Below are 72089 nucleotides of genomic sequence, written 5' to 3'. Positions count from 1 at the left end.
ACAACAGCAGGACTGTAGGGGAACAGATAATACTAACAGGGTATGAATGAGGAACTAGGGGTACCTGCTAAGTTTTATGAACCAGCTGAAGACATGCAGGCTGAAAAGACCAACAAAGGAAGTCTTTGCAGGGGAAGGAACAGCCAGCTCAGCCTTTCCCTTTTATTTTGCTTAAAGTGTATGGGGATGACAACTGGAAACCATACTGAGTATAGAAGGGATATGTGAAGTGCTTAGATGTTGCTGTTTTGCCTGGACACTCCACATTACAAAAACTAGAATAAAGTTACCAAAGATGCAGAACCGATTTACAGTTCCTACTGAAACAAAATACACAAACTTAAACTAAGCACAGCCAAGTACCAGCCCCATTTTAAACAATTTTCTAAACACTGTTTTTTAGGGTTTGCCAGACAGTTAGCCATAGACACAGATCAGAATCACTGACAGTGACTGATGTAGTCAGTTCCACTTGACTACAAGTGAAGGAAGTCTAGGGCACTCCCTATTTTATAGACACTGTATCCTGTAGCACTGTACATTTACCTGAAATGGTGTTGACTGCTTCAACCCTCAGTACACAGCAGCACGACCACATCTGCACTATATTGCATACAGGGCATTTAGTCCTTTTAGAGTTGGTCAGGCATGAGCTGCCCTTGGTAAATCCATGCTGGCTGTTCCCTCTCACCTTCTCTCCTCTTTGTGCTTGGATATAGCTTCCAGGAGACTGCTCCCACTGCTTTCCTGAAAACCGAGGCTAGGATGGCTTCTTTCTTGTTCCTCAGATTCTCCCTGCCCATGTGAAAGAGACATGCAGTGTTGGCCTTATTCCAGACATCAGGAACTTCCTCTGAGTACCATAACCTTCTGAAGATGGTAGAGATTGCAATGACATTGGTCAACTTCCACAGCACCACTAGCACCCACAGCATCCCATCCCATCAATGTCCAATTTGCTTAAGTGGTGGCTAAATCTACCCTTATTTCATGTAATGCCTCACTCCTGAGGTCTCTCACAAGGCTTTAAAATCAAGACGTGTATTGGTACACTTCATCAGTAAAAGCTGAGGCAAAGAAAGCACTGTGTATCTCCTCTTTTTTGCTATCATTAGGGCCTCAGCCCCACAAGGTGCTCCTGTTTTCCTTTGCTTTACTTTTTTCTGATAATATGCCGTAGAAACTTCTTGTCTTTCAGATCACCTACTAGTTCCAATTTCAGCTGAGCTTTGGCCTTCCTAATTGCTTCCCTGCAGGCTTGGACAATGCCATGATACTCCACCTAGCTTGCTCACTCCTGCTTCCATGTGACAGATCCTAGGACTTGGATAGCTAATAAAACTTGGTGCTGTGCACTGCAAAACTCCTTTTCCTCCAAGTATCATTTGCTAGGATCCACTCCAGTCATCTCTAGCCACTCCATAAATCAGTTTAGTGGCTGTCATCTTGTGATCACTGCCACTTTATGACCAGCCTCTACAGAACACCAAATTTTAACCTCTTATGGTAGCCTAGAAACCAGGAGGCAGAGCCAAATTGTTGTTTTTCCTATGTCAAACAGAAAATGTCTAATTGGAAAAATAATTGATTCAACTGTACTGAATAACTGTTTGTTGTGAATCCTTTATCTGAACAGCTCTTCACAGATGCTTAGGTCAAATGATGCTTAGTTCTTCAGTTGTAAGAAGCATAAGCTGTCGCTTCCAAGAAAGAAAATATAAAGGTGTACATCTAGCATGTTTACAACTAGGATTATACAGAATGAGACTAGCAAGACACACACTCTTCACCTTCCAGATGTTAGTCTTAGGAATGCATTATACATAGTAAGGCTTTCTTTCCTCCTAATGGTGTTCAAGAATAAGTGTTCAGAAAATAATGGAAACCTACTGCGTTATTTCAGCAGTGAAAAATAGAGCAAGATGCCCATATAGGAAGGCAAGAAAGAAGAAACCTTCAGAGATATAAATTAACTGAGCTTTGTGAAACATGGTTTTGAAATACAACATTTCCACCCTCCCCCATTTTTACAGGGTTTTTCCACTCAGACAATGTAGATGCTTAAGGTACAATTATAACATCTTCAGAAGACTGTTAGATTATATGAAAGAGGATATAGTAATATACGTACACAGAGAGACTGAGAAAGAGAGTATGTGGTTTGAGTCAGAAATCCTCTGATCTCAAAAGAAGCAGATGATGCAGATAAAATACAGGCTTCACTGGCACAGCTAGCAGGGAACTTTTATGTGTACATAAAGCAATTATAAAAGGTGTTTGATTTTGCATTAAAGCAGCCAATTAGTTCCTTTTTGACTAAAAATATATATTCCTACTTTTTGCGTTTCAGCAGACAACAAACAAAAATGAAGCTTAGGATGAGTAATTGTTTAGAAAAATCTTTTAATGTATTTTAGTGAGGGAATTATGATGGCAAAAGTCTTCCCACATTGAAACCCCTTTCCCTTGGTCTCACAGTCTACATGCAGAGGTTTTTGAACAAAACTGGCAAAGATGGTGGCTTCAGAAAGATAACTTTGCTTCTGGAATCAAGTTGAATGTTTGAAGGCAGAGCCAATGCACTGTTTGCTAGGCAGCCCACATGACTGATGTTAGCTCTAGCTGTGGTAAACAGGGCTGTCCCATGTAGGTTTGTTGGTTTTGCAAGTGTATTTCCCTTGAAAACAGGAAGAGGTCAAGAAATGCCAGCAACAGGTAACTAACTGATCATGACACAGAACAGAACATACGGGGGCTACGACACACGCGAGAGGGCTGGAGTCGCTGTTTGCTTTTCACTGTTGTTACACAACGTATTTAGCTTTTGCTCTTGTGTGGGAGCAGCTTTCAGGAAGGTTTCTACAACATAATAGCTTCCCATGAGGAATGATTTCAAAGGGCAACTCTGAGATATAGATGTAAGAGAGCTGCTGATTTTAACACATTTTCATAGCAAGTTTCAGAGTAGCCATGTTTTAGAATGTAACATTCATTTATTAAGAATATTTACTTAGAGGTAAACACTGCAACCTGTTTAATATTCACCCATTTCTTTTAGTCCCTCAAAAATAATTACTGTTATTTCCAGACATTATGTAAATATTTTAAAATAAAAAATATTAATATTGATAAAACACAATGGTTGATACAAGATTAAATCGACTCATGGGGATGCATATAAAAGTCTTAGAGGCTATTTTGTCAGTCCTGAGGATCGAAGTTGCTATCCTGGCACAGAATGAAAGGGATGTATCCTGTCACAGATATGTTTGGCAGCATTTTAAGGATTTGAGAATGCTTCATTCATATTCACAGGAGCACTGAAGTAGGTCAATCACCACTATGTGTGGTGCTTATGGAATACACCAGTAACAATGATTTTTCAGCCTGTCAGCTATTGTGAATCTGTCCACAATCACTGACTAAGGGAGATGCCCCAAAGCTCACTTCAATTTCCAGTATGAAGCAATGACAACTCTGTCACAAGATTTTGAATGAATCGTACTAGCACTAAGATTTTAAGCCTCATGAGAACATCTTCAATTGGTTTTGATAAGACTTCTCTGAATCCTGTGTAATGCTTTTGGAGCCATTATATGTGCTTATTTTCTTGAGCAAGTTTCAGAAATCAAAGGACGATAGGACATATTCTTCTGACCAGCCTTGATTATTACCAAGGGAAGAAATAATTTATTCTGAGCATAAGGTATGCCTTTCTTACACTTTCACGGTGTATTCTTCTCAAGGTAGCAGATGAAGGAAGAGGATGCAGGTAACACTCTGGTTTGTAACATAGACCTTTTCCACATTGAACATAAGCTGCTAAATTGAATACATCTCTTGCAAGTATCCATTCAAAAAATTTTATCTATGTTGTTAACATGAACAACCTTGATAACTTGTTACTCAGCTGTTTTTAAGAATTTCAGGTATAAACAGCTCTGTAAAAAAAAAAAAAAACTGAGGTGATAAATTCAGAAGGCTTTGACTGCTGGTTGTGCTGTAAAAGGATATTTCAAAAATAACTTTCTCCTAGACCTCTTAAGTAAAATATACCTTTCATGTTGGCAGAGAGTGCTGCAGTTAAATGCTTACTAGCATTTGGCATGTCTTTCTTTTCTGACTCTTTTCTTTTCTTTTTTTTTGTCAAGGATGACTCCAATTAAAGAAAAAAACCAAGTAGAAGCAGAAAAGATCAACTTTTTTAGATAGACAACAAGGAAAACCTCTACAAAGAAACATTTTCTGTTGAAAAATATGTTGAAAACCTGAACTCTTTAAAAGGCAGGAAACTCACCAAACTTTTGATACAGGTTTAAGGTGTGTGCCATTCTATGGGAATAAGAAGGTCAGTTCTGAGCCATCCAGCTCCCTTCCTACTAAAGCAGAAGAAAGCTGTATAAAGGCCCATGTGGATTTTGGGAGGTTATTGGGGTAGATGCTTGAGCTAAGGAGGGTATTGCTCGTTCAAATCATACCTTTCTGTGATACAGAACAAATAACCATGTAATCAGAAGCATTTTTTTACCATCAGTCTACTAGTCAAAGCAAGAGGAGCCTTTGCTGCTGGGAAATCATGAATTCCAGTTGTTGAGATGACAATCTGTGGGATGTACTAAGTGGGATGTGTAGCAGGATGCTGATGTTAGCTGAAGTGCCTTATGCAGAGGCTAATCACCGGAGTCTGAGAGGGAGGAGGTACAAGGAGAATTTGTTTTTCCTGTAAATTGATCTCTGATCCTTTCATCCCCCAGTATAGCTGTGCTTGTTTAGTCTACTGAGGCCTCTTAGGGCTAACATGTAATGAAGTAGAATCACATAGGGGTGTTCAGAGCCACAGCAGTGCTGTTAGCTGTGCTCTTTAATGGATTTGGATAAAACCTTGCTCAGCAAATAGCACACTGAAAACAAATATTCTCTTTGTTGTCTTAGGATATACTGTCCCCTTTACTGTACTGCATTTGTTCTCAAAACTGACCCACACATGGTCTCATTTTGATCTTTGAACTTGGGGCTGATCGGTTGTCAGATACTGATGCCTCAGTGTGAACCTTAGCACAGAAACAGATCACTGGATTTGAAACAGTAGGACGTGTGCTGTCCTTGTGGGAAAGCCATGTGGTAGCTTTCTAATTTATTCATAATTTTACTAAAATCAGAGGTTGTACGAAAAAATAAATTAAGTAAATACCCAGCTGAATGCTGTCTGTTTGAGCTGCTCCATGCTGTGCAGCCAGCTGTGAGGGGGAAAAATACAGCCTTAGGATAGCAAAGGCTGTGAGTCCAAAAACTCAAGGGGTGACCAAAGCACCCAGCATGTTCTTGGGCAGTTTATAAACATGGCAAAAATCATTAAATCCATTCCACTGCTGCTCACTAGACGCCACTGCAGAAATGAATTAATTGCACAGAGTGAATCAAATAGTGTTCCCCTTTCTGACACCAGGCTGCACCTTAGTTTGGACTGTGCAAGGAGACAGGGAAGGTCTTCACCTCTTGTGATCCCATTTTTGAGCACTAGGACTTTGACACCAGGGGCTAAACTGAAAAGGTCTCTAATTTCTCATTGAAAAAAGTAACAAATATGGGATTTGATGATGTTCTGCCGTGCATTTAGGGACAAGCCAGTTTCACCCTTTTTTCCTCTCTGGAAGCAGGGAAAAGACAGGACTTTGGTTTCATCCTTCTGTTTTCTGGCTGAAGCCATGTGGTCAGTTCTAGGGTTTAGAAATTACTCTCTTCTAGAATCCTGGAGTCACACTGCTCCCCAGCCCCTGGCTGCTGCCCAGAGAAGGCAGTGCTTTTAGCTCAGGTTTGAGCCCAAAGCCACAGCCTCACCACCAGCCATCTCCTGGAAACTCTGGCCCAGTGTGTTTGCTCCCCTGGCTGGCAAACAGGTTTGGGAATAGTTGGCAGGAGGGCATGCTCATTCAACAGGTGTGCCTTTGGTGTACCAGGTCGCAGATTGAAAAGGCATGACAGTGTAAATAGGAGGTTTAATATTTCACCAAAATGTCAAAGCTTAAAATGTCTGCTGGAGCAACGGAAATGCCTCTGTGAGGCTGAAGTGAAAGCACAAACCACTGTAAGATCCTTATAGCATTAATACCAATGTGATCGTTAGAGTAGTTATTCACTGTAGATATGGTTAGTGGTATGCAGGCAGCAAGGTTTTAGTTCTGTAGCATTTTGCTGACTTTACAGTAAAATGGTCTTCCTTTCTCAAAATTTAATGTGCTATGTCAGGACTAAATTATATAATGGATGCCTGGGACTTTCTATCTTGTGGTCTGATTCTATAACAAATTTCACCCTTCCTTTCATCAGAGAGGGTAATTAATGGAGTGTACTACGATTTCCATATGATATAATCTTCAGAGAACTTTTTTAGTTGTGTATATATAGCCTTGTGAATCACTTGGCTTTAAAAGAAACTGCATTGTGCAAAGCTTAAGCATTTGATGATGATCCTTTTTCTGCAGAAGACCTCTTTAATGTATTCAGGTTTCTGTTTCTAACTGAGGTAAAGATTTCTAATTTTTAGCATTTAGCCAGCCATATACAGCTATGCATAGGTGTCTGTAGTCAAAGATGTTTCAATATTTATGTAGGTTCAATAAACTAAGAACCTTTCCCATGAGTAGGAGTTATAAAATAAAGTTAGTGAATTCTTTAGTTAATTTACTATTAAGTGGTCCATGTTTCAGCTTCAGAGTGCAAATCAGTAGAGGAAAAGCAGATATCTGTAAAGCAACCACCTTATTGTTATACTGAAGAAAATCTGATGATGCTGATCTTAGCAAACTGAATTGACTCACACCAGTCCTGAAGCATTTTCCTTCTTGTTTTTTTTTGTTTTGTTTTGTTTTGTTTTGTTTTGTTTTTTGGTGTTTCTTTTTTTTTTTACCTGAAAGACAGCATGGAAAGGAGATCCAAGAAAGGGAGAAACACAAAAAAGGGGAATGAGAATGCTATGAATCTTTTTGTCTTTGTTCATCTGCAATAGTTAAAGTTTCCTATCTGAGTATGTGATAAAGTAATCATTTGTCAAAGAGGTAAACTTACTGTACACCAATGGCCTGCATTTAAAAGGTCCCTCGTGTACTATGAACCATATAGTGTTCATAAAAAGTCATACTCAAGAGTCAAATACTCCTCCTTCTACAATTACTGTAGTTTTCCACTGTCTCTAAGGATGGAATATTAAACACTCAGTGTCAAGGCACACTATACTTGAACAATGTACGATTTATTAGGTTACTTTTTTTTCCAAACTTTTTTCTGATCACATGTGTGTATGGTAAACATGGACTCGGAAAAAAAAAAAAAAAAGGAGTCCTCTAAAAGCCAAGCAGTCAGTAGGCAGAGTGATTCTGAGAATATTGTGCTGTAGTCCATGAAAGCCTGAGGTCATTTCTGCTTGGACATTGCATAAAGTGTGCCTGCCAGTTTCAATATATAAAATACAGTGCCAAGTGACTGAAATTAGGGTTTTACTGTTTGATCTTTCAGGCAAGTAAGCAAATTGTCACTTTCATTTCTCAGTAATTGCTGGGATAACAGATCTGGCTGTTATTGTTTTCAATCTACATTATTAATCCAGGTATAGAGGAAGGAGTCTGATCAAAAGTAATTAATGATTCTGAACAAGTTTTCATTGGGGTATTTCCTCTACACATCAAGAGCAGTACATCTGAAAAAAAGGACAAGGTTGGTTAAATGGAAATGAAGCTTCCAGAGGAAGTTATGTTCTTTTACAGGTAATATGCTAAAAGGCTGAGATTACAGAACTATTGCTGAAGGAGCTGCATGCTCTTACACGTTGCTAAGTGCCCCCAAGCTGACATCATCATTAGTTATTTATAGCATACTGATATCTGAAGGTTCTAGTCAGAAGTAAGGCCTTCGGATGTCATCCTCTGTCCAAACTCGAAGAATGTCCTCAGTCCCAAAAAGCTCACAATGTCATTTAATGTCATTGGTGTTGAAGGCAATCAGAATATCTAGTGGGGGCTTCAAACAAAGAAAAGGTTTTTGCAGGAACAGCATCTCAGAGAAACTTTCTTGATGGGCAGATTAATAATTCCTTAATGAAACATTTTAATTAATTTGGCTGACACAGACAAATATTATGAATGGAATGGAATGTAAGTCAAAATGATCATATGCCACCCTTCTTCAAACAAGCATAAATTTATACATAATAACTGCAAAATTTCTTTAAAGATATTATTAAAATAGTCCTTCATGATCTGACAGTATACACAGACACAGTCAAGAAGAGCAGTAAGATACAGGAATATATATAGTTGCATAAAGCATCTTCTGTCAATTGACTGACAGTGGACTGAGCAACTGGAGAATTCAGAGTAGTGGCTTTACCCAAAATTAGAGGTTGTGATAAAAAATTTTTGAAGGTTGCCTATTTTGCACAGCATTTAAGTCCATACAGCTGCTGCTCCTGTATTATGAAAAATCCATAATTCCTTACCAGAGGGTGAAGTTCAAATTTTCTATTTTTTAGAAAGCACTTTTTCAGATCTTACTAATCTGTATTCTGCAAACCCACCACTAATGGCAGGTTTGTTGGAGTGTAAACCACTCTCTGCTTTGCCTTGGGCTGTCTGGTTTGTTCAAGTTACCCTGGAACAGAAATAGCTGTAGTTTTGGCAGTATCAGTCCTGTTTTACTATAGGGAATACATCACTATTTATCACTGAGCATTTCCAAATGCAAACGACCCTCCAAATTAGGGATGTCCTGCCTCTTAGAACCACTATTAAATGACCACCTGCATGTGTTCATATTCAAAGCTGGTCTACTCACCCCATATGCATCTCCTCCAGTGTTTTATTCGACAATCTGTTTCAGCTTCGCAAGGGAGCTAGCAAATTATGTATTGCTCATTTTGTCAAAGTCATCATTGATGACAATTCCGGCATCAAGAGGCTCATTTTGTTCTCCAGATGTTTTTTTCAAATAGAAGATAAATCGGGGGTTTCAATCTTTTCCTTTTTCTTTCTTTCTCTTTCTTTTTCTTTCTTTCTCTTTCTTTCTCTTTCTTTCTCTTTCTTTCTCTTTCTTTCTCTTTCTTTCTCTTTCTCTCTCTTTTCTCTTTCTTTCTTTCTTTCTTTCTTTCTTTCTTTCTTTCTTTCTGATAGCGAGGATACATGCTGTGCTGCTAGGAATGGGAGTGAGAACACATAAAAAATAAATTAATACAAAAAATATCGAGCTTCAGGAGGAAACCCACTGCAAGCCTACAGAGCCCATTAGTATGTTATATTTAGCACCAGCATAATGGACAGGAAAAAATACAGAGTTGTTTATATAAAAGGAATGGTATCATTCATATTGGATAACATCCCAAATTCCAAACCATGATTTACAGTCTCTGGCCAACCCACAGCTATTTTGTGACACAGGATTTCCCAAGCTTACAGGGTGGCATCTTCAGATGAAAAGAACAAGTGACCTCAGAAGTAAGATATTGTAAGAGGCTCCTTTTACATTCTGCAGAAGTGCAGGTTGTCCAGGGCTATACTTTACATTGTGAAAGGATGGTACTTTGTTGCCAGACCCTTGAAGCTGTCAGTTAGTGTTCTTAATTTCTGGGGATCACATTCACAATAAATTCAATTTTCAAAACTTCTTGTTTTTTATTATGATGAGGTGCTCATATTTTCCAAGGAAATAAACCTCTCTATGCTCTCACCATTTTTAGTAGAAACTGTGAAATTCCCGGGACCTTATTGGGAGACACATTGTCTTCCACAGAATGTCTTAACTTCTTTGGTGGCCCACTCCCTCAAATAGTTTAGAGATACTTTTTCATCCTTTGGAAAGAAATCATGGTATTCCTCCTCTATAATTGGAAATGACATATCATGGGAGTCTCAAGAGCTGACTGCATCAAGAAAACCAGACTTTAAAAGACTGGTTAAGTCTCAGAGAAGGATACACATGCAGCTCATGTACTACAGCTCCCTTGAGGGAGTTGACTGGAAAGGCATATAGACACACTGTTCAAGAGTGCAGGGATAGGGTTAAAAAAACAAAAGCCCACTCAAAGCTGAATCTGGCAAGGGATACAAAGGGTAACAAGAAGGGTTTCTACAGATCTACCAGCTGCAAAAGCAGCATAGTGGAATTTGTAGGCTCACTACTGAGTAGGGCGGAGGAAGCTGAGGTACTCAGTGTCTCCTTCCCTCTGTCTTTACTGGGAAGACTGGCCTTCAGCAATCCCAGGTCCACAAGACTACGGAGAAGGTCTGGAGTATGGAAGTCTTACCCTTAGTGTAGGAGGCTCAGTTCAGAGAACATTTAAACAAATTGTGCATACACACATCCATGGGCCCTGATGGGTCCAGACAAACATAAGAAAAATCATTTTACTGCAAGAATAGTCAAACACTGCAAGGAGTTGCACAGAGAAGTTGCAACTCACAGAGGAATCTACATTCCTGGAGATATTTAAAACCCAACTGGACACAGTTCTGACAAGCCTTCTCTGCTTGGTCTGAGCAGGGAGTTGGACTAGATAATCTCCAGAGGTGCATTCCCACCTCAACCATTCCGTGATTCTGTGTGATTCTGTATGAAGTTGTGAGACAGAAACAGCTGTGATTTAAGAAGCACTTAAATAAATTCCTTCATTACTATAGGCGCTATTATTAATTTTTAGTAATATAGCACTTCAAATACAAGAGACACTACTACAGAAAAACATGTTTAGCTGGAAGGACAGTTTGCCAATAAAACCCATGCGTCAGTCAATTGTGATTTTTTAAAATTAGGTTCAATATTGAACATTTCTGGGAAACGTAGCAATGTAAATGTAAATCTTCATTTCTACTTTTTTAATAATCTGTCTTAAAGAAACCCTAAGAAGCAATATCATCTGGTAATTTAAGTGCACACAGGATATTTCAAAAATCAAAGCATTCTGGTAAAAATTGTCATCATCTAAATTTGTGACGGTCACACCAAATAGCAGACCCATGCAAATGTATTTGATAGGAAAAGGAATTACTTCCAATTGCTCTTAAATGGGGAAAATTTTAATCTGTTTTTCTAAGATAGGAAACTCTGTGTGAAAAATGCCCACTGCACAGTATTCTACACAATTCTGCTAACAGCTTTTAGACATCTCTGGTGCTTTCTGTTGAAGCTTTATTGTTATATTTTAGATGAACACTACTAGAAAATGATCAATATGCAGTTAGCAGATTTTCTATCCAGAACAGCCTTACAGGACAGAGAACACGAGAATCTTGACCTCATAGCAATTTAGAAATTACAGCTGGCATCAACCAAGCTGCTTCTATGCCAGTTTAAGAGCAGGGGCTAAAAAGAACCTGTGATGAAATATTAGACAACTTGTAAGAAATTCACAAAACCAGATGCTCATGTATGTCCTTTTGGAAGGACAGTGCCTTTGCCTTTGAAGCACTCTGTAACTAATTTGTTGAAGACACCAGATAATGTCACACATAAAGGCAGCCATGTCATGTTTTCAGATGGTCCAGAGCTGAAATGCTATGAAGCTAATATGGAACAAGGAAAGGCTGTTTGAAATAGTGGCCAGACTGCAAACCTGTTTGAATAGTAGCCCAAGTGTCAAGATAAATTGAATGTAAATCTACAGGGTTTCTGATGGACTGTGAAGAAAAGTAGAGATAGGCCTTCTCACCACGAATCGTGAATCTTTGTAGTATTAAAACTTTTTAGACCCTTGGGAAGCAGAAAAGCTACTGGATATTGCTGCAGTGACCACCCCAAATAATGGGTATCTCACCCATTTAACTACCTCAACTAACTGGCTTTAATATAATGGAACTTAGATAACTTTTCATAAATTGGTAGAATATGCCAAAGAATGTGATCACAGCATCATTCCATTGCTGCTAGACAAATTACAAAGCCTGAGTGAGTCACTGTTGACATTGTTAAGATTTTAGAAAAGAAAGTTAAGATACAAAGGAATCATTCTTTAATGGAGAAATAGTTCCACAGAATCTTAATCTTATTCTCAGGAACACTGAAGTATTTTGGCACATTCAGCAGGTGAAGTACTAAATTGTTCAGTGATTGAGAAAAAAACTGGACAAAAAAATGAGATGCCTTTGCCTAAGCCAACCTTATTACTGCAAACAAGCCAAATTTCCTCAAACACTTCCTCATTACAAACTGTGCACATGAAAACAACTTATCTGTGCTGAACTGATATGCCTCTTTCAGATAATACAGAATGAACAGACTCATATTTCACCAAACCTGCTAATACATTTACTCACTCTAAGTGCAACATGACAAATATGGACATACAGGATGATGAACTATCTGTTCCACTGAGATTTGATGAAGAAGACTGGAAAAGAACAAAGTTTGACAAGCAACTGAGTTATTCAGGAATAGTTAATTAGAACAACTTATCTCCAAAGGAATCCAAGTGCAAAGCAGACTTCTCAGGTTGGGGTGTCAGTAGAGTCCTATTTCCTCCAAAGAAGTCACAAAATATATTGACTTCATCTAAATATTCAAGGGAGAAATAGCACTTTATTTCCCAATCATTTGCTTAGTAAGGTCTGATAAAATCAAAATATATTGCTAAAACTTGGGCTAGTATTCTAGTTTTTATATATGGATTTTTAAAAAATTATTTTTATGTGAGTCATTGTAAAGGTTTAGGCAGAAAGAGATACAAAAATTCAAATAAGTGTTTAATAAGCTTTCACCAGATTGATATAAAGCGATGGAAACCTGAAAGTGTAAAAATAACAAGCTACAGGCTTGTCAGCAAATACAACCTTCCAGATCTGAGATATGAAAATTTTTAAAAAACTCATTTCAGTAAGTTTTATTTTAATAATTTTATTTCTTTTTATTTGGAAGCCAGTTAAGTTTTATTAATCTCCTACAGCCTTTTGTCACTTTTTTTTCCTGTGGCCATCTTTCATTCCCTTCCCTTACAATGTATTTTACATACTGATTTTCAGGCACAGTTTACTATTTCCTGCAAAGAGCAGAGCTCATGAAAGCAGCAGCTAGAGTTATTGTTTGCACACAAATAGACTAAGACAGATCGTAAAGTCCCTGGTGATCCAGGGCCTATATAATGCTGACTAGCTCCAGCAGCGCCAGCAGAAATTTCATAAGCCAGTGCTTAGACTTCTGCAAGTTCACTCTGTCCAGTTCTTTCCACCTGACAACTGGTTAACCTGACCTTATCACAGCCACAAGCACCCGGCTCTTCTCAACCTGGAAGGAATGTTTGGGTGGTTAGTGTCAAGCTGTCCCTCTGAAAACACCCCCCAAATTCCTGGCTGGGGTGGTGGTGGGCTGAGCACCTCCAAACACTTCAGACAGGTCGCAGGCATCTGCCCCAGGGCACTCAGCACTTGGGTGGCTCAGGCATCAGAGGGGTGAGAGGCGGACACTGCAGCACAGCTGAGGAACAGCTCTGTCGGTTGTTTAATCTGCAGTGCAAAAGTGTTACTGAGCAAGAGGGGTTACTTGAGGAGCTATTTCAGATGCTTCACATTCCTCTTAGAATTTACCCTGGCATAACTTACAAGCGGAGACAAGCCCTTATACATTAGGCATAAAAAGTAACAGAGAGACTACTGCTATGAAGTGCAGAGTATTTCCAGGAGTTAAACCTGCTCAGCACCAGTAAAATGGGGAACAAAGTCACCTTCTTACTTTTCTGAATAGCTGCAAATCAGAATAAAGTGTAAAAGTGATTTGGCTGTATCTTAGCGTTAATCTGCTTAGCTAAGATCCGGGCTCAACCTGTGCTTTTTCCAGCTCGACCCATGCTGTGCTGGAGTATAGCTGGCTTCTCTTTTGTTCCTGTAGAGTGAGCCTGGAAATTCTGCAGTACTTTCCTTTGCACTTAAGAAAGCATGAAAAATAATTTCAGACAGAGCCTCCTGTTTTATTTATTTTAATACGAAATTATATTTATTATGCATTTTTCTCACATTTTGGTAAAGACCACATTTTTAGTCTTAGGCTTCAGTATACTACAGATTCCTGTTCTGGTAGCAAACTACTATGTTATAGATGCTGTGGGTAAGAGGGAACTGGTGTGTCTAGGGTACTCAGTCATTTGGGAGAAGCTAGGTTTGGGTCTTAATTGCATTAGTGAGATTTTCATGCAATGTGATCAGCAGTTAAATAGTTAATGAGACTGACATCTTTAAGGCTTCAGAGTTAACATCGATAAGGATGAACAGAACAGTTCACACCTCTCAGAACTAATCTCTCAGCCTGAAAGTTTTGTTCACTGTTCTGGAAGGTCACTTAATTACCACGAGAAGTACAGATATAACCATATAATGAAGGTTAAACTCCAGTATGTTATTCTTAGGCAAGGAATGGAAAATCAAAGCAGATCCAGCAGTTCTGCAGTAATGTAATAGTGGGCTATGTTTGTAGTTGTTTTGACCTAGTGTCATTCTTCAAAATAGGCAGTGTGAATCTCATCACCAAATATTCTTTGAGGTGCAAGACTTTTTTTTAATTAAATATGTTCCATTCACAGTCCAGTTTTATACAAGATGCGTTAATGAGGATTATTACCCATTGTAAATACTACTAGGAAGGTAATCTTTGAGTATGGCATCATGTTAAAAGATTAGTGAAGGTACACTGATATTAAGCATGGTTTAACAGTCTGAGAAGATAAAAAGTGTTTGGTATAAACAAAGCCCCTTTGATTTTGTGTCAGTTAGTTACAGTCAGTGGGAATAGAAGTATAAGAGCACTGAAAAAGACATCCCGTGTCAATGCATCTACTCTTTGTTAGGCAACCAGACAACATGAATCTCTTTTCAGATGCTCTAAGGTAGACTGAAAACTCAGGACATAACACAGCAGTCCTTCAGCTGTATCTGCAATCAGTTTTTTCATGCTCTAATGGTGCCACTTATCTTTTCAAGATCATTCACAGCTGTGTATGATCACTAATATGTTAACTTGCCCAAGCAGTCCACGAGTCCCTCATACAGATCATCCTGGAAAGTGAGCTGAAAGGAAGAGGATGATGTTTAACAATACTCCCATGACTCTTGGAACTCAAGAAACATGTTTTCCTACCTGTTCTTATCTTGCATTAATCATATATATAAAAAAAAATCTTTCTAATTTATAAACTGTACTTCTCATTTGTAGATTTGTCGGTGTCTAAGGCACACAAAGGATATTCATGCTCAAATGGTAATTTTTCTTTATCACACGTGAGAAATGCTGGAATAGGCTTTTTTCTTTGTATGGTTACATGATTTCATAAAACTTACAGATTTATTATTTCATTAATTATCACCTAATTATATTAATTAATTATTTAAAAATGCAGATTTAATTATTTTCAAGAATGAAGGGTAAAGGTACCCTTCAGTCAAATTTGGATGAAATCAGCTAATGAGGTCACAAAGTTATTAGCAGAGAGATACAAACTGATAGCACAAATATACACATTCTGTGACCTTCTTGGGAATGTGACTAAAATAAGTCTCTTTTCATCTGAATTTGTAGAAGCTAGAGTCATGAAAGAGATTTCTACTTTCTCCACTTCAGTACTTGCGTTTTGAAATTGCTAAATCTTCTTGGCCAAATAGCTCTGTATTACTCATCTCCCGATTAAGATAATTATATTTGGAGTAGCATTGCAGACAAATCTGCTTGTCAGCATCTGCCTGTGGTAAATGTCACAGTCCTCGGAGGAAAGACTTTAAGCAGCTGGTGCAAGGAATTTTAGGGGTGTCACAAGGAAGCCCAGCCTGAAGCGTTGGTTGTGTTTGCAGCATCTCTGTGGACATGACTTACCATGGTGAGGTAGGAAACATGGAGGCTTCTCATGTTTCAACTCAGCAGGCAGTATGTGAGACATGTTGGCAACAATCAGGCCACTGAGTCTCACAGCAAGAAACTGTCTGGTGTGCAGGCCAACATGAGCTAAACACCAAACCAAAGAGGAAGCATGAAAGTAGCACTAGAAACATCCTTCCATAATATCACCGCTTTCTATAAGATCCTTGCAAAAGAATGAAAATATTGGAAATGAGAACTGAGTCTCTACCCGGATGCCAGCAAGCTGGAATAGCAGTCACACTGGAAAAAAAACATTAAAAACAAATCAGTGGTAAATTTTAGTAGGTAATATATTTCCTATATGGAATGACATTATAGAGGAAGCCCTTTACCTGAATCTGAGAAACCTAAATGAAGACAAACATTTATAGAGCAGAGCTGAGAACTCTGGTTCTGCAACTGAGCTACTCTTGTCTCTGAAGGAAAAACAGGTCCTCCTGTTGCAGGCTGAGACTTTGGGATACAGTGGTGGAAGAATAAGTTCTGAATCCTAGAGGACTTTCTCCAAAAAGCATGGACTGCTGAAATGCGCGGCTTCAAAACAGTGACAGCTGGTTGCACAGAACAAGCATATAGGTTTGAAAAACCTTAAAAAGAAAAAAGAGAAAGGATATAGCATGCAGGGGTCTAAAAGCAGCACAAATTGTCTGTGAAGCAACTCAAAATAGAAAAATAAAAATGCCTTATGAGCAGTCACTCAAGAGATGTGGGAAAAAAAAAAAAGCATGTCTTAATCTCACTGTTACTGAAGAAAATGAAAATGGCAGTACACACAGTGACTGAGAACAATGATTTCCAATACAGAGAAGGCTGTCTACAAAGTGACTTTGTCAAATTTAAAGTTATGTGCTGATTCAAATATATAAACACACTGCAGAAGAAGGCTGCCAAGTGAAAACTGCCATATTGGTTGGGTTACTAAATAATCACCAGCCTATTGCTGTTCAATAGTCCAGCTGAATTGTGGAGTCAACTGCAGCACAGCTCCAGCACCTCATCTAAGAGCTAATATCAGACTTTAGAAATGTGACAAAGAACTGGTTATATTTAGTAAAAGCTTCCTTCTGAGTTTATTCCCCTCTGCTTCAGTTTCAGTTTGCCCTAAGAGATGTGAGGTGGGTCAGGAGGGAGAAATAGCACAGGAGGCAGACTAATGAGAAAGCGCCTTAGGACTATGAGTGCTGCACCTCCCCATGGGCAGGTTGGGATCTATCCCTGGGCTGGGGCCTTGGCATCATCTCACATGAGCTCATCTGCAGCCCAGTTCTTCTGACTCCTAAAAACGCTGTAGCTGACAAAGCTGTGTATGGTAAAGAACACAGAAGTGAAAGGAACTGATATTTTAACTGGTGGACCACATTCTTGCCACATTCCACATCAGGTGTATGCATCCAACACGCTACCTGCTAGAAGGAGTAACACATATAAGCCCCATCAATTTCAAAGTGAAAAGGAGTCCTTCCACCTCTGCTTTCACAGCCTACACTCAAGGCTAAGTACAAAATCCTGCACTAAGGGACATCCTGTGGATTTGTAACATCTCTGGGAACAATATATTCACAAGACAATGAGCATATTAAGTTTATCCATATGTAAGTTTTTTCCCATCTATGGCGGATACAGTACAGATAATAGCGTCATCACAGGACAGACTTACAACATGAAGAGAAATACAGCATGTTTACCTTGGGGTCTGTGAACAATTTAAACCTAATATTTCAAGGACTGGACACCCTAAGGGCCAAGTCAAGGTAGAACTACTGAAATGCAGAGTACCATTAGCTGTGATGAGGCCAGTGAAGGAAAAGCTGACAAGGCTGGAGACAGGAGGTATTACTATGCTCACTGAAACTAACACAGAGTGAATCTGCAGCCAAAAACTACTTAGAAATACTTCAGGTAAACCAAGAATGTGCTCTGAGCCAAGCCACTAAGCAGAGCACTTGGAAGAAGTCAGTATCCCTTGCTACTTGTTATAGACATGTTACTGTTATTTACAGTTTACTCATGGTTAAACTTCAAGAATAGGTTCTGGCACATTAAGCTAGTGAGATTGTTGCTAGTGAGATCCTCAACAATCTTTGGCACAACTATTGGCAGCTGTTTTGGGCACACAGGTACCAAGCTAGGCCTGACATGGACTGAAAACTGACTCTTATATGTAAAGAGTATAGCTTATAATAGGATTATCAGAGAAAAAGGAGTTGATGAGGCAATCTGGTTCCATGAAGTCAAACTGAAACAAGTGCTGACAACAGAATATTAAACAACAAATAGACAAACTAAGGTGAGAAGAGCAGAGTTTTTCTTTTCCCATATACTCTGATATTCCTTTTCAGGACTGTGAGAACTGCGAAACCATAAGAAAATGCCCAGGCTGACAGACACGAAGGAGAAATTGTGAAATTTTCACTAGGTTTTCACATTCTGCCCTTGAGATACTTCTGAAACCTTAAAATGCACCACAGTGATATAGCATGGAGAATCTGAAGTGAGTATTTGAAAGAATAAATAAAACTATAAACATGCATCAGCTTTGAGGTGCTAAGGTATTTATGCAATAGCTGGAGGTACACAATACCTCAGGAGTAGGCAAAGTGGCCTTTTGCAAAGCCCACTGTAACAGAGCCCTGACAGACACAGGGAAGTGATACATCAGATTTAAAAGGAAGTGCTGGCTCTGCTTCCTGCAGTGAAAGGTTTCTTTTGAGCACAAAGTAGACTTTTGACTAGATGCAACAGAACACCACAGAAACACAGTGCTGAAAGCAAAATGACAGGACCACATCCCTGAGACTGCAGAGGCAAAAGTGAAGAAGGTGTGGTGTCCAGAAAAGCAACTCCAGGAGGCAGGTAAGTTGAACCAAGCACACATTTAAACCAACTTAACAAAAAGATTTTCCAGACAATGCCGAAGTTTTTGTCTTTGCCTCCATCATCATCATCATAATTTCCCTAAAGGCAATCCAGGGAACTCCTATATTGTACAGAATACTGGACAAAACAGTCTCACTCATTTTCTAATCAATTTCTTATAAACCCAGTCTTAACAGCTACTTACCCTTATTGGTAAGAATTTTCTTCTTAAGTTTCCTCAATCATTATAAGCACGAAAATTTTTAGAACAGTGAAAAAATTACACTGTGCAAGATATAAACTCAATTTATAGATTTATAACTGTTATAATTTCATAAATATTTGTAGGTATTTCTCAGACTGAAAAGATCTTAAAAAGACTAGAGCTCCAGCCAGAGATCCAAGAGAGCTGCTTTCAATTCAGTGCTCCATCACAGACTTTCTGTGTGAATTCCAGTTCCTTACACTGTGCATCATGCCCCATTCTTAAAGTGGGTAATGTGTGGGGAGTTGCACTTATCTATCCCAGTGCTGTCTGATATACTCTACTGACAACAGTGATCTGAAGTGTGATAAAGTTGGACATATATACACCAAAACTATACATGCCTGCAGATATTTATTTTTTGTGTGAATATTTCTAGACACTAATGCTTAAATAATGTCCAATTAACTACATAATACTCTTTATAGGAACAAAGTTTAATCACATTCTCATTATCAGCTTATTATAATCATTAGTCATTATTTATATACTAACCAGATGAAGTAGAATTTTATGTGAATTAAAGATACAACCATGTATGTATCTACCCTGCCCTTTTAAATTACAAACAGCATAGAATTTTGTTAATTTAGCAGTCTTTTCTGCAAACTTTTGTCTAATGTCCAGTAGTAACACATACATCCACTTTAATGTATTTTGGATTATTTTGGTACTATGCAATTGGCAGAAACCAAAGTTACATCCTTCTTGCAATGCTTTCATAAGATGTCCCAATTACAGATCTTTCTGTTTCATACAACAGAAACATATACTTCTCACATATCATTCATTAGAAGCAATAATAGCACTGATTTGCCTACTTCTCTAGAACACTGATTTAAAAATTACATAAATTGTTAATATTGCTGCACAAGGAAAACACCCTTCTTATTACACTTCTAGTTTTATTCCTGCTAGTGAAGCTAATGGGAGACGAGATTGAATTGGAAGCAAAAGATTTCAACTACCGTTTTAAAAAATAGATGATTAATTATTTGAGAAGAGTTGGACAAAAAGAAGGGAACTAAAGAAATCTGATTCTCTATTCAAATCTAACAGCACCACAGAAATACAGAGTCATTAGGTTGTCCTTTAAGATCACTGAATCCAATCTTTCCCTGGCACCAAGGTCAGGCTAATAGGCCTGTAGTTTCCTGGATCCTCCTGATGGCCCTTCTTGTAGGTGGGCATCACATAACTTCCAGTCAACTGGGACTTCCCAGTTAACCAGGACTGCTGGTAAATGATGGAAAGTGGATCTGTGAGCACTTCTGCCAGTTCCCTCAGTACCACTGTATGGTTCCCATTGAGCCCCATAGGCCTGTGTGTGTCTAAGTTGTGTAGCAGATTGCTGACCATTTCCCCTTGGATTATGGTGGCTCCATTCTTCTCCCTATCCTTGTCTTCCAGCTTGGGGCACTGGGTATCCAGAGAACAATCGGTCTTTCTCTTAAAGGCTGAGGCAACGAAGGCATTAAGTATCTCAGCTTTTTCGTAATTCTTTGTCATGTTTCCCTCTGCATCCATTAAAGGCTGGAGATTCTTCTTAGCCCTCCTTTTGTTGCTGATGTATTTATAGAAGGAATTCGTATTTTATATCATAGAATATCATCATAGAATAGATTGGGTTGGAAAAGACCTCCAGGATCATCAAGTCCAACGCCTGATCCAACTCCAATTACTATCTCACGGCACTAAGGGCCACATCCAATCTCTTTTTAAAAACCTCCAGGGATGGTCAATCCACCACCTCTCTGGGTAGGCCGTTCCAATGCCCGATTACCCTCTCTGTAAAGAATTTCTTCCAAACATCTAACCTAAAGCTCCCCTGGCAGAGCTTGAGCCCATGTCCCCTTGTCCTATTGTTGGTTGCCTGGTAGAAGAGACCAACCCCCACCTGGCTATAACCTCCCTTCAGGTAGTTGAAGAGAGTGATAAGGTCACCTCTAAGCCTTCTCTTCTCCAGACTAAACATTATTTTACGGCAAAAGCCAGACTAAGTTCTTGTAGGGCTCTGGTCCTATTTTTCTCACTGCACAACCTCATGACATCCTTCTCATCCTCCTGAGTTGCTTGCTCCTTCTTCCAAAGGTCATAAGCTCTCCTTTTTATCCTGAGTTCCAGTCAAATTTCTCTGTTTAGCCAGGCCAGTCTTCTTCCCCTCTGGCTCAACTAACAGCACATTGGGACAGCCTGGTCCTGTGCCCTCAGGATTTTCTTCTTAAAGAATGTCCAGCCTTCCTGGACTCCTTTGCCCCTCAGGATTGCCTCCTCAATTGTCTTGACCAGGCTCCTAAACAAGCCAAAGCCTGCCCTCCAGAAGTCCAAGGTAGCCATTCTGCTGAACCTCTCCCTCACTTGAGAATCAGGCACATTGGGATCATTTCATTATCACTGTGCCCAAGGCCATCTCCAACCATCACATCACCCACCAGTCCTTCTCTGTTCTCAAACAGCAGTTCTGGCCAAGAGTTCTCCTTGTCTTCTCCCTCATCAGCTGCGTCGGGAAGTTCTCTTCCACACACTTCAGGAACCTCCTAGACTGTCTCCTCTGCTCTGTTGTATTTCCAGAAACACTTGGTAAGTTTAAGTCCCCTAGGAGAACAAGGGCTAGCCATGAAGATAGAAATCTTAAGGTGTTTTTACTGAAGTAACTAAGCCATGTCAAGGCAAAAATGTCACAATCAAGCAGGACACTTATTCTGGCTTCATCCTATGCACTTAATGCACCCACTACAAATGACTGCAGCCCTCATTCATTGCTTGCAACTTTGCCTTTCCGTGTCAGGAGCTGTTACCTTGAAGAACAAAGAAGACAAGATAACAGTATTGCTGGCAGCCAGACTTTCTTTTCAAGACATGGCAGAAAAAAACCCTAGTCCAGAAAAAGGACCATCACTTTAGTATGGTGCTCTCTCGGGCTTTTTTTCGTGTGTGTGTGAGAACATGGGGTTGTTTTCCAGATATACCCATTGCTTTCCCATTCTTCTGCAAGGTAATATTGGGGGTAGGCAGACACCACTTTCCTATATACTTTTGATAGGAAAGTTTCAGGACCCATACAAGTCTGATAGATTTTCTCTTAAGACGTTACCCTTTGACAATGGATTAGACTGGAATTGAAAACTTTTAACCTGACAAATGTAAACATGCAATCACAGGACAAGGAATTTGCTGGGACCTAGGGAGCTGGGTTGGCTAAAACTTCAGCTTCTCCTCAAATCAAAACAAACAAGAGAGAAGGTAGTTTAGTTTTGTTTGTTTTGAGGGAAGGTAGTTTTCTTCTGATAGACACTATGAAATCAAGTTTTTCCCTTGCAGCATGGGGTGGGGAAACAGAATGCTTCCTTTCAGTTTCATGATATTTTGTGTTAAACCCATTGCAAATTAAGCTGATTGCCTAGAGACTATAGCTACTGCTTATAGCTCACAAGAGAGACAAGGTAGTGTAATGATCTGTGACTGCATACTGAACATGTAGACTACAGCCATCAGTCAACTACATAATCTTCAGCATCAAGATTCATTAAAGTCAGTGGGAGTCATGTTGTTAGAATGCCGTGTGCAGTTTGAGAAACATAGGGGTTAATACTATAGAATCAAGAAACTAGGTTAAAAAAAAAAGGTGAAAAAGAATCTGCTAGAGCAGTAGATGCAGCCAGAAAGTAATGCTTGTGGCTATAGATTACTCTCAGATTTTTGCCACATAAACATTTTGAAAAGAAAATAAATGACAATCTATCATGTCTTAGGAGGCAGCATTTTTTGTTATACTCATCAAAGTTACTGTTTCCATTTATTAAGAAATAGTATTTTTTTCAAAATTATTGCATACTTATGAGCATGTCATTACACCCTCTTTCTTCTCAAATAACTAACTTTATTATACAAATAACTCACTCTATTTTGTGGGTATTTGGGATCTGCAAGCGTTAAAAAGAGAGTTAAGCCTTAATTATGGGCTGTAAGCTGCTAAAGGGAAAATAGTAGAGTGTAGCAATGACATCTGGACTAGTGCTAGTGCACGTAATGCATATCTGTCACTGACAACTCACTGGGTTACATTTAATTCACAATCATCAGTCATGTCTTCTTTTCTGAGCAAAAAAAGAAACCATACTAGTATCAGTAGTAGAAAGCATGCCTTCAGAGGACAGATTCTTCCATGTGCCATGATTCAAGTGGATGGCCTTACAGATGTAAATGGAATGGATAAATAACTGACAATAAATATAAAGTCACTGAGAGTTTCGTATGCTGTGTTAACATTTAAACTACCATATTTAATGAATTTTTGTAGTTCTTGTCTTGTCCATACACTCTCACTTTCTGAGTCCAACTCTCCTTTCTCAGTGGTTTTGGGGGAATGCCACTATGTTCTCTCTCTGTCAATCAGGGCATAATTTAGCAAAGCAGCATCCATCAGCTAAGAAGAAATAAATGTTCTTCTTCTTAAAAATCTGAGAATACAAGATCAGTCCAGAGGCTGGCTAAGCCATTGCTCTGCATGGTTGCATATATGTCTGTGGAATACAAAATGCTGGAATAAACAGTGTTGAACAGAAATCTGTTTGAGTAAGAGCAGAAAATACTAGCTTCATAAACTTTGGGCACAAAACCACTCTCTTAAAGTCTTGTGTTATAGCTTCCTTTCTTCTTGAAATGTGTAAGCAGCAACCCACAGGTGTCTCGAAATCTTTCTCTTAAAACATGAAACTGTTGCTTCCAAGACATATGGACACAGCTGATTTTCACTTAACAACTCAGTTGAGGCAAACAAAATAACAGAAGCTATGGTAAATGCAGACCTCTTTGATCCCAAACTAAATGACAATTTTAGCACTAGCACTTGTCCAGATGCTTTTGTTACAGATCAGAAAACCTGTTTGGCAAGCTCTCACTCATTTGGCTATAAGCACTTCAGTTGCCCTCCCACTAGATGTAGTCTCACCACATAAGTCATGTTTCAAGACAGAGTGAACAGATGAGCTTGTCTTACTCAATCACTAATATTGATTCACACATTCACACAGAAGAAAATGCAACTTTGAATTGTCTTGGCAGAGTATGCACCTTACACATGCACAATAAAAGATTAAAGAATTAGCAGGTGCCCTAATCGAAGCCCTGTGGGGTGGGTTCTACAATTTGACCACACTTCAATATCTTTGTCCTCTTCATGCTACAAAGTGACCTCTGACTAGGTGCACTTTTTGCTATGGTTTATGGCAATTATGATTCTTGTTCATGGTAGATTGGATAGAATCTATTTGGACTACCTAGTGTATAATCTTTCTTTATGTATTCCTACTATACTACCATATGCATTAGCACTGGCCCACTGGGTATCATTTTACTTCAGCTTTCATGTATATATTCCAATTATTTTACTACTGTACTGCCATTGGAGCTTAATGTTGAAAATAGAATCTACTTTTCACAGGGTCCACCACAAAATTACAACTTGTGATACCCTAAGTTAGCTTTCACAAATAAATATGAAATAGGAGGGTACTTTGTAGCATGCTGAATATTAAATCAACAAGTTAAAATGACATCAAATGAGGAAATTGAGTTATGCTTTTCCAAAATAACTACGCATTAGAAGAAACCCCAGTTATAATGGCATCACGTGTTTAACATTTTATGGCATGATGAGTTCTATGGTAAACTATTATTACTACTTGCTCTTTAAGTTAGGGTAACACTTACACGTTTGGGCCCAGCTGTGCTAGACACTGAATAACAATTTTATCTCTATTTAGGTTTTTCCTGACCTTCCCAAGCACCAGTCTTGGTCAGTTTCCAGAATCCTTCTTCTAAATACCCTTAAAACTCTGCCACTTCCAAATGTTCTGCTATCCACCTCTCCCAGTAAATACTCTTAAAATCTTATTTTCAACCTGTTCTTCATCTTACTTTCTATAATGTCAAAAGAAGTGTCCTAGTGCTGTACTTGCTAGTTCACACATCTCATCATTCCCTATGTTTTCTACACTAAATTGATCCCAATGGCCAACGTCCTTGGTGTTGGTGGAACCCTTCACACCACTGCTCTCACCAGGCTTGTAAGAAAATGGCTGTTGAAGCTACTAAGCTACTCTCTTCCCTTTGTCCCCGTTGCAGTCTTGACCGATCAACACCCTGCCAGATGCCTTGGCTCCTCAATCAACAGTTCCAGAGTTGGTTCCCTTGCACAACATACCATTTGCTGCCCTGATAAGATGGCAACTCCTTCTCTCCTTCCCACCTCATCTTTCACAGAAATTGCTAGGAGAATAGATGATATTTTAAGGTGGACCTTTTAAAAGCATACATCTAGCATTACCTTTTGAGGCAACAGTTGCCTTCAAACTGAGCAGGAACCTGTTCTTGCTTGTATGTTCCTTCCTCATTTCTTGCTTCATATAGCACACATGTGGATAGGTTTTAATAGGAAAGCAGTGTAATAATGTCACCAATTCTTTATGAATCCTTTATCTGCAAATTTGGAATGAGAGCTGTTAGTCCAAAAAAAAGATAAATAATAGAACCTAAATACAACTAATTGCTAGAGAACATCATCCACAGCATGTTGTTTCTTTTTAGAATGGCAGAATGCTCTTGTATTCAGTATACTCCCAGGTGAATTAGAGGGGTGCATTTTATACTGAGATTTGTGGCAGATCTCTTTTAGTATTCATAGGTGCGCCGGCATAATACAATTCATTTAGGAATATGACACATCTGTGTAATTTGTAGGTGTTGACTGTCTAACCTTCAGACAACTTGATGAAAAAAAATAATTCATCCATAACAGAGACCTTTATTTTTCAATCCATAACATTCTACTTAATGTATTAGAAGTACATGAAAAGAATGGGAAAACAGGAAAAGTAAAAACAGGAAAGAAAGAAATGCCTTACTGCAGAGCATTTGAAAAAATAATGTAGAGATGGATTATTCCATATTTTCAAATCCTTTATAGTGAAAGTTCTATCAGTCTTTCTATGGGTCTATCTCACTTATCTTTGTGACCAAGTATGAGAAAAGCCATTGCAGTCCTATATAGATATGACATTTATTTTCCAGCAATTCAGGCAACTTGAACATGACAATAATGAGGGATATGCTATGAATATTTCATTTCATGATTAGGATCATCTTCAAATATAATGCTCTACATTCACATACTTTAGCTGTGGTGTGACATATACAGCTGTATAATGTATGTTGCATCACAATAATTTTTATCAAAATAAAACGAAAGTTATAGATATGTAAGGATGGACAATGAAAAGATATAGTCTGTTATTGTAATTGTATGTCCCTTCCACCTAAAATAAACTTTTTAATTGCAAGAGAGTAAGTTTTGATTGCTCTGAATAATAAGATCTTTCACTTAAAAAGGTCTGGTTCATTCAGGGCTTTTTGCCACCCATGAGCACCAGAGTACCAAGATGCTATTACCTGCAGCATATGAATTAGCTCACAACTATCCTAGGGCTAGTAATTTTGCATTTCAAGAAATGTAATTTATGGTCATATTACAGTTTTCATCTTTGCACTAAGAGTATCTCTTAGTCATCCTTTGCAGAGTATGGTCTCACCTGGATCAGGAATAGGTGGTTATGAGCTTGAATTTACCAGTGAACTTATGGGGGGGGGGGTGGTGGTGGTGGTGGTGTTTTTTTGGAGGGTGTGTATTTGGGTTTTGTTTTGGTTTTGTTTGTTTTGGAGTTTTCTTGGTTTGGTTCGTTTTGCTTTTTTTTATATTTCCTGAAATGTACACAGTATATATTTTACGTTCCCTTTGCTGTGTGAAAGAAAATATTTTGAAAGGAGTTTTAGGTTAGAAAATACTGTCCTGTGTAAGTAGCCCTTGGGCTGCAGCAATTTTCAGGATTCTGCTCGTGTCTGTCTCCCCCAGCAAACCCACTGCTACAAGTTCTTCACCCAGAGCTTTGTTCCATTCTCCAGCCCCATGGCTCCCCACTTCTTTGGCCCATGTGGCCTTCCTTGTGCTTCAAACTTCCTTCCCTTCTGCTGTGCTGTGTGCATTTTTCTCTACAGTAAGGCTCAGATGATCCTACTGGGTACAAAAGTGCTTTTAGTGATCAGTAGTTGGGAGTCAATAAACCTCTTTAATAGCAGAGGTTATTACTGACCAAACTGCCTAGCTCCATTCCTAGCCTACTTCCCAACCCCAGGCTTCTCTTTGCAGGAGGGGACATCGGAGTCGAAGCATTTGTCAGTGATGCAGTTAACAATAGCAATTGCTCCAGATAAAAAGAGCTACATCATCATTACCAGGAGGGAGGAGTGAGTCTAACAAAACACATTGCATCAACAATTGGGTAATTGGATCCCTACTGGAAACACAGCCTGAGTAATAATTTCATATGGCACCAATGGTCTTATAATAAAAATTAAACCTCTACTATCATATTCCAATGGATCCAGTTCTAACCGCAGGCAAATGGTTTAAAGGCACTGCTACACCCATCCATACCTGAACTTCTCAGGAAAGGTTAATCCACTTTGAAATTGATGCTAAATTGGCAAAATGCTCCTTTCCTTCTGTACTCAAATTCTTTGGTTTAGGCACACGGGGAATGTGAGAAAGCAACCTTTTCCTAAAATGCACACAAGAAGGAAAAATCTCCTCTACCATCCACTATATTGTACATCTCTTGGCTGGATGAGTGTGAAACATATTCTGGAGCGTGGTAGCGTGCGCGGATGTGATGTGCTACTTTTCTTTCAGTAATGAATTTTATGCCTGCCTGTTTCTGTTCCTTTGTCTATTTTTAATTCAAATATGTAAAAGCTTTTCTTAATACAGAGTCCCAGGTGTCAGTTGCTGCCTGGAGTCCCTTTTCTTTCCTCTATTGTTCTCTTAATTGTTACTTCAAAACAATTAGCTGGGCATTCATATGCAAATGAATGCAAATGTACAGGGGATTGGGTGTGAGAGAATACCACCACTCGTTAATTTCCACTTCAAGGTCTGCTGGTAGGAACAACAAAATTGCTTAACAATGTATTTTTCCTGGGCCATAAAGGGTGAACTCCCGACGATTCCAGCCATCCTGCTGGCTCGGCAATTGTTAAGATTCTGCTGTTTCTTGGTAAGATTTTTATTTATTTATTTATTTGCGTCTAGAGACTGTGCTAGCCTTGTTACCCTAAACTGCCCCTGCCCTTGTTCATTTATGCTCAAGGACACACCTAATAATTTGGATACAATCTTGATTAGGATATAAAGTAAATTATTAATATTACTACTGTTAACATGATTCATTAAGGGATAAAAAAATCTCACTTGGAGAAATGCCTCATGTCTGACAAAATAAAACTTTTATAATTTATAAAAGAGTATGCTTTATTGCATTTAATCCTTAGAAGAAAGATACACTGACTGATAGACTGGGACTGGGGATGAATCCTAGAGAGACTTTGCCAGTTGCTAAGATAAATCTCATCTCTTTTGGAGCAGTTGTATTTATTGTATAAATCTGCATTCCCTTTCAGGCTGTATAGTAAAACTCCTTATGAAAAATAGTTGGTTATTCAGCATTCAGAACTGCTTTACAAAGATAAATACCTTAGCTTTTCAGATGCAATTAATACACAGAAACCAATTAAAAGACCAAATCCTGTAATCATTAGGTAGGAAAAATTCAAAACCGCAGACTGTCCTGAGCAAGAAAACCCCACAGCACAGCAGGAAAACTCCATCATTCATATGTGACTCTCCTACCAGGATCCCTTCTAGGGAAAAAGTTGCCTCTAGGAGGTGTAACTTTAGAAAGACATTTGTGAGACTGTGGGAAGAAGTGATTAACTTTTCACTCCACAATTACTTCTTTTTTACATTGCCTTAGTGTTCTTCCACTTTCATCTCTGAAAATCAACTACACAGCAATAAGGGACCACAGTATTTACCCCTCAGGGCAGGTAGCGTCTTTGTTATGCAGTGTAATTCCCGTGTTTCACCAGATACATTCCTCACGGAAAAGAAAGACATCTGGTAGATGGTGGGAGCTGACTTGAATTCCCTGCTCCATCACTTGCCAAAGGTGGTGGGCAGACTGTTTAGGCATGGACACGAAGTTCTGGTTAGATGTGTAAATGCTACTGGAATCAGTGAAAGTCAGATGTTTGCATGCTTTTATTCAGACCTTAATTGTCCTTTGTCCTGACTGCCAACCTTCTACATGGGGTAACAGCACTGCCCTCACCGTGCTGTTGTGGGAATAAACACATTTAAGACTGGGAGGAACTCGGGCGAAGCAATGATAGGGACCATATAAATACCTCGAGCAGAGAGGCACTACTATTTATACTGCAGTATAAACAAACAATAACAAAGCAGCCATGACTAGTCTGGGGAATCTGATCCGGGGACTCTGCCCCTGGGAGTAATGTAGGAACATATTCAAATTGCAGCTAGCAATGCACACCAGAGGAGAAGACCTTGTACACCTGCAGAGGTGGCAACAAGAAAGGGGGAGACTCCTCCTCTGTCACCCTCAGATATTCTCTATAGAGTGGATACTGTCAGCAGTAATTTGGGTGGCCAGCCCCATGGCTTCACAACATGTTGTGTTTCAAGGGAAAGAGGGACGATGAGTCTTCTTACCTTCACCCCCACCCTTCCTCTGTGTCCTTTGTGTCCAGTGTTCTATTTAATTGGGTTTGTTTTTTTTTTTCCTCCACGGGCATATCCATTTATGATGATTTAACCCTAAGCAAAGACTTAAAGGTTTTGACCAAAACTAATATACAAATTCCAGAAAGGGTCTTTAACCATAATACTTCTATTTTCCCCTCCTAAAAACTTGGAGAAATTGAAATATCTGTCTTCATTACAACATAAGCACCTGTGGAAACTTGGAAGGTACTGGATATATCCCCTTATAGGAAGAATGAATGTCTCATCCCAGCAAACTGTGCCCTTGCTGCAGCCTGCTCATACCTCATCAACCCATATATTTTATCTTCATATGTGGTTCAAACAGGGCAGATTTCTGGGACTTAAACAGGCAAATAAAACACATCCATCTTCCAATAAACATGCAGGAAGTTATTATTAGCCAGTGGGCTAATAGTAAAACACCCCAAAATACAAGAGAAGGATGATTTGTACACGTGAGGTTTTAAAACATATTTTACCCTGAAGTTTCCACTAAAGTTTTTTTCCTTAACAAGTTGTCAGAGACCTTTGCCTTTTGCTTTATGAGGCTGGCAGTTGCAACTTGAAAGTTCAAGGAATATTTTTAGTGGAAACAAGAGATAGATGCTGGCAGGGTGTTTTAACAATGGTCTGTTTGTTTTGGTAACAAGATTCAAAGAATGCATTATTTATAATGCCCTGATATGCACATATGGCTCCGGTTGTATGCAGCAATATAATAACAGGAGTGGTTTCTTATAGCCTGTCTGCATGGCACTCCCAGATGCTGCCTGCTGCTGCTGGGGCTGCAATTTCGCATGCAGTTTGAACCAGCGAAGCTGGTAGACGGAGTTCCTCTCTAGACTGCTCATTCTCACTCCATACCCCCTCTCCCTCCTCTGTCGGCACAAGGTGATTATGCTAGGTTTTCAACCAGATGAAGGAATCGGTCCAGGTTAAAACTCACTTGGACTGTAAAAAGACCTGTAAAAAAAAAAAAACAACCAACAAATTTAACGGCTTAAATTCTCATGGTGCTTGGCCTGAGTGTCCCACATACTGTGTGTTCCTTTAGGACACTTTATAGTTGTCTTTTCTTCATATAGGCCTTCAGTATAAAACTTACAAAAAACCTGCACCCCCACTTAGTCTAATAATACTACCACAGTTCTTGGTCTTTACATACACTAATATTATTATGTGGTATATATTACATGTTTACTACGTACATTATATAAGATGTATATAATATATTACATACATATACAAATATATAAACACAGATGTATGTACTAAGATCAGAAGAACACTTTATGGTTTTTACATGTAGCACAAAATATTGGTGTGCATAAGTAGAAATACAATGAAGTGATCCTTAGGCCCAGTAGTTCTTTTTGCTCTCTGGTCTTAGCAATGGCTGGTATAATTTGAAAAAAAAAAAAAAGTTCACTATTTTACCTCTTTTCTTCTGCATGGTTTCTGCACTTCGGGGATTGATCAGATTGGACCATATTCAGATGCTAGAAATTCCATAAAACTCAAAATGCCCAGTGTTTTCCACTAACCAGTGAAATTCTCAGGTCTTTAGAAATATCCAGGCAGTAGGAAATACTGACTCTAGGCTTCCCATAAAGAGCCCAGAAACCTCCTCAGCTTGCAATCTGCTTCAGTGATGCCTGATACATCAAAACCTGCTTCAGAAGCCATTGCTAGCCAGCAATGCAGATGTGACTGCCTACTCTGTGTGTTGTACAGCTGAGAAAGGAAGCCTGAACCAGTCTCTTCCCACTCCTGTACTTGGCTCTTCTTATGGGGTCTAGAACAATATTATGTTCTTTGCTCTTTTCAGCAGACTATCACCAGGTGCTCACAGACAGATGTCCCACTTTAGCCCTTTTGAATTGTCTGGAACATCAATATAAAGCATAAGGATGTTTTGAATAAATCTGGTCTCTCAGGGGCAGGTAGCTGTGATGAAGCTCCTGATGAGTAAAAAGGAATGGTAATAATTTAAAAGAGGAACTATTCCTGTGTATCAAAGCCTTGGCTGTAGCATAATATATATCTAACACGGTTTTATGCAGTATAGATAAATAGAACACAAATAGTGTTATCCCATTGCCAACATCAAAGCATGCAGATTTCAGAAAGGGAAAGTATGATTAGAATGTGATTCAAGGTATAAAGCTTTTCATATCTCTGCAAAATGCATATATATGTATATATATTTATACTTAAATATGTATTAGTGAGTTCTTTTGCATAGTCCAGTATGTAAAGCTCAGATCTTGTTTTTACTGTGTTCTTGTGTCCTTTCTTTTATGTCTGATTGTCCCCATTAAGAACATAATTCTTTTCTTAGCAGACAAAATCCCCTCCTAGCCTTTCTCCTTACTAATCTTTCTACATTTTTCCTTATCTCTTCCTTTACGTCTATTGTCTGATTGTGCCTCTTACACAGGCCTTCACTCAAGGTTAGTGAAATTAAACATTAGCTGGCTTAATAGGTATCTAGTAACAGTAGTTTATCTGCCAAGATAAGTTTGCATGTTTTGGATGACTCAAGTTCCTTCTTTTCCACTTTCATTATTTTAAGACATTGTTATTTGAAGATTTAGTAACCCATGTCCTTTAATGTTGTTTACAAGCAGTTTCCCTATATAAGACCCTATGATAATTTCTACTCTGTCAAGTTGCAGCTAAGGTAGTTTTAATACATCACTTTCTGAAGCAAAAGGCTGTACTTGTTTCAGAATGTTTCATATTCTCTAACTTCTGATAGCTTATACATACTGGAGATGCCATGTTCATCTCCTGTGCCGCAAGATATTTATACTCTAAAATGCAGCCTAAGGAATCAAAGCAGCAGGGCAACCAGGGGATAATACTGTGGGCTTCACTCTCTTACCAAGGCGGGGTAGAAAAAAAGGAGATTTTCAATGTATCTTTCTGAAGATAGCAAAAGCCAGAGGTTGCCAGGACATTTGTAGTTGAAGCATTATAAATGGAGAAATGGAAGTGAAGCTATAGAGATGTCTGTGTATTCCACTGGTCTATTTGCTGCATGAAAGGGAGGATCAGACAGTGGTTTCTTCCCTTCCCCGTGACAACCTGAAGGGTCATACATGGGAGTTGTGTTGCACGTCCTCCTCGCTAGTTATTACCAAGAAAATCTACATTCCAGGCACATACAGAAATTCATAATTTTTCCATGAAGAACAGGGTCTCAAAGAGCTGGTGGCTGGACTTGTGCCTCATGCTCTGTCTGAAACTCTCCTTTTAACAGGATTAGCTCAAACAGAGATTCACCAAGTCAGAAAGCCTGATTAGGAGCGGCTGCTATGATTCAGGGTTTCCAGATCCTGGCAGCCAAAGAAAAGACACAGATGTGATACTCAAGCACCCAGAATAAACACAGCCCTCTTCAAAACAGCAATCTTCTGCTACAATTAGCTAGACTTTGTTTAAACCCTGTGTAAGTAGACTCAGTCCAGAGTTAGTGCCTGGGACAAAGCCTCCTTGTCTGAAACAGTCTTTTCACTTGTGCACAGTCAATAAGAAGTGCAGACATCATTAGGACATTAGACATCTCTGATGACATGTGACTGGTTACATTGTGTGAGGCAGTCAAGACTGCCTTTTTCAGAAGGACTTTTCACGGCTCTGAGTGACCACCCTGCAGTGCCAGCAGCTCACTGCCAGCCTTCTGCAGCTCAGCAATCAAATAAACAAATCCGCCTCCTATCCTCCAGCTCCCATGGCTTACAGCCCAACAAAAGGGTGGCTGGGGACTACTAGAATTGTCATGTCATGAGACATTGGCCTCTGCTACTGACTAATGCTCTTTTCCATGCAGAAGTTGGTATTACGCTTTAACACACTCTGTAATTATTCTCTGTAAACCTTACTTGTGTGTTACTGCTTAGCCAGTGCAGATCAATGCATCAAAAGCTTATCAGTATTTTTTGGATACTTCTTCACCTTTAGGTACTTCCTAGATTCTGGTAGTTTGTCCAGATGCTGCTAAAATCTTGTTATGTGGTGGGCTGGAGGCTTTCCATACTATTGCCTTGGGGTTTTAACCACAGAGGCTGCCATCTTTTTGTTCCCACCAACACAGCTGGAACAGTCTTAGGTGATGACAGCTCCTCATCCATATGGTTTCCCAAGGTTTAGTTTATACTAAACCAGAATTCAGCATCTGAACTATTCCCTACTTCTAGGTAACCTTTCCCAATATTATTTAACATGCTGTTTTCAATCAATTCTAATTTACTACTTTTTTCAGTACTTTGCTCCTCATCAAGGTCTACTTTTCACAATCCATCTCCTTTCTCTTCAGTTGCTCTGTAATGTATATCTATAGCTATAGTCTTCACCAATGTCACTAATTTTGGGGACCTTCTCCAATCATTGTTCCTTAATCTACTCTGTTCCTGTCAGAATCCATTTTATGAACCATTTTATCCTACCAACACCTCAGCCTGAAATTACTAACCTTTTTGCAGTGACACTGTTGTGAATGAGTGTTTTAAGGTTGGTTTTCTTAAAACCAAAATGTTTTTGAAGTCTGTAAACCCTCTCAGAAAGTAGCTACTCTTTATGCTGCCCTGTGACCTGATATACCCTACTGAAGCTACAAAGAACAGGGGGAAGGAGACTGGGCAAAAATAAAGTAGGGCCTTTGTTAGGCAGAGTGTTTCTGCATCCATCTTATTCCAGGCAAAAACTCTGATAATCCACAGTACTATAGCTTTCATATGCTGGGGCATAGTGCCAGTGTTGCAACTGCTGCAGAAGGTAGGAACAAAGAAGGAAGATAAGGAGTTGAGCTGTAAGGGGGAAAGGAGGAGTGGAGAAAAAAATATCTTTTGCATTCATGGAATGATTGTGACACAATCATAATAATTCTGAAATAATTATATTTGTTATCAGTCAACATAATTTCCTGCAGTTCTACACACAACGTCATCTTCCTTTTCCAGCAGTCGGGCTGAACAAACGATTCTGTTCTTGTTATTATTTTAGTACGAAGCAGAGTAATGTTGGTTGAACTAATAGTATAAACACAAGGATGTCACTTACAAATGCTGGAAGATTGGCATTTAGCCTATTGTTTCTAATATGACGCAACCATATTTGTTCATTCTCACTTTTTTCCCTCATGTTTTGCTGTAAAATGCCATGTTGCTGCAGTATTGTGTGCAGAAACACTGCAATATGGTTAAAGACTAACTCCCTCAGTTTAGGATATTATTCAGAGCCTATTACTGTAGTATTGGAGTGCATGAGAGACTATATAGCAGATGAAAGGAAAATAATACAAACCCAGTATCATACTGTTCATTCTAATGCTGTAGGCTATGTGTATAACACATTTAAAATGACTGATGGGTTTTAACTTACAGTTTAGGACAGAGGATGCAGGTCCCTTACTGGGGTGTGAGTTTCTTCCACCAGACATACCCCTAGCTCCCCAGAGGGACTGGTATGTCCTTGGAGAGGCAGGTCATGTTACCTTCAGTTTTACTTAGAGACTGCTGGAGGAATCATCCAGCTTTAGCCTGGGCCATTCAGTTCCCAGGAGTTTTGTCATAGGATATGGAGCCTGTCCCTGCCTTCCACAGGCACACCTCAAATTAGACTTTTGATGTGCTACCAGTTCTCTCTGGTATTATTCTCTCTTGCTACACTTACAGAGGCTCACATAAACCAAGAGGAAACTTCACACCATTTATTCTCTTGCTAAAGTCTATAGGCAGTATACAAAGCTAAAAAGGACTTCTGCTAGACAGGAATAAACAGCTCATTAATGTAACAGGATGAGAATTTGATCCTTTGTGCTTACTATAGCTGCTTTCCAATCAGCATATATTGTTTCTCAAATATTTCCCATTGTCATATAAAATGATTAATATATAAACATGAGAGAAACAAAGACGGGTTCTAAAGGATCTATAGTGAGTTTACTGGAAACTGAGTACAGGAAAAGGAGGACTGAAAAACACACATAAATAAGCACAGGCTTAAAAAAAAAAAGGCAAGAAAAAGAAGGAACATAGTTCTAGCTCTTTTGTTACTTCCCTCCCTAATATAGGTCAGTGAAGGCATTTACTCATATGCATCTCCAGTTTGGTTCTCCAAATACAGTAGAGAGAAGCATGCAGCCTTTTCTTGAGAAATTATTAAAGACAACAATATAGGAGGTGACAAGAAGTGCAATACAAGGATCTTTGTTGGATATAAACTCACACAACATTTTTTATTAGAGATGTGGGTGCAGAAAAATAGCCTGCTGATTGCATTCACAGGTTTTATTAAATTAGGATAATGGAATCTCGAGAGGCTAAAAAGTGGCAAAATAAGACTCAGCTTGGCAAAAGTCATATGGGACAAGTTTTACAAAAGAAGTAAAATACTTAATTTAAGGCAAAATCCATCACAGTTTTAATGGGGTTAGAGGCTTAAATATTTTTAAAGTCTAATCTTTAAATTTATCATATTTTGGACACCTGGCATCTATAGGAAACCATTCAACTACACTGTTGACTTCTAAGCCTGCAGTCTTCTTTAAAGATTCTACTATGAAGACCTGGAGTAGTGTGTAAGAGAAGTTTCTGTTCCAGTCAGCTTCTTTCCCTTTAGTCTCATTTCAAAGTCACATTGATGAGAACAAAGGAAGTTTCTCAAGCAAGAAGTACTGAAAACAAGCTAATGAGAGAGCTTTCTATTAGCCAAATTGGCTGCTTCTTTGCACGAATGTGGCTGCTTCCATGAAGTAGACTCAATAGTATCCACTGCTACATATTATTTCTTTAATAATTGTCATTACACAAACATAAAGTGCAAGAAACATCTAAGGATGTCTAGATATGCATAGTTATGGATAAATTCCAAAAGTTTATATTGTTTGACTGGAGGAAGTGTAGCACTTCCTACAATTTATGCACTAATTACAGGCTTTTAATATTTTATTAATCAGAGGACATTACACTTAGAGGCTGGTTTACAGATAGGTTCAACACTCCATAGCTCCAATTGAAGACAGTAGGACCTGGAGATCTCCAGAAATCAGAGAGCTTCCTCCTCTGATTTGTAAATTGGTGGGTACCAAGTGAGCACTAATGCTGAAAAACTCAGACAGAAGAGGAAGCACGTTTATGTCGAGTGTAACCAGACAGTGCTGGAATCACTGCTTTTCTGTTAATATCCTTGTGTTTATACAAAGCAGATACATGAAGAGCATGAAGCAATGCTGTCCCCCAGTGTGATGACACATGTTTCTGTGAATGCAGCATTGTTCTCCTTTCTGTGATGCTCTTGGAATATTTCTTTACAAAGAGGACAGAGAATGGGACAATCATAGGCAGAGGATGACAAGTTGTGACGAATAAGAATTTGTTCCTAATCTGTTATTGCTCTAAATAAAACTGTTACTGAGTAGTTAAGACTTACATAGCCTAATAATCACCAAACAATATATCCCTATATCTTTCTTTGCAATACTTTTTTCATGGTTTATCTACCCCCCATTTCCAGCTTATAAACATTATGCACTGCAATGCAACCAGCTGGCCACCATAGCCCATCGCTGGCACTCATTGAGACTTTTGTCCTGTGCACAGAGACAGGCACATATGTACTACCTTATTTGTCCTTGCACTCAGGCTGGATCAGCATGGCCCTTCCTTTTCTCAGCTTAACAGCCCAAAGGGTTTGCCTTTCTGGTGCATTTCAAGGATCGTGCTGAGGTGGTAGGTGAAGGGCAGCAGTTCTTACCAAGCTGAATGGCTGTTCTTTGAGGCACTGATGGGACCCTCAGGCTTCAAGAGGAGCCCTTTCACTCAATAAAAATGGACTTTGATGTATTGGCTTTTTCAGCACTGGGAAAAGGCAAGAAGCAAGAAGAGATCTACAGTAAAAAGGCCTTAGATAGCTTAGAAAGAGCACAGGTTGGGTGCCTTTCAACAACGCTGAAATTCTTCTTGGTGGCTGCTGTGTTTGCTGTTATGCCCTGCTCATATTAGCCATGTGCAGTGGCAGCAGGATCACAGGGAGGCAGGATCATAAACACAGGATAGGCTACACGTGGTGAGATGGCCACAACGAACTAAGAAAGATTACATCAGCTACCTTTCTAATCACCCATTTTTGTTTTAATTATACTCAGTGTAACTAATACACTCTGTGTTTACCTCTGAGCTTTTTGCCTTGCTTCCAAAGCCAGTTGCTGGTTTCAGATGGAGCAGTGAACAACTACCAACCAAGATAAAAGCCTGAGAGGTGGAATAATCGCTTGAATGGACATAGAAGACCCTGCAGAGAGATAGGTAGATCTACAGTACTTTAAAGCAGTACTTTAGAAGGAAATTCTCCTTTTAGCTCTGAATCCTTTGGAAAGATGTGATATAGTACACCTGTAGTTTTGAGATAGATGCAGGAGAGTTTAAAACTTGCTAAGTAAGAGGTTACTCAGAGTTTGCAGGAGGAGCAGCAATGGCTAAGGCTCTAGAAATCTGAAGGGATGCAACTGCTACTGGATTTTAGGAAAAAAGTAAGGATTACTAAGGCAATGAAGTACATGCTCTTAAGTAAGAATTGAGAAGCCCATCACTAAAGACTGGTCTTTGATATATGGACACTGTCTCCTAACAATTGCTCCCTTTCAGGTCTTGATAATTTAAGATTATTTTTATAATGTACCTTGCTGTAGCATGCAAATGATGTAGTCTTGTATGCAATTGTATTATACAACAAAGCAAGGATCATCTGAACTAAAATGAATGCACAGTATTAAATCAGGTACTTAATCACTCATTTTAGTTTGATTTACTGGAGCTATTGTGTTCTTGTTCTACATTACTGAAAAAATGTAACAAGACACAACATGTCTCTGAATACCATGATATTCAGATGCGCTTTAGAAAAGCAGTTAGATCATTTCGATTCTTAAAAACCCAATAGCACCATTAGACTTGCATATTAAAACACGTCCTTCTCCTCTCAAACTTAAACACACCCATACACTGCCCTATCAAGTGGCAAGGGGTGCATTAGTTTCCCATGTAAGAAGGTTGTTAAGAGGATGAAAAATTATTTTCAGCTGGCTACAACTGCTTTTTTAAAAATACTAAAATACTTTTTCCTGGAAGACTTTTAAAAATCAGTCCGTGAAGGGGGCTGATTCATTTTGTGTATGCTATTGCTCTATCTTCATTTGGAGATAAATTATCACATTATTCTCTTTGCTCTCCCACTTGCAAATTAAGTTGTCATTCAACAACTCATAAAGAGGCAAGTTGCACAATCCACAAGAACAAATAATGCAGCTCATCTTTTTTTTTTTTTAAATGCGGTTTTTTATACGTATGATTTTGTGATTTTTTTTTCCCCTTTAGTCCTTGTATCTGACTACGTATTGGAAAGATGCTTACGATTTTTTTCTCTCATAGTTGGACACCATTAAATGCAATTGATAGCAAATACATTTTTCAAAAAAAAAAAAAAAAAAAAAAGAAAACTCTATTTTCCAAGAGCATACTTTAAAAAAATGTTTCTTTCGGCCAGAAAGTTTTGACTTGTATTAGTTTTCTCAGAATAATGTGAGTTCCAGAAGAAAAAAGAAATAAGAAAATTACTTTTCCAAATTAGTATACAAAGAGAGTATCCAAAGCCCTTTGATGTATTTTGTTTTTACGTCACCAAACCCTGATATTCCAAGTCCAAACAAAATGAATATTTTTAAAATAATGATATTATACAATAATGCAGAATTATTTTTAGTGATTTTTTTTTTCCTATGAAACTTTGATCTGGGAATTTGAGTGAAAACTCTCTAGCAGTCCCTAAGAAACAGCTCTGGATATTTTTGCATTAACTAGTGACATTTGGTAGTGACCTCTTGAATGATATCCAATAATTTCTTTTCTATATAAGACGTTCTTAGGAACGCACATGCTTTCAATGGAATTTATTTTTCATCGAGTAGACCTGAAGAAATTAGGCCTTTCCCAGTACTTTGAGTTGAATCTTTCTCGGAAGCTTCTGCTCTCTTCTCAAGTTAAATTTCACAAGACCATTTTGCTGAAAATCAGCAAATACAAGTAGAGCAGTTTAACTCACCTGAGTTAAACGAGGTTTTGAAACCAAGGTAGGTGTAAAGGAATACATCTCACTCATGATGTTAGTGCTAGGTCAAGGCTGTGGTCTCATTTCCTTACTGCTCGGTGCATACAGTGCCTGTGAGCTTTGCGGTGCTAACTTGGCATGAAATGAGAACAAAATGCAGGCAAAAGTGACCCAGTATTTCTATTCTCAGCAGATGAGTGTATTTTAGGAATGGTTTAAACCATTTTAATTTCACTGAATGTGAATGGTAGCATCTCACAAATTTTGTCCAGATCACTTCCAATCTTATATCTACAGTGACAGGGAGAAAAGCACCAGGGACTTTGGTAGCCTGTCATTACGCTGCACATCAGTGACAAGTGCTAGGCTGTCTTCCCTAGCTCAGCAAATAGAGTAAAGATGTGCCTTATCAACTGTTTCTGGGATAGGTGCTGTTTTCTTCCAAGGAATTACCAGACAGGACCTGAATTTTGACTTTTTGATTAATATTTTATTTTTCTGTCTGCTATTCGGGCTTTCCTACGGCCTACTGATTTACCATCTCAGAAGCACAACCCATCCCACAGGTATATACTTCTTCTCTCTTAACTCATGTTTTCCACAGGCAAGCAATTTTGTAGGTGCATTTGCAGCTTGGGCTGGACACGAATGCCTGACAGTAATGCTGACTGGCAAAACTATGCTTAAAAAACCCCCAACCAACACGAAGAAAGACACCGATCCATTATCCTGTATTATACAGGGCTACATAGAGGATCATGCTGCATGCACAATCAAGAACTTCAAAATCCCTTATTCCTCAACTGCAATAGCTGATTGGAAATGGTGCCTGCTTAGAGCCAACACTTTCTCTGTGCAGGCTAGCGGAGTGAGGAAATGAGGATAGAAAACTTGTTTTTGCCTTGCTGAGACACAGCTTTGGGCAGCAGTGGTGGCATCTCTTAGGCGCCAGACAGGCACAGGCTGGGGCTTTCCTGTGCTGCAGACACTCCTGGACTGCTCCCTGGTGCAGCATACTGAACACCTTGCTTCATAAAGTGACATATGGCAAAGACGTTGAGGAACCTGTAGCCTGTTCTGTTTTCCTCGGTGTTGCTTAGAGGCTTAAGGTCCTTAACCATGATCACGAAACAACATATGAGGCTGCATCATTTGTAATTTGTGTTCATAGAGGAATGCAGGGTCAAAGAGCTGTAATCAGTAAACAGATCCTGGTGTCTAGGAACAGCAGATATTGGATAGACAAACACATTTTATTTTACAGATCTAGGTTTACTCTAGAAGAGTATTTAGATTTGTATTACTCAAAAGGTAGACTTTGTGGGTGTTCTACACATAAACACTAATAACCTCATTCATCAGGCAAATGGCTCTTTCACAGGGTGAAGTGTGACCACAATTTATCTGATCACAGTAGCTTGACTACCCATAGATCTTAGTGCCTTCATACAACTGATGAGGAACTTCATCCATGTCTAAGAAATGGGAAAACTGAGAGGAGGGAAACCAGGATACCTGTAATTGAGCTGATAAAGGAACTGACACCTCAGGCACCCGTTTGAGTGTCATGTTCCTCATACGTGTTCTCTGACTCCTGAGAAGGACTGTGTAACTAAATTCACTGTCTGACTTAAAGAAAATAAATCAGAGTCTAGAATTTTATTCATAAGGCTAATCAAATTATGTAGTCTTTTCTCCTGCAAAAACCCAGCAGAGACGCCTTTTTTAATTTATTTCACAATACACAAAATAAACTGACACAGAGTGTCTGTTAGTGGACTGCTCTGCAACAGCATTGAGTAAGTGCTAAAAACAACAAGTTTGCAATGTAATATGATAGAGAAATTGTTCCACAAGGTCTTGACTCTGACCTTATGTTACCTGCATCAAAACAGTTCAAAAAAGGAGATGGAAGAAACCAGCCAAGTCCCCTCTAAAATTATCACTGGCACCAGACCCACTGAGTGTAGATCCTAGTATATTTCTATGAATAGAACTTGGAGGAGTTGTGGAAGATTTGCAGATCCTGTAATTTTGCAGCTGAGGCTGATGACCAGCAGCTGACCACAGCTCTGGAGGCTGACGAGCAAGCAGGACGACTCTGAGCTGTCCAAGAGAGATCTACAAGCAACTTGCAAGGTACTTCAATCCTTGGAAACTGCCTATCTTTCAAAAGCTTTTCGTTATATCAAAATAAATGTCAGGGAATGCAAGCATGGCAACATTCTCCTGTTTATGAAGTGAAACCTCTAAAGAATCTCTTGAGCCTCTGTTTGCCAAGTGCACAAATCATCAGCCTGCTCTTGGACGTGCTTACCAGCCTTAGTGGGTATTACTTGTACTAGAAAGTATCTGAAGGGTCAGGACCCATGAGTTATGGTTTTTACTGCAACCCCTAGGGGCACTACATAGGAATTAAAATACAAGGCGTTGAACAAGGCACTTAAGCATGTAGCAAAGAAGTTCTGGCAATCTGCAGTTTGAAGTAGACAGCAGTGAGTGTGTGCCAAAGAAGTAGGGAGAAGAGGCATTAAAGGACTGTAAAAGTGGTCAGAGGTTTTAATGCCACCACTATTTCATGAAAATGACATTATTAAAAACAATGTCATAGGTATGATATACATATTACTTGAAAGCTTATGTGCAAGTCAAAATATATATGTGCTGATAATTACTCTGTGGTTTAGGTGTGGAGGTTGGGTTTCCCCGTGCAGTGACATTACAGATGTCTACAAATTGTGTCTTACATCTAAGTTGTTTATAATGTGATTGCAAACAGCGAGTGTATTGTTTCAACATGGTTAATGTTTACGAGCTGCATTTCAGTTTATAGGTGCACACAGATTGCCTGGAAAAGTACCAGGCCATTCCATTTTTAAGCAGCGATGAAGAAAGATGGAAGCCTACATATTTCCTTCCAGTGAAAAATCACACAGGGGGAACAAAATACGTCCAAGAAGTCTACAAATGTTTGGGTCTTAAGTTTCTATGAATTACCTCATATATTCCTTATGTCTGTAAGATTATCTGAGATTCCAAACAGGGATATTTCAGGCCAAGAAAGGAGGACAATAAAGATTGGGAACCCGTGAAAAATCAAGACTGCAGTTGTGTAAGTTCTCAGCATAGACTTGCAGAAAGACTTATCAAAGGCTTTCCTCTGGCCACCACCAGAACCTTTAACAAAGTCCAGCTGGTTGTTATACTGCTTTTGGCTCCATGACCCATGTGTGTATACTCTGGGAAGAGGGGGCTCATGCAGGATAAATGGATTTAATGCTCCTTCAAGCCATGTTAACTGTACTCAACGTTTACAGCATATGGTTCCCACGTTTCCCAGTGGAAAATATCATTCAGATCTGCTGCTCCTTAGTTCTTCATACATCCTCTACTATGCTTCCAATTTCACTATGACCTACCAACCACCTGAAGGTTTTGGAGGAGAGGGTTGTGGCAAAGGGGAAAGATAAAATCGAATATTGCATTCTTGGTTTATTTTTCCTCCTGTTTCATTACAAAAGACGCAAAGCAGAAAAATGGACACACTAAATGTAAAAATATCCACAAAAAATATCCTTTTTTTTTTACATTAAAAAATAGGAAAGAATGCTATTCAATTTATTTATAAACAGAATGATGGGGGGTGTTTTTTTTCTTTTTTTCTTTTTTTCTTTTTTTGTCACTTTCACTTGTACTTTTCCTTCTATCTCTGCAAACTGCATCTGTGAAAATTAATTACAGAAATATACAGATAAGCGGCAGTGCATTGGTTGAACAGGGATGCACAGTTTACTAGGGCTATGTGTTTATAGAAGAGAACAGTCAGTGAATGAACCCTTCACATAAGCCTCCAGTTCACTTCGGCTCCCCTAGCAGTGGGACGTGTGATATTACGTATTCTGTGCATAAGGCTCCCTGAACAGTGAGAGCTGCATTACTTAAGCTGCCAACTAGATTATACATTTTTACATGCTCAGCTGTAAGAGTTTAAGGGCTTTGTTTGCCAGGGATGGCACAGAAAGGAGGTGTGCTGCAGAAGGAGCAGGACACCCCTGTTAAAAGCTGTGCATCTAATTTCTCATGCAGGGTTGTTTTCACTCATTTTCCTGTTCTTCAGCACTTAATGATTTTTCTGTCATCAATGGAGTTTTAATTGAGTGGGATTAGGGGTGGATTAAAGGATCTCATCAGAGCTCATACTCCCTACATCCACTTCCTGTTGAGTCCTCTCAACAGAAGAGCTATTGACATTAGAAAAGTGAAAAATACTTAAGACAGTGACACAGTGTGGGAGAACTCAACTGAAATGTAACCAAGGAGTTAGAAGTCTAAAGGCAAACATGTCATAAAATCTTGGAGATCAGAGAAGGACATGGTATATGTCATTTTTTCCACTCCTGGATTTTATCTGGCTACATACAAAAGGGGTTTGAACTTTAGCAGACTCAAAGACATCACCTCAACTCCTTCCTCAACTGCTTATGGATTTTTCAATGAAAGACACTTTCCAGCATATAACTGAATCAATAATAAAAATGTTGTAAAATTCACCACACAAAAAACCAACGGATTTACATTTCATTCTATATTTACATTGGATTTAGAATCAAGACTACAGTATGAGCATAAACCCTCTCTTTCTCCTTTTATGCCAGGGAGAAGTAGGATATCAAAGTTATGCATTTATTTGGGTTACTTCTCTTTTTACTTTTTTTTCTTGAAAATACTTTATCTTATCTAACCAGGAGAAAAGGGAGAGGGAATAGAGTCTCTGAAAATGAATCTATTGAGTACTTAGCCAGACATGGGAGAAAATCCTGACCCAGCAAAGAAAAGAAAATACTCCCAGTGATTTCAGTGGGCACAGTTTCATATATTGCTTCCCACACAGAGCAAAAGCTTAGTTCTGCTCTTCATGTTTTGCTTTAATCACCAGGAGTTACACATGCAAATCCACAGCAAGACTGTAACTAGAACATTTAAGACTAATTATACAGCTCTGGAAACAATGACCGAATCTCATACCAATTTTTTTATCTTCTAGATACTATGAAATCTTTCCAGTAAAAAAAAAATCCTGTCAGATATGCACAGCAGGTCTCAACTCTGATATTCTTCTGACATCAATGGGATATATGGGTATAGTACTTGTATACACATATGCAAGTCAAAATTTACCATGAGGTTCCTTGAGGATATTGGTGGTCTTTTCCTTCCAACTTCTGTACTTGAAAGAAGCAAGGACATTTTAGTCTCTTGAAGGACTTTTTAGTCACAATTCTAGATATGACTCAGTTAATACCTTCAAAATTACACCTATCCAAAGGTGCTCTAAGCTAAAAATATTTTTAGGACGGACATTCTTGGAAAATGTGCTACCTGTAAGGCTTAACTTATGTTAAGTGTGACTTGGTGAGGCCATTTCAACTCCTCTGGGTTATCCCAGCTCCCAGTATCTTGCCTAACTAAAGTTGACTGTATGTATCAATATTTTGTTGATATTTTTTTTGCTGCCATTATGTGCTTATTATTTATTTAAACAGAGCCACCATATGAGTGGGACATATCCTCTTCCAGATGATAACCCGTCTGCAAAGATACTCTTTGTTTTGTAGAATAATTTTTACTCTCGATGCTAGCACATCATGATGTGATATCATCACACTGCAAGTCTGTTTGCTGTTGAACACACACAGTAACATGAGTCTGGCTGTGGACTGCCTGTAACTCCTTATTGGTCAACAAATCCACATCTGGGATTTTTGACATCCACTAGCCTGGCTTGCTCCACTGTGTATGCTTAGTAGCATTCAGGCTTCCAGGGTTGCCAGGTGTCTGCAGGTTTCTGAGAGACTCACTGTATTTGCTCTGCACAGCTTTTTCATGCATATACAATAAAATAAATCCAACCAGTGTTCAAACCATTAGAGTTATAATGGCACCAGACTTACTTCCCTGCACATATGAAGGTGCTTCTTTCCAGTAAATCCCAGACAAAGCCTAGTAGACCTGTATTTAGGAGACTGAGTTTCAGACAGGTACTTAGAGTTTGCAAAATAATTTTGTAACAATTAAAACTCATTGCTAATAGCCCCCACGAAGAAACCTGTCAGAAAAGCACCATGGTTTCAGGTCCCCACTTATTTGTAGTTGGAACACTGTGGACTCAGTCAAGTGGAGCACATCTGCAAGGAGCCTGAAAATCACTGTTGAAGGACAGGAGCCAAGAGAGGTACAGTGAAGCACAGATAGAAATTAACTTAAATACAGCTAGGAAAGAAAAACTCAAATTTACAGCAGCTTTTTCAAATTTCCACAAATATAAAGAGTCCCTCTTCACTCTGGAATATTGTTCCTAGCATTCAGAAAAAAATAATAATGGAGAATATAGCTACAAAGAAATATAATCTTACATGTTACTCTGTATTTGCTGAACATAACATATCAGAGGTACTTGACTATAATGTCAAGTAATTTATGTTTGTGGGTTTTTTTTGAAAATACCTGACTTTTAAACGTGGGACTTTGAGCCTGGGGTGTTTAAAACCAAATAGCATTGTGTAAATTATGTCAAATTGTGAAAATGATGATTAGAATAACTCAAGAGTCAAATTCAGACACCTATTTTATGCTGCTGAACTTCAAGTATAATTGGGTCTGTCTCACATTGATTCTAAAAATAAGAATATTGTAAATGAAGTGGAAGAAAAATTATGGCACAGGATCCCATGAGTTAAAGCCTTCAGAGCATCAGTCTAGTGGTCAGACATAATCTAACATGGCCAATAGATTCTCCTGAAGTGCTCCTTGCCATTACAAGGCAATTATTGAAAACAGGCAGAAGAGAAGATTCTTTCAGCATTGCTGTAGTTAAACCCCAGCCAGCAACCAAGCCCCACACTTGCTCTCTCCTTCAGCCACCAGTGGGATCAAAGAGAGAATTGGAAGGGTAAAAGCTAGAAAACTCGTGTTCTCATATAGGTAAAGCAAAAGCTGTGTACACACAAGCAAAGCAAAACAAGGAATTCATTCCCTCCTTCCCATGGGCAGGCAGGTGTTCACCCATTCCCAGGAAAGTAGGGCTCCATCACTCATAACAGTGACTGGGAAGAGAAATGCCACAACTGTGAATATCCCCACCCCTTTCTTCCTCCTTCCCCCAGCTTTATATGAAGCTCATGATGCCCCATGCTATGGAATATCCCCTGTGCCAACTGCAGTCAGCTGTGCTGGCTGTGTCCCCACCCAACTCCTTCTGCTCTCCCAGCTTCCTTGCTGGTGGAGTGGGGTGAGAGGCAACAAAGGCTTTGGCTCTGTGTAAGCAATGCTGAGCAATAAAAAAACCTGTATAAACTCTATATTATATGTAATATAGATTTTATACGTATGTAAATAATATACTATAGAAACTCTGTATTATCAAAACTGTTTTCAGCACAAATCCAAAACATATCCCCATACCAGCTTCTATGAGGAAAAATACTTATCCCAGTCAAAACCAGCACAAGCATCTTCCAAAAAAGCAGACAAATAAAAAAACTAAAACTCATGAGAGCCTTTGGAGTTCTTTAAAGCAAAGGTGATCAACTCTAAGAGTGAGGAAAAACTGTCAGTATCTGTCCTACCAGCCTTCTCTCTTCCTTCATAAGATAGGGCTGTGAGGCTGACTAGTTCTTTAAGATGCTGGGAAAGAGCTGTTATCCAGTTGAACCAGCAACTGCTGGTGAGAAATAAACCAAGGAGAAACATGTGTTCACACAGATTTCCTCTTCTCCTTTACAAAGGTTTTCCTTTACATTTTCAATTTGCTAGTTGTACTGAAGTTTCATAGTTAAAAACTCTGTCTTGGGCTTCTCATTAATACAGCTGACATATACTAAATTTACATTTATGTTTCAGGCAGTAAGAAGACATCACAGAAAAGAACTCCTTGATTAATTGCATTAGCTTTTGGTTACATTTATTTTCTTATTTGTGATCATTGTTCATATTTTCTGGAAACTGATTTTCTCAAATTAACAGTACAATTGATTCCTGCCCTGGGGTAGCTATTTCAAGAATACTGGCCATTTCTATGTTTTTTAACTAGCTCAGTTAAAATGCTTTTAGTTCATTGAGAGTAAGAGTTCAAGTTAGGCATATAAAGCTACCACTGTGAGCAGAAGGAAATTGCCTTCATCTATTTTCCTACAAGATAGTGAACTGAATGATTTAAAAGTGTGATAGAACATTTATAGGTGACTGACCATTGCAAGAGAAGAATAACAAGTCAGATGGAGCAGAAGAGCAGTTTTTTATATCCTCAGGTAAATGCCATATTTTCATAAAATTTCATAGTTTGTACAACTTGTTGAAATGCTGTAAGAGACCAAAAACCACAGTCAGAACTTTGAATAAATTAGATATGATTTAGATGTGTTGCCAAAAAAAAAAATCAAAATCTGTATATAAAGAGGCTTTCTGGATCAAGGCTTAGAAATAAGCTGGATTAGTAATAACAAGGTTTTATAAAGCATACAGTCTAGAGGAATGTACAGCTAAAATATTTCAAGGCTGAAGTTTTCTATAATAACAGACAAAAAAAGTATTTCCTCATTTGAATCATATTTAATTCTGTGTCCAAGTATATCAGATTGACCAAAACTCTCCAGAGTGATGTCTCAGAATTTTTAAGATTTTTAGCTTTTTGTAGATTTTAATGTAGCTGGAGTTTTCCTTCACTTTAGACCATTAGACTTTCTCACAGTTTGTGTGTCATGTTCCTGAAGCTTCAATTTTACCGTCTTTTAACTGTCTTTTCAAGGTAATAGATATGTAGCAAGAACATTCCATTGGATTCCATTCGGATGTGCACCTGGACCAGAATAACAAGAGATATGGTAGACAAAACAAGATAGAAGGCCCAAGATCACTTGAGGAACTCCAGTGGGGCAATTCTGAGGGTGGTACCAAGGAAAAGGGGGTCTTAGGATTGGATGTCCCTATTAGATATGATATAAAAGTGCAAGAATTCTGTACGTGGACACGCCTTTTGTACTCTGTGGCCAGAAGGCCTTCATTAAAAGAGCTGCTCTATATCTTATCTATGCTACGTTGGCCTGGTGAGAGTTTTTATCTCCCTGGATCTCTAGGCAACAACAGATAGAGGGAATTTTACATGATGATGTAAGTCTCAGACTTTTGATAAAGTTTACTTCTGTTAGAGAAGTTACAAGACATTCGACACTTTGGTAGGCACACTACTGAATTTTTGGCACAAAGCTGGAGACAATGCTGTTTGTGCTTCTTCAATAAAAAGATTTTTGTATCCAGATTCAGTGAGACAACCAGATCTTGGCATGTAGTTCCTTGTTGTTCCTTCATAGGAAGAATACAAGAAAATCAGGTCAACCTGCTTAGTCTAGTATCACTTTTTGTTCGGATAACAATACAATAGGGGAAATACAATAGGGAAGGAGCAACATATGGTACAAAGTCATAGCCTGAATGCATATTTTCACTAACTTTGAACAGCTCCCTGGGAATTCATTGGAATCTATGTTAATCTAAAGTAGAAAGAGTTACTATAGTTACTAATACAATGGTTACTAAATATAATTCTACTATATAAAGTGCACATTCTGGTATCCTATAAGTTGAAAAGATAAAAGATCTTTAATTATGTTTGCCAAGGTAATAAATGATTTTCTTCCTTTTATATTATTTCAGTGTAGACAGAATATGTGCATAACACTTTAAATGTTTTCAACAATTCAGTGCCAGCCAGGAGTATTAGAATGCTTGTTCCTTCTCCTTCTTATATTTAAAGGTTGGCAGTAATTTTTCATGTCAAGGTCATGATTGATGTGGGTTAACTTTCACTAAAAGTCTTTTGGAACATTTTGAGTAATGTTTAAAATTATGGCATGCAATACATCAAAATATTTTTCTAGACTTCCTGCATAAGTAAACAAACACTAGGGAAATGTGGAAGGCATTCATGGTATTTTGTAAGCAAGTTTCAAGCTGCATGTTGTAGATTTATATGCTTCATAGCTTACACTGAGATGCATGTTGCATTTTATTAAAATACACCATGGGTGAGGGATAGATGGTGATCTACTACATTTGTGTCTTCGCCCACGTCAATTTGAAATGGAGATCAATTCACTAAGAAACGTATCCAAGCATGGATTATGTAACCTGCCCATCAAGTGTCAGTTTCCTGGGGAAACACTAATAGTAAATCCTCAATCTCAGGCCAAATGTCAAGACGGTAACGTCCAGCGCTCTGAGTATGGAACATGAGATTACAAAAACATCTGCCATTGACAGGCGAATGTTAAAGCCACTGATCTTCAGCAGTCAAGAACTGAATAGCAAGAAAATCCCTCCAAGACATAATTCCTAAAGATAAGCAAAGTAAAACAAGATGAGGAACAGGTGGAGCAGCAATGTAAGAAAAAAAAAAGAAAAAAGAAAGAGGGATGTCTACTGTCACTCAGTAATGTAAGTTAAAAACAAAAAATAAAGGTAGACAGGTCACTGGCAGGTGTACAGTTTGGATCTCCTCTTTTTTTTACCATCAGCATTTTCTCATTCACCCTCAATAACAGGCCATTTTAAGAACCTAGGGAACTGGAGACACCTGCCTTTTATCATCACGCTTGGATATCTCAGTGAGGTCCTCATAAGAGATGTCTCAAATGACTGCAGTCAGTCCATCCAGCCTTTCTATTTTTGACACATCAAGATCATGTGTCCCTAAGCAAGATGCTGAGTTTATAGACTCGTGAGAGCAGGTTATACTGCATTCACAAAGAAATTAGGCTCTTGCTTTGACTTAAGTAAGATTCTGAGAAGCCCATAACATGGCTGAGGAAAATGCTCGAAATGCTATAAAACTATAACAGATCAATATCAGGAAGTGTTATTTGAGAGATGATGTTTTCTTAAGATATTTGCATAAGACAACTAGTTTAGATGAGAAATTCTATGATTTCATACCATTAAACTTAGGTGAGATAAGTCCCACACGTAATGCATATAGGTAATTACTGGTAGTTAAAAACCATTTTAAGATCTTTTCAAGTGCCAAGTAGGAGGTAACCATTTTGGGAGGATATGCTGCAGTACTTCTACGTGTTCAAAATTACCTAAGTGAACTATGTCTTGGAAAACTGAATGCCATTGGGAAGGTGACACAAAATGACTGAGAGTGTTTGAAACTCTGTATTCAATATCATATATACCATACTCTGCTGAGGTGCACAGTAAAAGACCTATGCAATTACCTGTCAGCAAGTATTCTCTGCTTCGCAAAAATGATATGATAGCAGCTACCGTAATTGTCAAAGTTCAAACTATATTATTTCAGTATATTTTTTTCTTTTCCAAATATTCCTAATATATTTTCATTGCTGTCTTGAAATTAATCAAACAGACAATGCCTTATTTAGTTTTTAACTGTATAGTACCCAACAAACTACTGGAAACTTTTCTGTATTTCCACAGCTTAAGGCACCAGTATCCATGGGAAAAGATATACCCTTTCAACCAAGACTTTAATTGTTCCTAAACCGAAAGAAAACTAATATGCTGCTGGCAATTTATGAACCTTTTGTTCTACCAAGATATAGCTGTGCATAAATCTTGGGAAACTGTATTATTTAGCTTGTTGCAGCTCTGTAAAAGAGTATGAATAATACAATATGCACTTCTGTTACATTTCCAGCAATCACATTGTTTTCTCTATTCCTACTTTTCTTAGCAATAAAGGAAGGTTTCAAGATTTTTGTTCTAAGAATCCAGGCTAGAAATTATTTTTATGATCTGCTCCATTTGCATGCTGTCTCACATCTGACAGTCCACTATGAGCAATTGAGAGACTTCTTCTGCATAAATTGCAGTAAGCCTTATGGCAATTATTGCTATCTTTACTGATCCATGCAAAACCATTTCTTCTCTCATTCCAGAAAGTGCAAAGCCTCTTCTTTTTAGGGAGTTGTTGACCATATTACAGTTTTCAGCAATATAGCTGTGCAAGTAAAAGTTAACCAGGCCCCTGAGAGTCCTGGTTAATTAGAAGTTTTGCTGTGTGGCAGAAGGGAATGAATTGTCGGTAAGACTGTACACATAGATTTTTGCCCAGAAAGGGCAATTTTACTTTCTATTAATTAGGAAATAGACAATAAAAATAAGGTTATATGCTATATGTGTTAAAAGACCTGCAAGGTTAGGCTATTCAAATAATAATGAATCATTTCAACAATATGTTAATACAGAAGTAAAGTGAACAAATAATATGAGGGGCACATGTTCAGGTATGGTTTTAGGAAAACGAAGAGGTGAAGCAAATGATGTGTAAAGGCATATTTAAAAAACATTCTTTTCCATCTGCTTTCTAAAGATGGCATCTTTGGTTCTTGTTACTCGTCTTGTCCTGCCAAGTTGAAGGTTTTATGTTACCACCCCTTATGTTAAGACGTTTTGCTTGTTTCTGTGTTTCGGTTGGTTTAAGAATGAAAAGGCTAGCTCAGGTCTTGTTTGACTTTTGCTGTGCACATCTACAAAAAGGGAGGAATAATGTTTTTCTAATAATGTCTTCAGAGGCATGAAATGAATAAAGGAGCAGGTAGCCCTATCTTTATGAGACAGCTAGAAGGCTGCATCTTGATTTGTTGAAGGACTGTTCCCTCAGGATTGCTGTCATGGCTGTAAGCCATGTACTGGGCCGTAATTTAGTCAATTAAAAACATATAAATAATGTTTAAATGCTTCTTAAGAACATGCTCGCTGACTGCTCTATACGTATATGGAACAGACCAGTAGACACTAAATACCCTTACAGCCAGTATTCAGCCTGTGATAAATCCGTGGGACAAAGTAATCTTTAGATAACAAATAGTTTACTGTGCAGGATGCTAGCGGCTGTTCTGGAAATGTGTCTCAAAACTGCCTTCCATTTCAGTAGCAGCTGATAGCATATCTATACTGTTTCTGCAAACACATCTTTTAGTGTATTCTGGTTTTAAATGTACTGCATAACTGCTGTTACCTGAATTCGCTTGTAAAGCCCTGCCTCTCTCACAAATGTGTCAGAACAAATCATCATCACAGTGTAGGTAAGGCTCCTCAGGAATGGCCCACAGTCAAAACTATGCAACATATAAGCCTGAGACCTAATGAATGAACAGGTAGGAGGTGGCTGTGGACACCTTCTAGGCACTCCCCTGCAGACAGAGCTCTGTTGAAATGGGGAAGCAATTGCAGGAACTGTGAGCTCTGGGCAGGACTTTGTATTTTGGTTGTTTAATTCTTCAGGGCAACTAGGAAAGGGAATTGTCATTTTTATGTTTTTGATTTACATTGTCAAAAGTCCCTAGCTTTTTTGAGACTGAATTATTGCAGTGAAAGTAAGCAACACCCACAAAGTTTTGCAGATGTTGCTTACTTAGCCCTGGTTGTACCCCTACCACATCTAAATGAATTAAGGGATATCTCTTAAAATAAATGAGATAATAACTAGAGGGCATCAATTACTATGGTGAGGGATGCTTGCTTAAAGTAAGAGGTGGATCATTCTGATTTCTTTTGTTTGTCAGCTAGAAGTGATTAGACTTTATGCTTGTCATTCACCAGGGATTAACGTAGTTAACCTTGAAAGCTTGACCACTTTGTTCTGAATGCCTGCTTTCAGACTTCTGGGTCATTGATGTCATGAATGAAAAGACACATTTGTAATGAGTCTTCTGGGCATTGTTTTTGGTCCTTTCCAATTCCTATCTAATACCAGAAAAGAAGGGACACCAATATTTCTGTGAACAAGCAATGTTATAATTTTATTCAAATGGTAGTGATGTGTAACTTGGTAAAGTATGTTCCCAGTTAGGACACTAGGTGTCTATGCAGTCAGGAGTTGGTTGAGTCACCACTCCTGCAGGTATTTAAAAGATGTGTACATGTGGCATTTAAGGACATGGTTTAGTTGTGGGCTTGGCAGTGCTGGCTTAGTGGCTGGACTCCATGATCATCTCCAACCTAAATGATTATACAGTTCTAATGTACTTTTACTTCATGAATGTGTTTACGTGTTTATGTTCTGTTGAAGTTAAGGGGTTACAAACACTTTTTAAAGTGTAAGCATGTGCCCGCCTGATTTTATTTGTGGGCGTGAAGCAGATGAATGCAATCAAATTGGAAATTTCTTTTCCTTGGCCTGTATTTTTTGAATATTCAACTTGAAAACCATGTGACCTGATTTTCAAGGGTTTTTGAACTGGGCAACTTCAAGTCAGAGGACCTTACAGTCCTAAGGGACGCTTAATTTTCCAGCTTTACCAGTGAAGCATTACACACCTTTGCCAGTGAGGCAGAGAAGGAATTGATTGTGTAATATTTATCATAAACTCTGGGATACACAGATAAAAGGAACTTCATAAGAATAATGACTTTTTATTGATGACTGCTCTGAACTGAAATTAATGCGACTTCTATCTGCAAAGATGAAGTGATTTAAAAAGGAGAATAGAACATATTCAGTGAGTAGCAGATCTGTTTAATACAGAGGATTTTATGAAAACACATGGCTAAAAGATGTGAAAATGAGTGCTTGAGGCCCACCTGTTTTATTTAAATATTTTTAAACTATTTTAAAAAGGATTGCCAAGTGATTTTTTAGAAATATTTATAAAGCATAGAAAAAATTGTTTACTAAAACACAGGAAGATACAACTAAGTGTAACAGAGTGAAGCTGTGCAGAGAAAAAAGTCATCTTGACAAGCAGAACAAGTTTGTTAATGATAAAATTCACTAACTGGTTATAAAGTTTCCCAAGGAACATAATAAAAGTCCCATTATTGACCATGCAGAAGAATAATCTGTAAGTAATGTGTCCCTGGAAAAGCCTAATCTAGCTAATAAAATGCTTTTTGAATCCCATTTTGAAGTTTTTTGAATGAAGAAAATATTAGTGAAACCTCTGATTTGTCTGAGTTATCTCTGCACAAAACAGAACAGGATGTTAAGAACTAAACAGTTAAGTACTATATGTATTTTTTTCTGAAACTAATCTGTACTGCTGAGTTTGGGTCACTCTCTCTGGGTAAAGAAATATTTACTAGCAATTGCAAATCTTCCAGTGCATTGCTCCAGCAACCTGATGGAGTTGATTTGGCTTCCAGCAGGTCAAAGCCATTGCCTCACAGTGGAGGGTTACATCTAACACAGGACCTAAAATATTGGCATTAATGAGGAATTTATGAATTATTTCATGAGTAAGTAACTTGAATACCTAAAGGACAGTTAACAGCCTGATATGTGGACAATCTTCTGTTCCTCTTGGAATTGAACAGCTTTGGGAATCAAAGATCAGGATTAAACTAGGGCATATTTCCCTCCAAGGCACTGAATATACCTCAAACCACATTTATTTTGTTTTATGTGTTTGCTTTGCTGGGGAATGTAGCCAAGGCCTTCAACCTCTCTGGCACTAATTACAAGTTTTAAATAAATAATTGGCAACTAACTTGCAAACACCAAACAAAATTCTACCTCTGCCTCCAAGAGTACAATGAACATAGTTAAACATAATTCCCAGCACACGCAGCTCTGTATGGGCTGTTTTCCCTCTTCTGATTTGAAAAGAGTAAAGAACCCAGATGCAGTACATGGTCAGAAAACACTGGTGCTAAAAGTCCTTGCAGGTCCCCACAGGGCCTGGTAAAGTACTTTACAGCATCAATTGTATTATATATCATCACAGGAAACACTTAACTAATCTTAGGAAACATATTTTAAAAAGCCACAAAGTCCAAAGAACATATACTTTTCAAATATATAAATATCACAAGTATATCAATATTATTCTGGTGACAGCATCAGAGCTTACTGACAGCTAAATGGACCCGAAATAGGGGTTTTTTTCACTTGTTAGGGAAATGCTTAGCAACTGTAAATATATTTCCTGGCCAGAAACTAATTCATCTTCTAAAGTGAATTAAAAAAAAAAAAAAAAGGTACTTAAAAGTTAAAAATATAATGTAAGGGAAAACTTGCACTCAAATGCAAAAAGAAACCCCTTATTCTCAATAATCTCTCATGTTCCAGCAAGGTTTAACCAAACTCTTGGTACAGGAGCAAAAAAGTAAATGGATTATTTTACCAATAAGAATAGAGTGGTAAAACACAAAGCTCATCAGGAATATAATAATTATGTCTACAGTTACATACAGTGTACACCTAACAAATTATTAATAACAAACTGTAATTTATCTAGAATCTTCTTCAAAAACTCATCCTAACACTCTACGCAGCTATAGCAATTTTATTAGAACAAAAGTATTTGTGTAGCATCATTAATTCACGTGTGAGCTTCCACCTTCAGCCAGCATCAGAAATGCCAGCTCAATCAGTATCGGGTGCCTGTCTGCGATATATGTGATGCCATCATCGAATTTGGCAAGCAATACTTAGGAAAACACATAATGGATTAATACACTTTAGCCTAGTCTTCATATTCTGTAAACCAACCTTCCCTGCTCAGAGTGTAAAGGATGAGACCTGGCAGAGACTGACAGCTGCCAAAGCTGTCAGTGGGGAGACATCCCGAGTCAGCACATCCATCACGCAGCTGACCTCAGCATATGCATGGCAGACTCTGGGACTGGCTCAGCGTGTGTCCCCCAAGGGGAGCAGAAGGGTGCACTGACTCCCCCTTAAATGGTTTATAATTCAGATTTGGCCGAGTTAGGGAACTTTCTCTACCCACTCCCCCACCACCCTTTAGCTTTCAAAGATAACTTGTACCCTGTCTACACAGCCATTTGGGTTCCCTTGCTAGTCACTGGAGAAGGTCTTCATGTCTGAGGTGGAGTCTGACCAACTCCATTTTACTCTGTAAATGGAAGAAAATGTGCCTCTCTTTTGGACATCAGAAGCTGGCAGTGTTGCAGACATTTAAATAAATGTTTTTGCTTGTTGCAGCACCTGGATGTTTACATTTAGTGATCTCTTACAGGTGCTATTTCAGTTATTGGCTATTTAATGCCAAACCTGATGGAAGTGTCCCATTTTTGCTCTCATATGCACACATACACTCTTCTTCACCGGTCTGGGAGGTCTAAGAAAAGCCTGCTTGGATCTTTGCAGAGAAGAGCGCAGTTTTCGAACACAAAGTATAGGATTTGATGCCATTTCCCCACCTTTCCTTCCCCATTTTCTCTGCCCCTGTGCACAGTGAAATGCCCAAGTAATGTAAGAAGCAGAATTTTCTCTCTCACACATCATGTTCAGTATAGTGCAGGAAGTTCAGGATGGACAACTCTTAAAAAATGTGAAACAACTCCCATGTGTTATGAAATAGATGAAATATAAGGTACCTATATCAGATATACGTATGTCCACATTTTAAATGACATAAAAATATATATATTCACATACACATTTAATTTTTAATGCACATTTAATTATTGTTAATATTTTTGGTTTATATTTGTAAATATATGTATGTATGTCTGTATATAAGATCCTTGATAACTGTCTTTTAGTTTTTCAACCTGTAGGCCACAGTTGCTACCATGACACTATGTAAGATTAGCACAACTAAAAATATATTGAAGTGAATGCTCAGTAAATAGTTGACCATTTGTCAATGCCCTCTTGTTCAACAGCTACAGAAAAAGGGAGGAAAGAGTCTGCTATGTGGAAGCAACTAGATGTCTATAGATTTTCAGGCTTCACAGAGTTTAAGGCAGATAAAAAATGCTTAAAAGCAAAATGCAAAACTCAAAAAATACCCACTTTGTTACTGTTATTTGTCCGGTTCTGTCCTATACTATGGTAGTAAGAAAAAATAGTCCTTTCCCAGAGAGAATATCCATTAATATTTGTGAAATGCTTAGATATTATGATAAAAGTGATCCTGTTAGTACTTAGACAGATGTATCTGCAACATCTGGCAGTAGATTTCACAGCCCAGTCAGAGGTCTGGCCTTGATAACTCTGTTTAATTATGTCTTGGCTAAGGAATGTACGTCTTTCCCTCTTCTCTCTCATAATCCTATAGAGATCCCATCTGGGAAAAATATTGGGTAAGTGAAAACTTAGCCCAGGGAGTTGATGAGATGAGGTAAATCTCAAGCTGCCATGTTCATGAATACTCAAAGTTTTAGCACATTTTTACAAGCTTTGGCAGAAGGACATCATTAATGTTTCAGAAGTTCTCCTGATCTTTCTTTATTGCTCTTTGGTCAGTGTCCCTGTAGTTTTCCAGCGTGGCATTTTTTTACTTCTGGAAGGAAGATAATACCTCTTGCTGGTTAGACACACTTTTGCTTTTTTTTTTAATGAGTTTCAAAATGAAGTAAAATGTAACTGTATAGATGCCTTAGACTTGGACATCACAGTAGTAAAAACAGTCAGTCCTAGCAGGCGTTCAGCTCTCGTATTAACTTTATCATATTTATAAATGTTCTGCTTTACTAATAGAGCATTTGTTGCTATTAAGTGCATGTACAGTATTATACCTTGGGTGAATTTATCAAGGAGTAACATTTAGGTTCTGACACATGAGAGTCCTAAAGGAAGTTAATGACCATGACTCATTTCTTCCTAATTTCTACTGGTTTGGTAATTCTGTCTACAATGTTACTTTTTACAATTGAGCAAATATCTCCCAAGAAACTCTCACCTAATCTAACCAGTGCATTTGATTCTAGTGAGAAGCATCTGAACTACAGAAAAATATTCCACGAAATATCATTATATTAGACAGAACACATTTTTAAACCAAAAGGGAAGTAAATTTTGGCACTTAAGGTACATACTTGATCTAAGCAATGTTTTATGTAAAGAATTTTCTGGCATGGGCATGTTTTTCCTTAATCATCCTCCTTGTAATTTTTTGTAGTTTTCCTTTGAGCACCTGGTATTTATTTCTAGCCATATAAAATTTTGAAGGTAAAAAGGTTTTCTTGAATTTTTGTTCAAAACTATGAACATTGGAATTCATCATTACTTTTGGCAAATGGCACCTTGCATTATCATGGCAAATGATCTGATCCAAAGTGACTGGCTTGACCAAGGATACTGGCTTGATGCATTTTTTGTAATACAATATTGGTAGTTCAAAAATAACAATAATCCTTGCTTGGGTGTGTGAGAAATACCTCTTGATAAATTTGAGAGGGGACAAAGTCATCTAAGCAAAACTATTTTATTAACCAAATCATCTAAGTCGCGTGTCTCTCTCCAGGGAGGCACAACCACACACCAAAATGGGTGACCTTCTACCTCCTGCCCTGGCTGGGGGTGGTCCCCGTCCCCTTTCGCACTGAGTACCTGGGGACTCACATTCTCTCATGACCAACTGCTTTGCCCCAAGTGTCCTCCCATTCATCTTCTGCCTTTTTTAGCAAGTCTTTAGCTTAGCCTTTCCTGTTGGTTCTTAACAAATTTGCAAGGACAGTCTGAACCACATCTAAACAACAGCAAGAAACAAGAGTCAGCCTTCCCCCTCCACCCCATAATCACTCTGACTTCAGAAAAACATTGCTTTAGTTCTCACAGATGAATTGTTTGTGTACAGCATTTATGCACAACAACTTCAAAGGTTAGAGAAAAATCTCTTAAAATATCTTATCTTTTAAAGTTGTAGCCTAAAATTGCACAGCTGGAGAAAGGATAAGATGTTTTTGGCTAAATGAAACAAGATGGAGTCATTGTTCATCAGAGTAACAATTATTCCATAAACACAGTGGATTTCTCTAAAGGAAAATATGAGTCTGCTCTATTCCTACATGAAGACTTGACTATTCCTCTGCTACTGAAGACTAAGTGTCTTAAATACTAAATCGCAAAAAAAGCAGTCTTAGAATGACTGAGATCTTTATGCAACTGAATCCAAATTCTATAGGTCTGGTCACACCACTCTTGCTGTTGTGAGATACTGGATTATTTAATTATTGGGTCGGAACCAACTCTAGTGTGTGTTTGTCCAGGGGGAAAGGTCAGGTTGAATCTCAGATAGATGAGGTCAGGCCATATCCCACATGGCAACCTCCCCAGCCTCACAGGGCAGCCCTGGAGCTGCTGTCAGTCAAAGGCAGCCTGGGAGCACTGCCCACAACACACTCCCTGGGGCCTCTAACCCAGGCTCTGAATGGCTACACCACCCCTCACTGCAGCCCAGAGCCACAGAATGGCCAGTGAGCCAGATGTCCCACCAGGGAGGGGTGGCCACAGGGGGATAGGGCACATAAAAACAGCAGCACAGGGGTCTCCATTTTTCTTGATACCTACCTCCATCGTGTGAAAGCTGGACTTGCACAGGACACTCTGACAGTAGCTATTTCTCTCTTATTCTTCTCTTAATGTATTTTCTTAATATTTTGAGTAACTTAAAACCAAGTGGGTTGGAGTTTCCTAGGTTCTATGGGTAAGCATTCTAGTTTTAGGGAATGCTTTGTTTTGGTTGTATGTTACCCATTTAAACTTTTGCCAAGATGTGTTATTTTCTCCCATATTTTCTAAAATTATCAGTAAAAGTATCTTCTGAGAAAATGTGAGCAGCATCCTCTCTTTATCCTACCTCAAGGTATTAAAGAACTGAAGGCTCTTCAAAACATTTGTGGGCAAGTTTTTGGAGCTTTGTATATTTTTAAAAGTAAAACTTCAGGGTGAACTTGTAGGTCTGGGCCTGGGGTATTAAAACTGTTTAGAGTTCTTTCCTTGTTTTCCGTTGGTCATTACCAGAAGTTTTATCCACCAGTGAATCTTATTAAGAGCTCAGTAAGGAGGGAAGGGTTACTTTCTTTTCTGGTATGACTCAAAACTCTTGTCATTTTGCATCCTTTTACACCTGCCAGCACTTTTAAAATGTGCTGTGTCATCAGAAGCTGGTGAATGTGTAATTCAGGAGATAAAACCAGGATTCTCCTTAGACAGAAAAGACCTCATTTTAACTTGATATGGGTTGCTGCCTATGGTTTCATGCTGTACATATTGCACTTAAAGAACCATCCATGTTAAACAGCATCCCCCTGTGCAGAGCACCAGCAGTGAGAACACTAGAAAAAAATTAAGCCCTTAAAGACTAATTCCTACAGAATGAAAAACTTCTTAATGATCTGCTAGATCAGTCACAAAAGAAATGACATAATGGCTCTTTTACTGTATGGTTTCAGTGAAGGCACAGAAGATCATATACTACTGAGTAAATCAAATCAAGAAATATTTAAATACTGTTTAGTTCATAGATCAGTGATCTGGTAAACTATAATGGAGCTTTTTGAACCATCATGATCTAATGGAAAAAATGCAAGTTCTGTTCATCTATGAGAAAGCAGGAAACACGGTGAAGCTGCAATGGTTGACTAAGTCTGTGTGGAGCATTTTTAATTAACTATTCATCTGCTCATTAGTCAGGATTAGTGCAGAAGGATCTATTAAGATCTACTGTCTCAAAGAGCATGTCATGCCAAGAGTCTGTAAAGCCTGAAGATGTATTACCCAGTCACAGTACCACATTATAGACTGACAGAAAAATTGCATACTTAAAAAATAAAGCTGGCTGTGAGTAATGCTTGTGCAAGCAAATATCTTAAATCTTTTTTAAACTGCTATTTTTCCCAGTTCTGTAATTAATCAGAGGAGCATAATATAAGATTTTTTCCTCAATTCTCCTAACACAATCATGTTTATCAGTTTCTGTAACATCATTTAAGAAATCCCAGTTATGTCATCATGAAATATAACTTCATCATATTTTGTCCTCATAACCCTGAAGAGTTCTAAAGTCAAATTATTCAGGGAGCTGAAGTTTTTGATATAAACACTGGGAATCTGGTCTCTCCAGCCTTAAGAAGAGAAGGTAAGAAGAGACTTTACTGTTGCCTTCACCTCTACACCTGAATGGGAGGTGTAGAGAAGGTGGAGCCAGGCTCTTCTTGTAGGTGTGCTTTGGGACAAGAGGCAATAGACACAGATTTCAGAACAAGTCCATCTAAATGATTCAATAACTGTGAGGCATTTAACCTTACCTATGATCTCTTTTTAAGAAAGAACAAAAAAAAAAAATAGAAACAGATTATGAAGATAGTAAGAAGAGAAAGTTATTTCAGTATGTCATCTGTCCACATTTATGAACCGTTACTGATATAACCGCAAACTTTGAATACACTACTCAATATCCTGCTGAATCATGCAGAACACCTACTGCAATAAAGATATGTCATTACATATTTACAAATGTTCTGGATATATTTGGAAATAATATCTAGGTAAATAGCACTGTAAAGCTTGTGATGAATTAAAGACTTGATAAGCTATCTTGCACCTTTGAACATAATAAAACATGTTCTACTTTTCTCACACTTTTGAACAGCCTTTCTACCTTAGTAGATAGTGCTTCTGTTGTCTTCCCAGAAGGACACATACCAGCTTTCTCTTTCAGATCTGACTTTATAATCCTTCTTAAATTGAATATTTTCTCACATTTAAATAAAAACCCCTAAATCTGATATCTGATACTAGTTCAAAGTGAAGAATCAGCTAAGAATAACTGAAAATAATTACTCAAAGAGCAAGGAAAAAAAAATCAATAACATGACAAATCAGATTGAAATTTCATCTGAAAAATGCAACTGATCAAACCTTGCAATCAATATTTAGATTTTTCTTCCTCACACTGCAGAGATTTTTATAAAGCTCATACCATAGTTATGATACACCTACGATCTCAGCCTCATCTGCAGACCTCTGAATACATATTCCTTCACATTTCCATGGACTCAACTGATATAAACAGGTTTTCCTGGAGCAGAGGTAATGAATCCTGGTGCCAGAACTGTGCCTAAAGCTTGCTATTTGTGTCATCCAACGAGGTGCAAAAAAAAAAGGGGGCCTTCACACTTCTTCATTGTCCAGAGATGGTACAATCCCAAATCTGGCAAGGTGTTCCCCCTGAAATGAGCCATGTTTTTTTTCTGTTGAGGTCAGTAGTTATTGAAGTAGGTAGCATATAGCTGTACTCAGTGTTTCAGAGGAAGCACAAGTGTTTTCAAAGCTTTTAACCACAGTGGTCAAGAATTCACTGGTCAAAAATTTTATTATTAGCTAAACTATTAGTGTTTGGTAGTTCATATTATCTCAATTACAATATAACTATTTTATAGATGATATGAACTCTGCTTTTAATGTACTTTAGTCCAATAGGACTAGCTATAACAAGTGTAACATGTTAAGATGCTTGTGATCCCATTGTTGGGCTTTAACTACTGTTTTCTCAGGCATGCTGCCCAATCCTTGATAACTTTGCTCATTTACCTCTGTACTCAGCACTGGTGAAGCCACAATTTGATTACTGTGTCCAGTTCTGGGCCCCTCAGTACAAGAAAGACATTGAGATGCTGGACTGAGTCCAGAGTGGGGCAACGAAGCTAATGAAGGTTCTAGAGAGTAAGTCCTATGAGGAGAAGCTGAGGGAGCTGGGGTTGTTTAGCCTGGAGAAGAGGAGGCTCAGGGGTGGCCTTATCACACTTCACAACTACCTGAAAGGAAGTTGGAGCCAGGTGGGGGTTGGCCTCTTCTCCCAAACAACTAGTGACAGGACGAGAGATTGTAGCCTCAAGCTGTGCCAGGGGAGGATCAGGTTGGACACTGGGAGGAATTTCTTAATGGAAAGAGTTGTTAAACTTTGAAGTAGACTGTCCAGGGAGGTGGTGGAGTCACCATACCTGGAGGTGTTCAAGAAACAACTGGACTTGACACTTAGTACCATGGTCTGATTGACAAGGTGGTGCTCAGTCAAGGGTTGGACTTGATGATCTTGGAGGTCTTTTCTAACCTAAGTGATTCTGTGATTTCATTGGGAGCACCCATTCTCCATCTGTAAATGGAGATCCTGGTGGCACATTTCTCTCATTTGGTCTCCACTTTGTTTTGGTTTAAATCATACCCAGGAAGAAAAGAACTGTCTTTTGCCATGTCTTTGTTTGACACTGAATTTGATGTATGTCTGGGACTTTTTAAAATGTTAATAAGATATAAGTTCAGGAGCCTGGGCCATAGTTAAGACCAAATGACAGTGTGGGGACTACAGGGACTCATGCCAAACCCTTTAATGACAGACACAGGTAATCTATGACTTACCATAGCTTCATAGACTGATAGAATAGTTTGGGTGGGAAGGGACCTTAAAGATCATCTATTTTCATGCTGCTGCAATGGACAAGGACACCTTCCATTAGACCAGGTTGCTCTAAGCCCTGACCAAGCTGGCTTTGAACACTTCCAGGGATGGGACAGCCACAACTTCTCTGGGCAACTTGTGTGAGGGCCTCACCATCCTCACTTAGATGGTTCTCACAGAGAACCATAGAATGCCTCAGGTTGGAATGGAGCTCTACAGACCATCTGGTCCATCTTTCTGTGAGAAAGGGAGCCTACATGATTTTACCTAGCAGACTGTCCAGTTACATCTTGAAGCTTCCAGCAACTCTGGGGAGGTTGTTTCAGTGAATGATTATTCTTACTGTAAAAAATTCCTTTCTTATTTTAAGATGAAACCTCTCCTGGTGCAATTTGTACCTATTGCCTCTTGTCTTGTCCATGTGGTTCCTCATGAAAAGAGAGGCTCTGTTCTCCTTTTAGCTGGCCTTGACCTGTCTGAATATTGTGATGAACCCTCTCTTCTACAGCAAGAAAAGACCTGACTCCTTCAGTCTTTTCTAATGGGGTAGGTTCTCTACCCTTTGACCATCTTCATGGCTCCCATGCAGTCTGTGAAGAAAGGCAGGGGAACAGTGTAGGGGCTGGGACCACATGGTGAGTGCTCGCAGGGCTCAGCTGGGGCATCTCCATGTTCTCCGCCTGCTGACAGTCATTGGAGCAGGTAGAAAACAGCCTGTTCTTAGTTGCCTCTTTTAAAGTTATTCCCACACCTGACAGCTGAATGCTGTTGTTGCTTTTGCTCACCACCTACCCCTCTCAAGGGTGCTGTCACCACTTTCACAGTGTTTGGTGAGTTTTTTACCCTTAGGGTACTCTTCTGTGCTCATAACTAAGCTGTGGCCTTATCCTCTGGGACTACCTGAAGCTTATATATGACAACATCAAGGTCAACTGGGCCTAATTTATGGGAACTGCTAGGCCCTGTCCAAGATTCCCTCCTTCATCTCACCTTATCCTTCATGTTCAACCTCTTTCAGAACTTCTTACCTATTGTCTACCAGAAAATGGGGTAGACCTGGCCACCTCAGAGAGCAAAGCCAGCACAAAGGCCTGAGGAAACAGCCAGAGCATCGTGGTCAGAGGTAAAGCTGACACCCTAACATCAGAGCCAATGATAGACAGAGAGAAAATTTTGTTTCCTTTAATGAAATACTGTAAAGTACTTACCCAGCTCTGAGCTCACTTAAGAGGAAGAGATAGTCAAAAAGACAGACAAAATGTTTTACATAAAATGCTCTCACTGCCAAGGAAGTGAGAGGCGAGAGAAATTTTTTTGAAAGGAAAGGAAAAAGCTAGACATTCATTCTGTTCATCAAAGGGAAGGAAGAAGCAAATGAATCAGAAATCAAAGATTGAATATCATTGGTCTTGCTGACAAAGCAATCAGCAGTCCCCTCACAGCAAGTATAAGGGTTTGTTGAACAAAGCAAAGGAATTTGAAAGTCTTGAACAAAATAGGGTTTTTCCATTTATAAAATTAGACATAATGTTAGAACAGTGTTTTGATTTAGGAGCTGTGAAGAATTTCTGCATTAAAAATATATAAATCCAAATTTTGTGATATGCAGTTAATAATGACTTTGTCCAAACCCTCTCCAGCCTCCTTTGTAATTCTCTTAAGAAAGCATTAAATGAGGGCATTTTCACTTTAGCTGAAAATCAATGACATTTCAATGAAGCATGCATTTCCAAAATATTATGCAACTGAGAAGCATGCAGTTCTGCAGCTCAGTTAAGAGGCCAGAACTTTCTAAGTAATAACGCTGATAAAATAGCTGAAACTTGGGAAAAAGAATCACAGTCCACAGCTTCAAAATTTATAGGTGCCACTGTTAGTCCCCTAAGTCTGAAGTCTCAGACTAAATCCCTTGGATTCCTCACTTCAAAAAATACAATGCTCAATCAATACAAAGCAAAGCAGAATGATATTTAAGGTTTCTTTTTCTGGGATATTTTGTGAAATATCCCAGACTTCTTTTTCTTCAGATTTTTTTTTCTTTGGTACGGATGGGAGGAAAGAGAACCAAAGGGCAATGTAGAAAAGAAGCAAGAATCTAGAACTTTGTATCTGACTACGCCTCTGGGTGACCATAGAACCATAGCCTGGCACTTCCACCTAGCACAAACATCCTTCTGTTTCTATTTAGTCTGCACCAGACTGTAACCTTTCTGTATCTTAAGCATGTCTTTGTACCCTTCAGGATGGCTGAAACCTGTTTCAGATAGGGTCTTAGAAATAATGGGGTGTACCTGCAGTAAAAAAAAAAAAAGAGATACAAAAGAGAAAGAAAAGGTAATATAAATATTAGAGTTAGGAACTGATGAATACCTCCCTTCCATCATAGGCAGGAAAGAAGCAGAAACTTCAAAAAGAGAAACCAGAAGTTTCTGTTCCATGACACCACAAAGTGGATATTCAAATCAGTTGCCATCAGTCCTTTCCTCTCCTGGCTCTTCCTTGCTGCCCACCAGCTCTGTCCTGTGGAAGCATATAGAGTAATGTAGTTCTTTTGCTTCCATGAAGTGGCAGATCATCTCGTGGCTAAAGCCAAATTTCTGTTAAACATCTTATATTCTCTTAAGTAGCATTAATATGATAAAAGCAAAACTTTGAGTGTGTGTGTGCTTATGTCTGTGTTTAATAAGAAACTCACATGAAAAAGGCCAAAATATAATTTCTAATGAGAAAGGTTGTGCCTGCTTTTGGAGGAATTAACTGCTCCAGTGAATTGCAAAGGTAAAGCAGAAGAAATTATCCAATAATTTGTCTGATGTAATTAGACGTGGGCCTGATCTGCTAAATTCTCCTCCAGATCCAAATTATAGGGGCATCTGGAGCTGCGATTATAGTTTTGGCTCATAGACTTTCAGTCAGGCTAATGTGAAGAGCAGGTAAAAGCTAAGGGACCCAGCCCCCTGTCACAGCATACAAACCACTGTCATGGGCTTTAAACACAGTTACTCAAATCCTATGGAAGAAGTTTAGGAGCCAATTACTATAAGTTAATGCATCCTTTTCAAGATATTTTACCTTTGATCATAACACTGAAACACGTTATCCTATGACGTTGTGACAACAGTAATTAATTTCTTGCCTCCTGCAGTTGTAGAGTTAAGTTCCACAGATTTTCAAAACTAATTTTTAAAACAGACACCTGAAAAGCTGTCATTTTTAAAAGAAACCAAACATTTCATTCCTAAACTTTATATTTTAAACCCTTTCTTTACCTGTCAAAAACAGGTGGTGTTGGTGTTCAGAGGAAGCAAGAGACGAGGTAGTGCAACTATGGGCAGTACTTGAAGCTTTATGTCAATCCTCCTATCCAGAACCTCCTAACACATTTAGCAATTAAAGAACAGGACTATGGGAAATTACTGAAGACCACAGTATGGCATGTAAGTGTGGGGACACCTTGCATGATGGAGAGTAAACAATGTATTTCAGGTCTGGAAGTCAGTCTGTGTCTGACTTTGAGGGCCATGAACTGACCCTGCAGAGCAGAAGGCATATAGGAGCACACCACACCTTGTCTCCTAGCTCATGTTCTCCACTTCAGAGGAAAGCTGAAACTCATGCCCAGATCTCTTATCACTGTACTGTGATGATGTAGCCACAGGTTCAAGCAAACCACAGGGCAGACACAGCTGTTTATGACTGACCCTGAATTTCTGCCTAACAGACCATAAACATTTATCAGCAGGTTCTGCTCACTCACACTTGCAACAAGAGCTGACCAGGTACAGCAGTGTAAGTAACCCTCTCCTGATGTTCCTTATTATTTCTAAAGCAATAAATGGAAGGTGCATGAAATCAGAAGACACTGCATGCAGATAACCTGTTAGGCAAGCAAAATATAGCAGCAGTGGCTGAGATTAGAATACATGTACCTGTGGAGTTGCTCAGGAAGCAGAAACCCTCCCTCATGTTTAGGCAGTGATTTGACGGAGGGTCTCAGGGGAATGGAAACATTCAGCTGAGAGGTTCCCCCCTGCTCTACCAGTAAACAGAAGTGATGCTGAGAAGGATGGTATACAAGGTGGAAAGTTATCAATAGATGAGAAATACCGGTCCAGCAGTGCCAGCAAATTGATACTGACCTTCCAGGAAAACTGCTGCCACCATCAAAGCATCTGGCCTGAGCCAGTCCCACACAAACAACAGAAGGTATAATTGCATTGCTGATTCTGGTTACCACAAGTTCAAAAAGAGTGAATAAAGCACACTATAAACATGAACATATTCCTGCTAATTAAGAAAAAAACTAAAACAAAACCCAAAACAATTATCAAGCAAATGAAGGAAGCTAAAATCAGCCCAAACCCTATAAAATCTGCAGAAAAAAGCAGCTAAAAACATGACTAAAGCAGACCTCAAAGCACAGCAGCCATCTGTGCCAGCTAGGATCTAGTAATAATGCAACTCCTAATAGCAACATGAATAATAAAAGTAAAACTCTCATGAGTTGCTACTGTGTTTTGCAGCAACAATAATAGATTTTTCTCTGTGGTCTCTACTCTTTATGTACGAATCATTATAACTGTGCTTAACATTTGCAAGGAGGATCCTCCTTTTTAGATGCAACTTGAGGGTATATTTGCATTCTGTGGGTTAAATCCAGCTCTGGGAGCACAGCGCTGCGCTCCAAGGATTTCCAGGAAGAAACCCCCCTCCCTGCAGCTGTGGAGCCCAAACTTCCAATGTTGTACCTGCCCTGTCAGGGATTCAGATCACAGCTGTTTCTAAAAAGACACCAAGCTAAGAAATGATGTGGTTGTACACAGCTTCTTTGCTCCATCAAAGGAAGAGCATCACTCTTTCCCTTTCTTTGCATTTCTGAATCTTCCAGAGATTCTCTTGCTTTTCTCTGGTGCACTGAAAAGTTCAAGAAAAAAGCAGCAGGACAGCTATTATTAGCCAGTGGAGTTTCAGTGGCTTCTGGCCTTATTGCTAGTAGTTGGAGCAAGAGGAACAAAATGGAAAGGCTACCTCAGCTGGAGTCTTCTGAAAAGTTTGGGTTTTCAGAAGAATGATAAAAATTGAGTGAGATTTCAGAAAACACACTACAGAAAAAGTTTCAGAGTGGGAAAAATACTGGACACTTAGAGAAAATTACAGTTCTCATTTTTTCATCTTGATTAGCAATGCCTGGGGAAGATATGAGATACAGGAAGACCTTTTAAATGTAGAGATAGAGGTACAGAAAAAAAAAATCAAGTCTCAGGAGACAGAAGTTGGCAGTAGTCAAGACACCTCTGTGGTGTGTCTGCATTTTGAGCCTCATAGAAGTTTGCAAAAGTGGAAAGAGGAGATCCCATAGAAGCGCTTTGATCATGTAAACACTGACAAAGTCCAGTGGAGCCTAAGTAGCATTTTAAAATGCCCCAACCATGATAATAATATAATCAATCAAAGCTTTGTAAAACATGCGTGACATTTATTCCACGTCTTAATGAAGGATGTGCTGCAAGAGATTGACTACTTAATCAGAAAGGTCTTTTCTGCTATTTTTCTTTTCATCCCATGAAAGCAGTCTGTTATAGTACTGGTTTCTCCACCTCTCTCTGTCTATGAGGAAGGAAGGGAGGAGAGAAAATGCCTATTTCCAGGAAAGTAGAAGTAGGAACATTCAGCAAAGAAATACAGTGAAAGAAGGAAAATGAAATCTATAATGAAGATCACAATTATTCAAGAGAAAAGGCTTTTGATTGTTGGTTGTTTTGGTTTTTTTTTGTTGTTTGTTTTGTTTTTGTTGTTTGTTTGTTTGGTTTTTTTTTTTTTTTTTACTCCCTTAACCCAATCCCATGTCTGACATCTATAATATGTTTTAACTTATGTGTCTTTTGAGAATGCAAATGTCTGGGCCTGCTTGGTGCAGAAGTGAGCTGCTCCTCTGCTTGCATTTTCTACCTAGACCCACCCTGTGGGAGAAGTACTGTTAATTTGAGGCACCAACTTCCCAACAGAGATTGCCCAAGAATGAATTCTTTGTACCCCCATTATGTCTGTTCCCAGCTGGAGAGTCTTTCAGTAGTCACACTGTGCCTTCACAATTCTCTGCTAGGTGAATTTTCTGCCATCATGTTAAGCATTGTGCAATGTCCCCTGTGTAACATTGACTGAAATGTAGAAACGATCAAGTCATCTGAAAGGATGGGGAGGTTTTAATTTCCTGAAATAGACCTGCTGTTCAGGCAGTATTGCCTTCTCTATAATAGGAAGTTCAGGAATATCAATTTCTAAATTTGTCTATTCAAATTAGCCTATTACCATTAATGCCAACTCCATTGAAAAACCATGAGTCAGGCCCCCCCCCCAAACCATGAGAATTTAATGGTGTAGAAACATTGTCCCTTTGTCATCTGATCTTTTTAAGCTATTTGGAGACAAGTTTTCAAGTTCTTCTTCACAAAGGCAAGACTGGAAATATACTTTTTTCCTTCTCTGCGAGAAGAAAGGTTTTCTTGTTATCATATGAGTTCAGGAGCTGAGCCAATGTAAAACTGCAGGAGCTGACAACACCACCTGATGTTTCTTCCAGGTGCTTCTGTCACTAAGAGATGCTGCATACCATCATGACCAAGTTAATTGGTTGGACCTGTCCAAGTACCTGTGCACAGACGCTTAAGTGCACAGTCATCAGCTCATATAAAAAATAGAGTTGGAAAAAGCTTTCTCTGGTCCACCTCTTTGGTTATGGGTGAGATCTGCTAAATCTGTGCCATTCTTGCTCAGCCTGTTTTTAAAGGTCCCTGACGGTGGAAGCTCAGTCATCACCACACTGCCTTATATTTAGAAAATCATTCCTAAGTTGTAACTTGAGTCTTCAGCGCTGTAATTTACAATCATCTCTTCTTAGCCTGTGAGATATCACGGAGAATTTATTGTTCCATTCCACTTTGCAACAGCCTTGTCAGGTCTACTGACAGTTTTTCTTAAGTTTAATAACTTGGTCTTTCAATCTTTTCTGTTAGATCATCTTTCTTAGGGCTCTGCTCATTCTGATTGCTCTGCTCTGGATGTCTCTCCAAGTCTGTCTTCTTGCTGATGCACAGCACCCAGATCTGGATGTGTTGTTTTAGCTAAGCCTGACTAGGATGAGGTATGCAGGAAGAATCTCTTACTCTTATACTTTTCTTTATGTATCCTAACGTGCTATTAACCTTTTTCGTATCAGCTTGGTATTGCTGCCCATGTTCAGCTTGTAGCCCTCTATGCCCTCTTGAATAATTCCTGAACTGATCAGCTGCTCTGATTCTTGTATTATGCAGCTGCTCATTCCCACCTGTCATTAATACCTCACACTCACCAAAGAGCAACATATATTTTTCAAACTTTTTTTCAATTTGTGAAAACCATCTTGATTTCTAATTCTGTTCCTAAATGTGTGTGCAGTCTCTAGCAGCTTTGCATCAGCTGCAGATTTAATAAACATATTCTCTATTCTATTTTCTGAATTGTCAGTGACAATGGACAAAATCCAGAACAGACTGTTGCAGAACCTCATCTGAGAACTACTATCTAGATAAAGTTCTCTAACCCAAGTTTTCACTCATGACATCATAGTTTCATTTAGACCATAGTGTCTCCTTAGCAAAGCAACAACAGAAGCCTTTCTAAATCAAAACCTGCCATTCCTTTTTTTTCCATATGCACCAGAAAAAGCCCTTTTCAGATTAATTAACTAATCCTGTTTTAAGAATGTAGGTCACTACCATATCAATTTTCAAAGTTTAATAAATATTTATGGCCATCTGTAACTACTTTCAGAGGATTCCTGTGTATTTCCACACAAAATGCCTTTGCTGCATCCCAAATACATAAGCCCAGCTATTACTACTGCCAGTCTCTTCTTTGGCATCTAATTCTAAAATAACCCCAGGAAATTAACTATTTAAGCCTCTTGTCTCTTTCTGGCTGCTACGAGTAAGCTCATGTCTGTTCACTTCAACATTCCTACACCATTTAAAGGAAGTAAGCAAATCTAACTCTGGAATATAGTATTGCACAACTGATTAGAGCAGTCTCAGACGATCAGCATATTCACAACAGCAAACTAATATTTGAACAAGATTCTCCAACAATGGTGTCAAACAATTAA

The 72089-nt window shown here is 38.7% G+C and overlaps 1 long non-coding RNA gene across 1 annotated transcript; it reads left to right on the top strand.

Moving 5' to 3' along the window:
* Positions 1 to 41815: 41815 nt before the first annotated feature.
* On the top strand, positions 41816 to 62211 carry LOC114057298. The gene is made up of 4 exons (XR_003571181.1): positions 41816 to 41921; positions 42609 to 43288; positions 61121 to 61128; positions 62200 to 62211. It is a non-coding gene; the product is annotated as an uncharacterized LOC114057298 (long non-coding RNA).
* Positions 62212 to 72089: the final 9878 nt, after the last annotated feature.

This window comes from Empidonax traillii, unplaced genomic scaffold (genome assembly GCF_003031625.1).
Source record: "Empidonax traillii isolate 1590-97213 ecotype Southwest subspecies unplaced genomic scaffold, ASM303162v1 scaffold125:size1524877, whole genome shotgun sequence".
Lineage (NCBI taxonomy): Eukaryota > Metazoa > Chordata > Aves > Passeriformes > Tyrannidae > Empidonax > Empidonax traillii.
Note: the sequence above shows the minus strand (reverse complement) of the source record. Positions and strands in the feature narration are given on the sequence as shown.